This window comes from Lolium rigidum, chromosome 6, assembly GCF_022539505.1.
Source record: "Lolium rigidum isolate FL_2022 chromosome 6, APGP_CSIRO_Lrig_0.1, whole genome shotgun sequence".
In the NCBI taxonomy this organism is placed as follows: Eukaryota; Viridiplantae; Streptophyta; class Magnoliopsida; order Poales; family Poaceae; genus Lolium; species Lolium rigidum.
This window is the reverse complement of record NC_061513.1, coordinates 76,655,292-76,717,557: the sequence shown is the minus strand read 5'-3', so window position 1 is coordinate 76,717,557 and position 62,266 is coordinate 76,655,292. Positions and strand designations below refer to the sequence as shown.

Genomic DNA, 62,266 nt, shown 5'->3' with positions numbered 1-62,266 from the left:
CGCGCCGCCATGTGGTGTGGGGCCCTCGGGCCTCCACTTCAATTGTCCTTCCGGCTCCGTCATTATTCGGGAAAATAGGCCCTTTCGTCAAAATCCCGAGGTTTTTCCCTGAAAGTTGGATTTCTGCACAAAAACGAGACACCAGAACAGTTCTGCTGAAAACAGCGTTAGTCCGTGTTAGTTGCATCCAAAATACACAAATTAGAGGCAAAACAATAGCAAAAGTGTTCGGGAAAGTAGATACGTTTTGGACGTATCACCCATACCTCTTCATTCTCGTTGCCGATGTCCTCCAACGCCTTATCCGTCAGGCTTGGGCTCTTGGTGGTCTAGAACACCCACTCTCGGCAGATACCCCCTGCCCCGTCCTCCAATACGCTGATGATACCTTAATTCTTTGCAAAGCTACCCCCGAGGCGGCTGCCACCCTTAAAAAAGTCCTCGAGTCTTTCGCGGCGGCCACTGGCCTTGCAATCAACTTCCACAAATCCTGCTTCATCCCCATGCATGTCTCCTCCGAGGAGGCCTCGACCATGGCCACTACGCTAGGTTGTCCTATCTCCTCCTTCCCTCAGCCCTATCTTGGGCTCCCCCTCTCCCCCCACAAGCTTCCTGCGTCGTCTTTTGACCCTCTCCTCCGCTCTTTCGACCGTCGTCTCTCTGGTTGGCGCGCGAACCTGTTGTAGGCTGGGGGAAGGCTTATTTTGTGTAATTATGTTTTGAATAATCTTGCTACATACTACATGTGCTCGTACTTGCTTCCCCATGGGGTTATTGACAGGATTGACAAGAGACGCCGTGCTTTCTTCTGGACCGGGAAGGATACCTGCTCTGGTGCTCGTTGTCTTATCGTGTGGGACAAGGCGGTGTTGCCTGTGCAGGAGGGAGGCTTCGGCATCAAGGATCTCCACCGGCAGAACAGGTGCTTGCTGCTCAACTTTATTCATGCCCTCCATATACCTAACCCCTTGCCTTGGAAGCGTTGGTTCTTCTCTGTTACAGGTCGTGATTTGGGGGAAACCTCGAAATCCCCCTCCTTCCTGGAGCGGATCGTCGACGAGTGCCTCCCACTCTACGGGGGCATTACCAGGGTCGAGGTTGCTGACGGCTGCACCACGTCCTTCTGGTTGGACAAATGGCAGCTTGGCCCTCCCCTCGCCGACCGCTTCCCTGCGCTCTTCTCCCATAGCACCCACCACCATGCCACGGTGGCAGCCGTGGCCGCCGACGGCCTGGAGCTGCAGCCCCGGCTCTCTACGGCCGCGGAAGGAGAGCTCCTGGAAGTCTTGCACATTATTAGCGCCTCGCCCCCTCGCTCCGGCCACGACAGACGCTTCATCGAATCTCCTTCGACACCTCGGTTCTCCTCGCGTGAGGCCTACAGCATGCTCTCGCCTGCACGCCCCAGGGACCAGTCGGCCTGCGTGGCTTGGTCACTTCGGCTCCCTCGGAAGCTGAAGATCTTTACCTACTTGGCAGACATCGACCAGCTGAGCACTAGGGCGAGCCTCTTCCACAAGAGCTGCGCCCCCTCTGCGCTTTGTGCTGCCTGCCCGAATATTGAGACCGGGAGGCACCTCTTCTTCGAGTGCCTCGTCGCTGCTGAGGTATGGTCTCGGTTGGATGTCCCACTCCCGACCGGGCGATTCTCTGTCTGGGCCATCCGAGGCCCTGCAGATTTCTCTCCCGCCTCTTGGCACATGGGAGTTGCGGCTATCCTGTGGTCCATCTGGAAGGCTCGCAACAACCTTGTGTTCAATGGTGAGCGCTCCTCTGCTCGCCTCGTTCTTACACGGGCCGGTGATGAGCTGTCCCTTTGGCGGTGGCGGCTCTCGGTGCGTGATCGAGCCGACGTGGATGCTCTTTGTTGTTACTTCATGACTAGAGCTAGATAGAGGCGTGTGCCTCCTCTTCCCCCCCCCCCCCCGCTGTACCTCTCTCACTTGTACATTTTGACTGGCTTCTTGGCCTCTTCGAGTTTATATACAAGCGGTGGGGCGTCTTGCCCCCCGTCATCCTCGAAAAAAAAACATGGAGTGTTTGGACGCAGTGGTGCTCGGACCCAATGTCCAAGGCGGTCACAAGAAGGTAATTGTACAGCGAAATCCAATCCAAGTGTTTATTCTTGGATTTAGTTTGCTTTGGACTTTGGTGCATTTCATTCTCCATGCTATTGGCTGATCTAACCTTGTTCGTTACACCATTCCCAGGTGGCGCGACAGAGCAATGAAAAGCTGGGATCGAGCTTTATCTTCGGTCGTGACGCCGGAGCCTTTTGTAGATGAAAAATACATAAAGCAAGAACTGGTCAACAATGAGAACAAACTTCAGCACTGTTGTGATTCAGTATTTATTTTGTATCAGGGTATAGCTATTTGCAGATTCTACTGATGAAATCTGGGGGTAATATTTACCTGATTAGTCAACACAGTTTCCAGCCTAGCTAGAAGCCATTTCCAAATTAAGCACCCTAGTGCATGCTATATAGGGCTGCCCTAGCTAGCGCTCGAGCGCCAGGGAGGGAATGAGCACTCAGTTTTCAACCAATTTTTTTCCATTTTTGGTAAAATTTGGACTGTAGTGGAGGCTATTGAGGGAAAGTTTTGCATGCATGTAGAAACAGACGAATTTGATGACGTAAGCGAGAATCTTTCCGAATTTAAAAATTTAAAACGTTTTATCTCACAAACGACAACTCCGATTTAAGATCTGTTTTCACCTATGAGTCGGTCTCGTCGAGATCTTCAAAACTAGCACCCATGTTAATATGTTTCAACGACTTTTTTTTCCGGCTAAAAGTTATCAACCCTTTCTATTTGAATAATCAACACCCCGTAATTGAGTGATCAACGGTAAATGTATAAAATTATCAACCTGATGCAGGCTATTTAGAAAAACTTCTGCATGCATGCACAAAATAGACGAATTTGCTGATGTCAGCGGAATCTTTTCCAAATTTGAAAATTCAAAACGTTTTAACTTTCAAACGACAACTCCAAATTAAAATCCGCTTTTACCAATAAATTCGTCTCGACGAGACCTTCAAAACTAGCACCCATGTTAATATGTTTCGACAAACTTTTTTTCTGGCTAAAAGTTATCAACCCTTTCTATTTGAATAATCAACCCCTCCGTATTTGAGTGATCAACGGTAAATGTATAAAATTATCAACCTGGTGCAGACTATTGAGAAAAAGTTCTGCATGCATGCACAAAATAGACGAATTTGCTGATGTCAGCGGAATCTTTTCCAAATTTGTAAATTCAAAACGTTTTAACTTTCAAACGACAACTTGAAATTAAGATCCGCTTTCACCAATAAATCCGTCTCGACGAGATCTTCAAAACTAGCACCCATGTTGATATGTTTTGAGAAACTTTTTTTCGGGCTAAAAGTTATCAAGCCTCTCTATTTGAATAATCAACCCCTCCGTACTTGAGTGATCAACGGTAAATGTATAAAATTATCAACCTGGTGCAGGGTATTGAGGAAAAGTTCTGAATGCATGCACAAATAGACGAATCTGCTGATGTCAGCGAAATCTTTTCTAAATTTGAAAATTCAAAATGTTTTAACTTTCAAACAAAAACTCCAAATTAAGATTCGTTTTCACCAACAAATCCGTCTTGACGAGATCTTCAAAACTAGCACCCATGTTGATATGTTTTGAGAAAAAAAATTCGGGCTAAAAGTTATCAAGCCTCTCTGTTTTGAATAATCAACCCCTCCGTACTTGAGTGATCAACGGTAAATGTATAAAATTATCGATCCCAAAGTTAATTTTATTTTAAACATTTTAGCGAATATTTTTTAGTTTAGAAGCTATCAACCCGGTGTCCTGTTATTTATCAACAGTAAATATAAATAACTACCAATCCTAAAAATCTAACTTCATTTAGAATATTTTGGCGACTCTTTTTAGTTTACAAGTTACCAACCCGGTGCTCCGTTATTTATCAATGGTAATTATAAAAAAACTACCAACCCTAAAAAGTATTCCATTTAGAATATTTTAGCGAACATTTTTTTATTTTACAAGCTATCAACCTGGTGCCTCGTTATTTATCAACTGTAAAAATAAAATAAATAATAACCCTAAAAAGTATTTCATTTAGAATATTTCAGCGACTCTCTTTTAGTTTACAAGCTATCAACCCGGTGACCCGCTATTTATCAATGGTAAATTTAAATAAATGTCAACCCTAAAAATTTAATTTAATTTAAAGGGATTTCTATTTTCGTGCCCCTGGCTCCTTAGTTGTGCTTAGTTTTCCCCAGCCCCTTAGTTTTTCCTCAGTTTTCCCCAAGACCTTGTCTGAAACCCGCAGAAGGAGCTCGGACGGAGGATTCCCGTTTAGTTGACGTTGGTTGGTGCTAGCAAGTGGGGCCGTTGTTGGTGCCCTGCAGTGGACACGTCTTCACTTATCCAGATCATCGTGGGACCCACAACTTGTCCACGTTAGTGCGCCGGACCCATAGCTTACCCAGGTGACCGTTGCAAAATGGGAGCCCGAGCCAGCCCGCGCCCGTGCCCGTGCCATTGCTTCCCCTTTCTTTCCCTGCGCCCCATTGTTCTTCTTCTCCGCCTGCCGGCAGCCCTTCTCCGGCAGAGCGGGTGATGTCTAGTTTCTCTTCGACCTTCCATTCTTCATGGCCGCAGATGGACCCGTGCCTTTGACAAGATACCTCGACCGCCCACGCCGAGAGCCTCCGGCGGTCGATCCGTAAGACGGACGAGAACGGCAACCGTGGACGTGAGTTCCTTGCATGCGAGAGCTTGCCATATAGAGAGGGGGATAAGGTTAGATCTCGCTCCAATTTCTCTCGTTTTCTCTCGATTTTCTTGCTATTCCCTCGAATTTGGGATTTAGGGTTCTCGTTGTTGTTTTCGAGATCCCGAAGAAATGCGGGCATTTCGAGTGGATCGATGTGTACGTTCAGAGGCTTCAATTGCAGGAATCAATTGGCGCTATTGGGGAGCGCAATTTGGGAGGGGGGGACTTGCTATAGAGAATGCGGCGGAGAGAGGAGCCGTTCCGATTATGCCTAATGCTCCCAATGCAGGACTGGTGGAAGTGAAGGGAGAACTGAAGAAAATGAACAAGCAGTTAAGGCAGCTAATTCGAGTTGAAGAAGCAAGCTAATCTGATGGCTGGTTGTTTTTTCTGTTGTATAATTGCAATCGGATTCTTATCATTGCTCACCAGGCGCTAGAAGTTGTTACAAGGGATACCTTGTTACAAATTCATTATTCAGTTACATGTACTTGTAGTTGTTTTCATAGTTAGTGTGTGCATTCACCGAAATTACCAACTATATTGGAATGCTCCCAATAGTTGTTAGAGGGGTGACAAATAATCTAGGGCTCCCAATAATCTATTCACCGAAATCCGAAAATATGTATGCCTCATGTTTATACCAAAATTATACCACTTTTGGGCCATTTCAAATTACCAAAACTATATGCCAAAACTATATCCCCTAAAAGAAAAGGAAAGCGAAAGATAGTTGATAATTGTTAGAGGGGTGACAATAATGCATTCACCGAAATCCGCAAATATGTATGCCTCATGTTTATACTCGAAATTATACCACTTTTGGGCCGTTTCAAATAACCGAAACTATATGCCAAAACTATATCCCCTAAAAGAAAAAGGAAAGCGAAAGATAGTTGATAATTGTTAGAGGGGTGACAATAATGCATTCACCGAAATCCGCAAATATGTATGCCTCATGTTTATACCTAAATTATACCACTTTTGGGCCGTTTCAAATTACCGAAAATATATACCAAAACTATATCCCCTAAAAGAAAAAGGAAAGCGAAAGATAGTTGATAATTGTTAGAGGGGTGACAATAATGCATTCACCGAAATGCGCAAATATGTATGCCTCATGTTTATACCAAAATTATACCACTTTTGGGCCGTTTCAAATTACTAAAACTATATGCCAAAACTATATCCCCCAAAAGAAAAAGGAAAGCGAAAGATAGTTGATATATGTTAGAGGGGTGACAATAATGCATCCACCGACAGAGAGAGAGGGGTGGCCACGAAGAGAGAGAGAGAGGGGTGGCCACGAAGAGACGGGGAGGGGTATACTGCCCGTTAGATCAGTTGATCAACGGTTCGTGGAGTCGATCCGTGTGACAACGGCTCAACCAATCAGGATAAGTTTGGGCTTCTGAGAGCTTTGTGACAGAACTTGAGGGCAAAACTGAGTAGTACTAATAATCCAAGGGCACATAAATAGTAAATAGACTAAGGGATTCAAACAAAAAGAATTACAAAATGAAAAATGCTTGTTTTGTACAATATAATTCATATTGGGCTACATCAAATTATCTGCAATTCAAATATACATGAGTGTGACAATTAGGGCATCATTTAGACAAACTATGTTTTTGGGGAAGATGTTTTGCAAAGGGGTTTGAGTGGAAAACCATGCATCTTCATAGCTACACTAGTGATTCTGAGAAGTGGAAATTTGTGGTAAAACTTGATTTATATATGTTTGTTAAGGTTTTCTTGGTGGCAGGTTGGTAGGAAGACTCCATGAGTAGGTGCCACTATGTTTTTATTTTTTTGAATTTTTTTGCGCATGAAATGCCTCAATTAGATATGTTAATCTCATTTGTTGACTCTCTGTTGACTAGCTACTTGAGGGTAAAACTGAGTATATTGCACTTGCCAGTCTAAGTACTCGAGGGGAAACTGAGTACAGATAATTTTTTTGTATAAGGCCCAAGGTTATAACTGAGTACACCAAACGTCCCAGGGTTAGACTCGTGTCGCGGTGCACGCTGCAGCCGTGCATAGCGGACGCGTGTTGCGGTACACGCCACCTTCGTCTTTATAGAGCCCTTTTCCTCTCCCTCGACGCACGTTCTCACTGCAACCGCCTCTCTCCGTCCCATCATCTTCTCCACAACCGAAGAAAAACCCCCGAAGAAAACCGCCGGAGATGGAGAAGAATGAGATGCCCATTGTCGGCGCATCAGCCGCCGGCGCATCGGCCGCTGCCCCCGTCCGAGGCCCCTGTCGCTGCTTCCAACGTAGCAGCCGGCGCATCAGCCGCCGGTGCATCGGCCGCTGCCCCCGTCCAGGCCCCTGTCGCTGCTTCCAACGTAGCAGCCGGCGCATCAGCCGCCGGCGCATCGGCCGCCTCCACCGTCCAGGCCCCCGTCCAGGCCCCCGTCGCTTGGGACCCGTAGGAACCAGTGCCGTACGTCGCGCCAGAGAACCCCTACGACACCAGCATCGTCGACGACGAGCCGGAGGTAACCCTTTGTTCCCTTGTTCTTATCCCATTTCAATCCTTTTGTGTTAGATCTAGCGTTATTAGGGTTCGTATGTTACTAGTTCAATCCATTTGTGTTAGATCTAGCGTTATTAGGGTGCGTCTGTTCCTAGTTCAATCCTTTTGTGTTAGATCTTGCGTTATTAGTGCTTGTGATTTGCTTTTGTTTAAGATTTGTGCCGATGATGATGGAATATTTGGGCACAAATTGATTCAGGGTTTGGTCATTAAACAATAGGTGTGTTCAAATTTGTTGTGCATGATCTTTGGTTTACTGACTCAAATCCTGAATATAAGTGTGTCCAATGTAACTGAGTCTACCTCTTTTTTTCGAGCCCATATTATCATGCATGATCTTTGTTCACTCTCTGTTCCATCATCGTTGCAATTGACTCCGTGTTTTTTGCACGATTTTTGGTGCTACGTGACAGATGCAGAGCAGCGACGTCGACAACGACGACGAGTCCTTCCACACCAAGACTCGTCACGTCCTCGGAGGCTCGCGATCCGGCCATTACGATGGCCCCTCCGCTCGAGGCATTTACAAGTGCCCCTTCGCAACAGAAGCTCCGCGCCACCGACTTCAACCGCCCGGTGAACCATGCTGAATCCATTGGCGGATGCGGCGCTAGAGTTGGAACGACGGTGAACGTGCATGCGTTCATGGCCAAACACAAAGCACTTGGGATTCACCCGCGCAACCTCCAGGCGAGTCACAGGCGCAACCTGGAGGCGTTGAACATGCCTACTCGCACTCTTCGTATGTGACTGCTCTATCTGTAGAGCAGCTTAAATTCATGTAAAATGTAGCTTATGTTGTAGGGTTCTATCGGTACTAATGTTGGATCTATCGTGAATATATCTATGCTATGTTGGCTGCTGTATGCAGCTTATCCTATATTTTTCTGGATTTGTGCCCTAGATTTCCTACCTGATTGGGTAAAAACGAAGGCATAAAGAAATTAATGTCGTTAAAAAACAGAAGGAGAAGCTGCTCTAGATTTGCTACCAATTTGGGCTATCAAATATGAATGAGATCGAGCGAGAGAGAGGAAAAAGGTACATTGAAAATCGCTAATCCGGGCGAAAGAGACGAAACCACTTGTGCCCACGTCCCGACCCACACGGCTCCACACGCTACGGCTCCACACGCTACGGCCCCACACGCTACGGCCACACAAACATGGTCTCGTCCTGTCCCACGCGGTTCCTTCCTACCAGCCCCACACGACGCGGCCCCACAAACGACACGACCCCACTCATTAGCACGGAACGGCCAACTTAACGGATTCCTTCCGTCCGAGCTCCTTCTGCGGGTTTCAGACAAGGTCTTGGGGAAAACTGAGGAAAAACTAAGGAGCTGGGAAAAACTGAGCACAACTAAGGACCTGAGGACACGAAAATAGAAATCCCTAATTTAAAATATGTAGCGACCCTTTTTTGTTTACAAGTTATCAACCCGGTGCCCCGTTATTTATCAACGGTAAATATAAATACCTAGCAACCCTAAAAAGTAAATTTCATTTAGAATATTTTAGCAACTTTTGTTAGCTTACAACTTAAAACAGTACTTAATTTGAGTAGCAAGTGGTAGTTCATTTGAGTTGCAAGTGGATCTTCCCACCCGTTATTTTCTCCTTTAAAAACCACTGGCCCGAAAAAGGGAATTATAAAAATTAATCCAGAAAAACATGAATTACCATACGAAATAACAACATAAAGGGAATTGCAAAAAAAGAGAATTGTCAAAAGGGTTGCAAATAAAGACTACTGAAAGTATGCGTCGTGCTGAAAAAAAAGAGCGAGATGCTCTGTGCATGCATGCAGCAACTTGTGAGAGCTAGCCTCGTGCTGAAAAGTTGGCTCATTAAATGCAAACCCATGAGATACTTTATGCATGCATGTAGTGTGAACGCAATTGGTTGTATGCAACTTGCAAGTGGGAACGTGAGTTGTTAGTGTGAACACAAAGCTACATGTGAACGTAATTAAACACTACAAGACAAAAAGGGAATTGATTTCGCGCATGGCGCGAGCGCTACCGTGCCAAGGAAAATGATCGCTCCAGCGATCGATTGCCAGGGAGGGGATTTGTGCTATATATGTCTTTTATCTCTAGAGATGAAGCATATAGTTGATGCGTGCTCCACGCGCGTGCTCCAAACGCGTCCCCAAGATTTTATTACATTAAAATAACTTTACTTTTATTTTTGTTGCGTTTCATTTAAATAGACAGGAGGAACATTACACAAACTAATACATTGTTTGAAACATGGTTGAAATATTGCAAAATTAGAAAACCTAAGTAGTGCAGGTACGTTGGTTTTGCCTTCTTCGCTACAAAGAAAGAACACTCTCAATCATTGTTGGTCACCTAAATTAGAAAATCCAGCTGGAGAGTGCCATGTGTTCTTCGATGTGCAGGAAGAACATACAAAAACATATACTAGTGGCTTCAATTGGCCGGCGGCCATCTTCGCTGCAAAGAAAGAATATTCTCCATGTTCAATCATCGTCCTCTTCATCGTCATTGTTTGAAACACCTTCACGCTCATCTCGTCGTCGCCTTGGTAGCAGAAGGTGAGCACGCAGCCGGCTTGGAGGTCATGGGAGCGCGCGCACTTCTCCCAACCGGTGTGGAGGTACATCTTGCCGCGCCCGTCAAAGAGCACATCCATCGGCCATCAGAAAAAGCCACAACCATCCTCCCGCAGCTGCAGCGCGGCTGGCTCATTGTATGCGACGAACTCGACGAACTTGTTCGGCAGCCTCTGGATGTCGAGTGGGTCGCCATTGAGGACGATGATGAACTCGAACTCTCACTCCTCCTCGTAAGATGAAGACAGCGCATGCGACACCGACTATGTAGGTGTTGCTGCTCCAGCATGACCGCCGCGACTGCGGCGGCCACGGCCATGGCCGCGACCTCGACTTCTTGAGATGGTGGCGGTGTTAGAGATATGCCCAAGAGGCAATAATAAAATGGTTATTATAATATATCTTTGTGTTTATGATAAATGTTTGCATACCATGCTATAATTGTATTAACCGAAACATTGATACATGTGTGTTATGTAAACAACAAGGAGTCCCTAGTAAGCCTCTTGTATAACTAGCTTGTTGATTAATAGATGATCATGGTTTCGTGATCATGAACATTGGATGTTATTAATAACAAGGTTATGTCATTAGATGAATGATATAATGGACACACACCCAAATAAGCGTAGCATAAGATCATGTCATTAAGTTCAACTTGCTATTAGCTTTCGATACATAGTTACCTAGTCCTTCGACCATGAGATCATGTAAATCACTTCTACCGGAAGGGTACTTTGATTACATCAAATGCCACTGCGTAAATGGGTGGTTATAAATGTGGGATTAAGTATTCGGAAAGTATGAGTTGAGGCATATGGATCAAGAGTGGGATATTGTCCATCCCGATGACGGATAGATATACTCTGGGCCCTCTCGGTGGAATGTCGTCTGATTAGCTTGCAAGAATATGAATGGTTCATAAGAGATGATATACCACAGTACGAGTAAAGAGTACTTGTCGGAGACGAGGTTGAACAGGTATGAAGATACCGATGATCAAACCTCGGACAAGTAAAATATTGCGTGACAAAGGGAATTGATATCGTATGTAAATGGTTCAATCGATCACTAAGTCATCGTTGAATATGTGGGAGCCATTATGGATCTCCAGATCCCGCTATTGGTTATTGGTCGGAGAGAAGTTTCAACCATGTCTGCATAGTTCACGAACCGTAGGGTGACACACTTAAGGTTTGATGTCGTTTTAAGTAGATATGAATATGGAATGGAGTTCGAAGTTTTGTTCGGAGTCTCGGATGGGATCCAGGACATCACGAGGAGTTCCGGAATGGTCCGGAGAATAAGATTCATATATAGGAAGTCACTTTCCAAGTTTGGAAATGATCCGGTGCATTTATGGAAGGCGCTAGAATGTTCTAGAACCTTCCGGAAGAAATCACCATGGAAGGTGGAGTCCCGGTTGGACTCCACCAAACCCAACCAGCCAACCCAACCAGCCAACCAAGTGGGAGGGTGGAGTCCATGGAGGACTCCACCTCCTTGTCCGGCCAAAGAAAGGGGGAAGGGGAGAGTCCCTGTCCCTCTAGGTTTCGTCCAAAAGGCAGTTTTTGAATTGGGGTCTTATTCGAAGACTTTGGGGAAAACCCTTGGGGTTCCACCTATATAATGAGGAGGAGAGGGAGGGGGCAGCCCTAGACTTGGCCGCACCACCTAGGGCTCCCATGGCCGGCGCCCTAGCCCCCTCTCTCTCCCAAACCCTAGCCGCCCCTCCTCCACATACAACTCTAGTAGTGCTTTGGCGAAGCCCTGTCGGAGTTCTCCACCACCACTGCCACCACACCGTCGTGCTGTCAGGATTCCGAGGAGGATATACTACTTCCGTTGTCCGCTGGAACGGGGAGAAGGACATCGTCATCAACACCGAACGTGTGACCGAGTACGGAGGTGCTGCCCGACTGTACCACTGTCAAGATCTTCTACGCGCTTTTGCAAGCGGCAAGTGATCGAATACATCCACAACGAGATCTAATCTCGTAGGCTTTGGAAATCTTCAAGGGTTAGTGTCATGATCTTATCATTGCTACCATCTACTAGATTAGATCTTGGCTTGTTATTCGTTCTTGCGGTAGGAATTTTTTTGTTTTCTATGCTATGAATCCCATCAGTGGTATCAGAGCCGTGTCTATGCATAGATTGGTTGCACGAGTAGAACACAATTGTTTTGTGAGCTTTGATGCTTTGTTGTCTTTGGTTCGTGTACTTTGCATCTTGCGGCATGGTGGGATGAAGCGGTCCGGGCTAACTTTACATGACCGCGTTCATGAGATTTGCTCCATGCTCGACATGCAACTTGTATTGCATAAGTGGCTTTGCGGGTGTCTGTCTCTCCCACCATAGTGAAGATTCAATTTACTCTTTCTATTGACAACACTAGTATCACCGTTGTGGTTCATGTTCGTAGGTAGATTGGATCTTACTCGAAAACCCTAAACCACGTAAAATATGCAAACCATATTAGAGGCGTCTAACTTGTTTTTGCAGGGTTTGGTGATGTGATATGGCCATGATGTGATGATGAATATGTATGAGATGATCATTATTGTATTGTGTCACCCGGCAGGAGCCTTATGGTTGTCTTTATATTTCATGTTGTAGTATTATTTCAAAGTAGTTGTAATAGTTGCTACACACGGTGAACAACCATGAAGACGGCACCATGGACCTTGACGCTACGCCGACGATGATGGAGATCATGCCCGTTGATGATGGAGATCATGTCCGTGCTTTGGAGATGAAGATCCAAGGCGCAAAGACTAAAGGGCCATATCATATCACATTATGAATTGCATGTGATGTTAATCCTTTATGCATTTTATTTTGCTTAGAACGACGGTAGCATTATAAGATGATCCCTCACATTAATATCAAGATAATAAAGTGTTCTCCCCTCGTATGCACCGTTGCTACAGTTCGTCGTTTCGAAGCATCTCGTGATGATCGGATGTGATAGACTCTAAGTTCACATACAACGGGTGTAAGCCACGTTGCACACGCGGAAATACTTGTGTTTGCTTGAAGAGCCTAGCATGTACAAACATGACCTCGGAATAACGGAAACCGAAAGGTTGAACACGAGTCATATGGATGATATGATCAACATGTTGATGTTCACCATTGAAGCTACATCATCTCACGTGATGATCGGTTTTGGTGTAGTGGATGTGGATCGTGTACCACTTAACAACTATGAGGGATGTTGTATTAAGTGGGAGTTCATTAGTAATTAGATTAAAACATAAACTAGTTATCATGAACATAGTCTGAATAGTATTTTGAATTAAATTTGTAGAATTGGCATCCGTTTTCTACCATGCATTAGTTTTGTAATTGAGATAGAAATACTGTTAAGTCTGACAAGTAACTTTACGGACTGGTACTGTATTGTTAAAGAATCAAGAAATGGTTAAGTCCTATTGCAAACTTTTAGTAAACCTCACACTGCTGATTCAAAGAACAATGGTTTCAATTAGTACCTAGAATCATCTTGTCTCCGTGAAACTTGAAGTTCAAATCTGTTTGAAAAGTAAGGAGCTGAAAATTTAGTTTTCAGAAATAAGAAAGGTATGAGATATATGTGATATCTAAGACCTTATTGCAAGGTGAAAAAATATAATTTGGTGAGACTACATAAACTCATAAGTTTTATGGGAATGTACGAAGGTTGAAGACGCCAGGCGTCCCAATCCTCCAACTATTGGGGCACTAACGATATTCGCATATCCATGAAGTGATCGTCCTTAGTATGCACCGTTGCTAAGACTCGTCGTTTCGAAGCATCACGTGATGATCGGGTGTTATAGATTCTACGTGTGCATACAACGGGTGCAAGTCAGATTTGCACATGCGAATACTGAGGTTAAACTTTACGAGCCTAGTATGTTCAGACATGGTCTCGGAAAGTCATCATGATATGATGGATAAAAATTATGAGTGAAATTGTTCATCATAATACAAAGTTACTAATAGTGAAATCTGGAACACTTGTCATATGATGATCAACTTCAAAGTAAGAACCTCAAGGTTATTGGTATTTGACCAATGGACCTTGAAGTTATTGAAGGTGAAGTGTTTTCTGAGAATGAGGAAAGCTAAAAGAGAAACTACAAAAGATATTTTGGCAAAAAGAAAGAAAAAGACTAGAAAGTCTAGCTCAGGTGTATATAGATGATATACATGTTATGGATGTATTCTTTGTTTGGTCACATAATGAAATTCTTGGGTATTTGTACCAGATTAGTTGGTATGAGATGTCATACAATACAACGCAATACAAGAATACGATGGCCTAAGTGACTGATAAGGAATATGGTAATAATGCATGTCTGGAACATAATAAAGTGTTATTATGTTTGTCGTTGGCATTCTACCTAGGCCTTAGAATTTATAATAAAGAACTTAATAAATTGTTCTTTTGCTTTGGTCAAATGAAAACAATGAGTTGTTCAAATTATGACATTACTCCATGTACGATGGATAAGTTATTATAAATCTTAATGGTGAAACACACATACATAACACTGACGCTAAAATACCATAAGGAAAATGATTTGAATTCCACTTATTTGTGGAACCGCCATTTAGGTCATGTTAGAGGGGAACGCATGAAGGAACTCCATGCAAATGGATTTTGGAGTCATTCGATTTTTGAATCGTTTGGCGCTTGCAAATCTTTTCTAAAGAGAATGACTGAAATACCGTTCATAGGCCAAGAGTTGAACGGGCAACTAACTTAGTGGAAACATACATGATGATATATGTGGTTCACTAGACATAGTTGTGTGCGGGAGATTCTTGTACTTCATGAAAACTTCCAACAATGAATTGAGTATATATATGTGGATATATTCGATAAGGAAGAAGTTTGAAACATTTGAATGGATTCAAATAAATTTCAGCATGAAGTGGTAATCATCGTAATAGAAAAGTCAAATATCTATGATTGGATCATAGTGGAAATATTTGAATTACGAGTTTTTAGCGAACATCTAAGAGAGTTATGAAGTTGTTCTACAACTCACATTTCTTGGAGTATCATAGTGATGATGAAGTATCCGAGAGATGTATCCAAACCTTGTTGGATTAATGATGAAATGAAGCCATTATATTTTTGTGGAATATGCTTTAGAGACTACCGTGTTTACACTGAATAAAGCGTCATCATGATCCGTTGAAATGACACCATACGAGTTATGGCATGGATATAAAACTTAATAGTCCTTTCTTAAAATTTTGGTAAACATAGCATATGTAAATAAGTTTACAACCAAAATCGGATGAATGTCTTTGTTGGTTATCCCAGAGAATTGATTGAGAATTCTTTCCACTATGAAGTAAAAGACAAAATTGTTTGTTAATGTTACTTGCTTATTTCCAAGAAATTGTTTTCTAGCGAAGTATTTGAGTGGGAGGACAATAGAACTTGATAAGGTTTATGACCCTGAGCATAATGATCGAAGTAGCGCAAGCATCGGAATTGGTTCCGAAGCGGCCACGATGATCATGGCTCCCATGACTACAAAGTGTTTTAGCCATGGAGATCGAAGTACCTATTGAACCTTGTAGGTATGGTTTACTTTGTGATCAAATAAATGATTTGTGGACAAAGGATTGATTTTGAACAATGATAAACCAACTACATACAAACAAGTTATGATGGGCCCTGACTCCGTTAAAATGGCTATACGCCATGAAATCCAAGATAGATGAATACTTTTTGAAAGGAAATGAATCTATGAAATTGATGGATTTGGATGGAATATCCTTGAAGAAGCTCGACTTGTCGAAAAGTTGTTTACGACAAAGTTCAAAGAGTTGACTGCGATCAGATTAGATCTTCCGTAGCAATGCTTATAGTCTATGTGGATTATTCTAGTAATCGCTACATATTTCTTTTATGAGATATGATAGTAGGATGACAAAATACATTACTTAACAGAAGTGTGTATTAAAGGTATATACAAGATACAAACCAAGAATTTTGCTGGTCCGTGGAATACTAGATAGGTATACGAACTTCAATTAGATGAAGTGAGTATCGCGGAGTTGGAATCTTCACCGGATGAAATAGTCAAAGAGTTTTTGATTTCATCAGAAACGATGAAGATGCTTGCATTTGCAAGAAATTAAGTGGGAGCGCTGAGACATATTTATAATACTTTATGTAGATGACATATAGTTGATTATAAATGATGTAATTATATACTTGATTATAAAAGGTTTCATTGAGAATTAACTTCAATGAAAGGATATGGACTGAAATATATTTAGTGTCAAGATCTATGAAGATAGATTGAAACACATAATAAGTTTAAGTCAAAGTACATAGAATGGATATTGAAGTAGTTCAATATAGAAATATTAAGAAGGTGTTCTTTTCATGAGAAGGTTTAACAAGACTTGAGTGTATTTGACACTCAATGAGTAAAAACACATGAGTGATTATAGATCACGAATAATATGTACACAATCAAATGTCCCATGCTCTAAAGTGTTATGAGCATGTACCAGAATGATTCATGTGATGATCATTGGACGACAATAAGAATATCCTTGAGTACTTTAGAAGAACCAAGGATATATATATAGTTTTGTATGGGGTAATGACAAACAAATCACTGTAAAGTGTTGCACCGATATTAGTTTGGTCACATATAAAAATGAATTTCAAATCTCAATTAGGCTAAGTGTTGTTTAAAAGGTAGCACAATGCTATATTTAGAAGAGTTCTAAATATTGTGACGGATTCTACAAACGAAGGCAGAGTATGTCATTGTTTTGACAATGACTGAGGATGTTTAAGTCGAAGAGTTCTTTGAGAACTTGGTGTATTTCCGATAGTGTCAGAACTTTGAAGCTATATTGTGTGTGACAATATTAGTGACATATTTCAGACCGCGGAATTAAGGTTCCACCAGAAGACTGAACATATACGATAAATGCCGACCCATTTGGAAAATGAGTGATGCGTGAAGACGCAAATGAATGGCAAAATACATACGTTTCTGAGCATGTCAGATCCGTTGACTAAAACCTCTCCCGTGAGCAAAACATGATAAAGCACCGGAAGGCCAAGGTGTTATATCTTTACAAATGTAAACTATATTATTGACTCTAGTGCAAGTGGGAGACTGTTAGAGATATGCCCAAGAGGCAATAATAAAATGGTTATTATAATATATCTTTGTGTTTATGATAAATGTTTGCATACTATGCTATAATTGTATTAACCGAAACATTGATACATGTGTGTTATGTAAACAACAAGGAGTCCCTAGTAAGCCTCTTGTATAACTAGCTTGTTGATTAATAGATGATCATGGTTTCGTGATCATGAACATTGGATGTTATTAATAACAAGGTTATGTCATTAGATGAATGATATAATGGACACACACCCAAATAAGCGTAGCATAAGATCATGTCATTAAGTTCAACTTGCTATTAGCTTCCGATACATAGTTACCTAGTCCTTCGACCATGAGATCATGTAAATCACTTATACCGGAAGGGTACTTTGATTACATCAAACGCCACTGCGTAAATGGGTGGTTATAAAGGTGGGATTAAGTATTCGGAAAGTATGAGTTGAGGCATATGGATCAAGAGTGGGATATTGTCCATCCCAATGACGGATAGATATACTCTGGGCCCTCTCGGTGGAATATCGTCTGATTAGCTTGCAAGCATATGAATGGTTCATAAGAGATGATATACCACGGTACGAGTAAAGATTACTTGTCGGAGACGAGGTTGAACAAGGTATGAAGATACCGATGATCAAACCTCGGACAAGTAAAATATCGTGTGACAAAGGGAATCGATATCGTATGTAAATGGTTCAATCGATCACTAAGTCATCGTTGAATATGTGGGAGCCATTATGGATCTCCAGATCCCGCTATTGGTTATTGGTCGAAGAGAAGTCTCAACCATGTCTACATAGTTCACGAACCGTAGGGTGACACACTTAAGGTTTGATGTCGTTTTAAGTAGATATGGAATATGGAATGGAGTTCGAAGTTTTGTTCGGAGTCTCGGATGGGATCCAGGACATCACGAGGAGTTCCGGAATGGTCCGGAGAATAAGATTCATATATAGGAAGTCACTTTCCAAGTTTGGAAATGATCCGGTGCATTTATGGAAGGCGCTAGAATGTTCTAGAACCTTCCGGAAGAAATCACCATGGAAGGTGGAGTCCCGGTTGGACTCCACCAAACCCAACCAACCAACCAAGTGGGAGGGTGGAGTCCATGGAGGACTCCACCTCCTTGGCCGGCCAAAGAAAGGGGGAAGGGGAGAGTCCCTGTCCCTCTAGGTTTCGTCCAAAAGGCAGTTTTTGAATTGGGGTCTTATTCGAAGACTTTGGGGCAAACCCTTGGGGTTCCACCTATATAATGAGGAGGAGAGGGAGGGGGCAGCCCTAGACTTGGCCGCACCACCTAGGGCTCCCATGGCCGGCGCCCTAGCCCCACTCTCTCTCCCAAACCCTAGCCGCCCCTCCTCCACATACAACTCTAGTAGTGCCTTGGCGAAGCCCTGCTGGAATTCTCCACCACCACCGCCACCACGCCGTCGTGCTGTCGGGATTCCGAGGAGGATCTACTACTTCCGCTGTCCGCTGGAACAGGGAGAAGGACGTCGTCATCAACACCGAACGTGTGACCGAGTACGGAGGTGTTGCCCGACTGTAGCACCGTCAAGATCTTCTACGCGCTTTTGCAAGCGGCAAGTGATCGACTACATCCACAACGAGATCTAATTTCGTAGGCTTTGGAAATCTTCAAGGGTTAGTCTCATGATTTTCTCGTTGCTACCATCTACTAGATTAGATCTTGGCTTGTTATTCGTTCTTGCGGTAGGAATTTTTTTGTTTTCTATGCTACGAATCCCATCAGGCGGCTAGGGTTGGGGATTGCAGCGCTAGGGTTTGTGCAAGAGTCGTTGCATGAGCACCCCTTTTATACACCGGAGGGAGGCGAGGGAGCGGTGGCGCACATTAACGCCGGCACGGAGAGCTAGACGCGACGAGATGTGTCGCTGCGCCTATATAGAAACTGCACCGTCGTTGCACGCAATTTACTTTTGTCGACTGGTAGGCGACCATGACGCGTCGGGCCGCTACTCCCCGCCTCGCCTTTCGCTCTGTCCGGCGCACCCGCAACGTCCCCTGTGGAGCGGAGATGGCCTCGGGGCGCCGGACACCATATTGGGTCGCGCCGGGTGAAATGGCCCCTTGGGGCACGCGACTAGGATCGGTTATATGTCCGACGTATTCCAAAAAAAATTAGGCACGGCTTTGGGAGACGCAACTAAAGATGTAGTACCACGAGACTCATAAAGTGGATGGCTGCATTTACTCTAACATTTCCATACTTGATACATTCGAGCTGGTTCGACCCTCGTGGGAGATAAGAAACGCATGAAAGACATCTAAATTAGATATACTACCTTATAAAAAAATATAGATATACTACAACATCAAATCAGTATTATTAGAAAGATCATGAATATACTTTCATAATGTAATACATGTCGTATTTTTTACATACACTTCGTCAAATCTTATCAATTTTACTTTAACTAAAACTAAGATGCACTACATTTTGGCAAATGAGTACAGACCATGTCTAGCCACAGTACATCACAGTTGTGTGGGACAATCAGATAGCTCCATACATTTTTTTAAACATCGAATGCTTTTCTATTTCCATTTAATTAAAAGATACTCCCTCCATTTTTTTTTTGCGAAACATACTCCCTCCATTACATAATTTTTGTTGTGGCTTTTGTTTAAATTTAAATTAAAACGATGACAAGAATTATGGAACAGGTGGAGTAGCTTCATAATGCACGATTCATCTATCCTCTGTCTTAAATTGTTGTTCCATGTATGAAATACAGATTCTTCTAGTTTGGGCTCCACTCCTACTATGCCGTTATGGATTGGCCTATGATACACCATGCGTGTTTCATGACCACTGCTTATATGCTAGTATCAAGCTTCTAAAAACATCAACCTTATGCTACAAATTCCTTCGGCCAAACCGCCTGTCTCTGCTCTGGAAGGAGCACAGCGCTTCGAGGTAGTCAGCCTCCCCGAAGTCCGGCCACAGCGTGTCGGTGAAGAAGAGCTCGGAGTATGCCGACTGCCAGAGCAAGAAGTTGCTCAGCCTCAGCTCGCCGCTGGTCCGGATGAGCAGGTCAGGGCAAGGGAGGAGCTCGTCGCTGCCGCGGCTCGTCTCGAGCTCGCCGGCAAACAGCGACTCGTCGATGTCCTCCGGCCTGAGCAGCCCGGCGCGCACCTGCTCGGCGAGGCTCCGGCAGGCTTGCACCACGTCCCTTCGCCCGCTGTAGCTGATCGCTAGCGTGAGGTCGAGCTGGGAGTTGGTCCTCGTCGCCTCCTCGGCCTCTCTCGCGGTCCTCTGCAGCGACGCCGGCAGCCTCGAGCAGTCGCCGATCACCCGCAGGCGAATTCCGTCTCTGTGCAAATCAGCAGTTGTAGACGCAGGAGCATTATTTAGTAGCCAAAAATTGAGGTGTTCTCTTCAGCGATAATCTTGGTGTTTGTCACTTGGAACTGGAGTGTGGTAATTAATCTACAGGAGTGTGACAAGAGGTGAGGTGCATCTTAGCATCTTATCGGAAGTTCGGAACAGAAATAGAGGCGGCTAAAATGTGAGGCTGCCATTGATTTGCAGTTGGCTGTACCTCAAGAACTCGGCGACGCTGTCGTTGATCACCCGCTCGAACAAGCCCATCAGGAAGTCAACCTCCAGCTGCAATTCCAAGAACAGTCATCAAGCTCAGAGTGGCCAGAGTGGAGGCCGGAGGGAGTCGAACAAACGCGCGCCCCGCCAGAGCCAGGTTGAGCGCGCGGCGTACCTTGGGGCGGCTCCAGTTCTCGTGGGAGAAGGCGAAGGCGGTGAGCGCGCGGATGCCCCAGGCGCGGGAGAGCCGCAGCGTGTCCTCCAGCGCGCGCCGCCCGGCCTCGTGCCCGAACGCCGACGGCATCCCCCGCGCGCGCGCCCACCGCGAGTTCCCGTCCATCACCACCGCCACGTGACGCGGCAGCGACTCCGCCCGCAGCCCTGGAGGGAGGAGCGACTCCGCCGCCGCCGGTGCGGCGCCGGCGCGCGAGCATGGCGGTGCCGAGCGGTGCGTGCGGCGGGAGGAGGAGGAGGAGGAGGTGGGTAGCTGCGGCTGCGGATGGGTAGCGGCTGGAGATTGGGAGAGCAGCATGGGATTGGGCGCTCTCTCGCTTCGGAGTTCTTGGCCGTGTGTGATGATGTGCCAGTTGGCCGTTGCTTCCAAACCCCACAGGGGTAAAAGCACGTGTTTGACGTGTTAAATTTTAATGACTGTACGCAGGAGCACGTTCAGCTGGGAACTTTTGAACTCCTGTAAATCTATTTTAATGACCATCTAGTGCAGTCTAAGAGTATGGTTTAGGACCATGTACTTCACGTACATGGTGTCAACTGCATATGTGTCTTAACCCTCCATCCCTGTGGTTTATCCTTATGAAATATCAGATAAAATAGAAGGTCGAAGAAACATGTGTCCTTACGGCAGCTTCGTCCCACGAAAATGGATCAAATTTGTTCGTCTTCCGTGCGGGCATGCGGAAGGCAAAACCCTAGTCCAACGGTCCAGCTTAAACAGATCAACCTGTTCTCGGCGATTTGTTTTGCGGCTCAAATTTGGATTGGCAATGCGTCGACACGGAGGGCCACCGCGTCCGCGTGTGTCCCCTCCTACTACCCAGTGCCCGCCCGACAGTGGCACACAAGCCATCATGCACCATCTCGTACCTCCCTCTCGCGACGCAACCCTACCGCTGAGCCGCCGCATGCCGCACCCCTCACCATTGCCAACATCGTTTGCTTAGGCCGCTGCTCGCCGAAGGCCACGAATCATGTCGGCGTCATTGCACGCACTTGCCAGCACCAGGACTAGTCCCTGCGTCGCCAGTCGGCTTGCACCCACCAATTGGGATTGACACCAGTTCGTCCATTTGCGTGGCCGAATTTGAGGTACAAAACCTGGACCATTTTTCAAGTAGTTGCGCCTATGTATGGCAGGGTAGTGTAGCGGGCATGTGGAGGGATGCACTGTTATTCTTGAGGCAGTTGCATCACATGATCTATGGATTTGGCACTTATTCTTTGACATTGCTAGTTCCCACAATGACATCAACGTCCTCGTGCGCTCTCCTCTATTCTTCATGCTAGTGAAAGGCAATGCTTGAGTGTTAACTATGAGATCAATGACAATGCCTACACCAAGTAGTATTATCTAGCTGATGACAACACTGAGTGGGCCGCACCTGTGAAGACCATCCGGGAGCCTGCAACCGAGAAAAAGAAGAGGTTTGCCAAACAACAAGAAACTTGCAAAAAAGATGTGGAGCGGGTATTTGATCTTCTCTAATCTCGGTCAAACTACATACAAGTTAGTCAGGAATAGCCAAAAGAAGACACATTATTTTTCTCCATAATTCAAGTTTCATGAAATTCGTATTCCGCAGTTCATTTGCGAGTTGTGCGTTATTAAACCAAATTTGTAGATCGTTCCTTGTTTTCTTTTTTTCTTTATGAGGTATAAGATCATGACCTTGTCCCTTTCTATACGGCTAGGAAGTTGAAGCACGCAATGTGCATTGCATGACGGAGCAGAGCTGACTCATGCTAATGTGCAGATTGTCCGTACATAGAACAGGAGAATATCACTGCTCATAAGTTTTCCATTTCTCTTTTTTTTTCCCTGAACCTGTACGATAGCACGGGACGACGAATAAGCATGAAAAGAACATGAGTCCTACTTGGCAGGTCTGATTGTGATAAACATGCGCACTTAGAGCATCTCCAACAGGCGCGCAAAAAACCGGCGCGCTAAACCTCCGTTTACATCCATAACCAGGGTTCGATTTCCAAATCTCTGCAAAACGTTCACGGAGGATCAACCGTTACAAGTCTCTACAACATATCAGGTTGACAAGCGCTAGAGAATTACAACCACGTGACTAGAAATTAATAACAGGAGTGCAGCATGATTTTCCAAAAAAGGGGAAAATTAAAGAGAGACAAAAAAAAAATAGCATGGCTATACTGTTCATTCAGCTTCAAGCGACTGTAGGGACAAGTTGCCTATAATATGAGATGTGTCCTTTGTCACCAACTCACCACTCATCAGGCATGTGATGTTAGGTACATGGATACTGCAAAATGATTCAACACTGTCATCCTGTACATCCAATTGTACAAAGAAATTCTTGAAACCTCCTACTTTTAGGAAAGGGGGTTGCCATGTATTCCGAAGCAGTCACCAAAGGAATCGATTGGCAGATAGTAATGTGTTTGAGTGGGTCTCCATGTATTCCAAACAGTCGCTGAATAAATCCATTATCAGATGTCAACGTGTCAAATGCTGCTAATCAGGATAAGAAAATGTTGTGCAGACTTAGAGACTTGCAGCACGGGGGGCTTAATCAACTATTCCACGTTTCTGCTGGGAGTCAACAGCAAACATGGAGACTAAATTCCATACACGGTTCACAACTCCATCTGACATAATGGAATATGAATCTTTTGCAGCTTTTTGACGTGCTTCCAGAGCCTTGGAATCTCCAAGCATTTCTTTTAGTGCTTCCAAAAGTTCTACTTCTCCTGTCAACTAAAAAGAACATTGACATCATTATTCTAATAGGCGCGATCGCAAAATCTTTTGTCTAAACTCTGAAGAGCATTCTATGAAGAATTGTAGGGGTTTCACCCTGTTAAACATAAATATTACTTCCTAACAAATTTCCGAAGTACAGAAAGCCAAACCCAAAAACAAAAAAATACAACTATTCATGATACAGCTGTTGTGCAGGAGTAAGTCATTCAATATACAGTACAAATGATGCAAAGTAGCTATGTTGTTAAGATAAAAGGAAAAGGTAGAGAACAGTTTGTCACCTGCTTGACAGCTAAGGGGTTTATTTGCCACAATTCAACCAGCATATGATAGAAATGTCCAACATGGGGACCTGGAAAACAGTGCAACTCGTCAAACTCTATATCTTCTGAATTTTTTGAAAATAAATGATTCAAATTCAAATAGGTAGATACATTTGCTTTACCAGTCAGAACAGCACAACCAGCTGCAGCAGCCTCAGAAAAATTATGGCCAGCTAAGCTAGGTAAAAATGAGCCCCCAACAACTGCTATTTGAGTGACTTTGTAGAGCATTCTTAATTCCCCTGCTTTCCATGATATTTTCTGCCATTAACTAATACTTCAAAAAGGCTATAGGTGATTTGTACAGAAATAAGGCACAAACTTTCTGAAGAAGAGATACTACATACCTAAAGTATCAACCACGTACACCCTAGTGTTTGAAGACACCACTTCCTTTGTCGACCTCAGCACGAAATTGAACTTCTGTTTCTTCAGTGTCTGCAAAAAGTACAGAAAGAAATTCTTCATGCCTGTTACACTACCATGCTCTAGAAAACTCTCAAATTTCAGGTGGTGGACAGTTTGTTTTTTATTCCCATAACACCTGTTTCTCATCTCAAGTGTTTACAATGATTTGTCTTTTCAAGTATCCAACATAACATGACAATAAAAAACCTTTGTAATTAATCAAAATAACTAACAGTTGACTCAGGAACTGGCTCATATACTAAACATGGTAATATAGAAAGAGTAAGAAAGGCACCATCAACATACTAAAGAAACATCCTTGCTGTCCCGAGGATGTCTTGGCACGAGAATTAGAAGTAGGGAAGGGTGCATCTTGATTAACTCATGATGAACACGGAGGATGACTGAAAAAGAAAACAAAAGTAAAGGTAGCATGTGAAAACCGTTTTTATGTTGAGATCACTACCATAATGACCTAGGAAATAAAATTTTCCAAGTTATTCCTCAAAAGCTAGTGTGCAAGGTATTTTACCATGATTGGTGTACTGCGAGAATAGTAGGAATACTGAAGGATATGACAGAAGACCACTCGGAAGGATATGAAATGATGGAAAAGGCGACTCCTAAAACAAACAGCTATAACTATAAATATATTGGGAAGCTGGAGAGTACAGAAGCATCAGTTGACTAAGCAACCTTAAATATTATGAAGACATATTCCACGAGCATAATAATTTAAAGGCAATCTTCTTATGTACTCCCCATTCCTAATCCAAGTCCTTCTCAAAACAGCTGTCAAACTATTTTTTAACTTGCAATTCCAACCCTTTGAATGTCCATCTGAAGATTGCATGAATATATTCATCATTCAAGTTTTTTACTTAATGCTGATTTGAACAGCAGTTTAGCAGTGTATAAACCTATATTTGGAGAGTACTGCAAAGAAGTCAAGAAAGAGATTAGGCTAGCAGGGACAACCACATAGTGGCATAGTTAATTACAGTCCTGTGTACAGTTCATTGGAATGACAGATGTACAATTAGCTGTAGCTATTCACTTAATAACAAAAAGGTGCACTTCCGTTGTGCTTACCTTCTTCTTCACCTTTGTGAATGGAAGCTGCCATCCAGATGGGCCTATCATTGAACTGCTGTTGCAGATCTTTGATTGTATTGAGCTCTTTCTCCCCAGTCTCAACGTCACCAACAGCTAGGTAAACCACACGAGTCAGTATATAAATCATTCCACTTGTGAACAGGATTATCTTTTCAAGCTCCTGAGCGGCTCAGACAACCCTTTAGAATTGCACCAGTCACAGTTCACTACCAAATGTATTGTCAAAACAGTGAATGGCTGGAGAAAAAGATTACATAGGGCATACCATATTTTAAATCGCCAGCGAAATGGATTTTGTGTGGTGGTGTATGCAGCAGTTGAAAACGAACAGCCTGAATAGTACTCTGCACCAGATAAAATGAATGATGACGAGGGCAACAGTTGCACATAAAAAATAGGGATTAAACCTCCACTGTTACTTACCAATGGGATGACAAGTGATAGCTTAGAGAGCATCAGAGAGACTAATGGCAACCCTAGACGCACTGACCAACGGTTGAAAGACTTCAATGACATACGGGCATTTAAAAGAACCACCGCAATCTGAAAATAGGCAGGCCAATCATGTTCAACAACAAACAGTTAGCTAGGGAAGGATGCAGACACTAGTGGACAACAGAGGCAATAAGATCTGCTCGTGTATGCACGAAATTTAGAAAAGACAGCTCGGAAAATAGAAATTGGAATATTGGAATGATCATTGAGAGGGAGCTGGTGATGCACAAGAATCATAAAAGAACTGCTCACCCCTTTCTCTGCTGCAGACATAATGAGGTTTGGCCACAGTTCACTTTCCATGAGAAGTATCAAACTTGGGTTCCAGTATCCAATGAAACTTTCTATCGCGTCAGGACAGTCAAGAGGTGCAAACTGCACACCCCAATAAAATGCATCATTAGAATTTAGAAGGAAGAATACCAAGAATCAAACAACTCACAGTTCATTGTGTATCTAACAAGCTGCATTTTAATATTTTTTTTTGCATAAATCTGTGCATGTGCTATCAAATAGTACAACGTAACGATCAAAACTACAACAGAATCTTACGAAGTTGAAGTGAAACAGCTGAACAGAGAAGGATGTTTTGTATGGCTAGATTATCTAATTATTAGAGAATTATATGCATAAGCACCAGTTAAGGTTAAGCACTGGTCCGGTGTTGCGTAATCAAGCACCACTTCTATAAATTAGCACCACAACTGTCTCTAGTTGTTTTTTAATGATACGTGTCGTGTGATTTCAGGAATCAAATTTGTTTTGTTAAGTGCGAGCACCAATGCTTAGATGGTTCATTTCTACTATTAGCTAGGTACTTATTAACTGAATATTAGTTAGGCAGACTCACATCCATGAGCACTTGAAAACATAGGTGCCTCCTCGCAGATGCTATAGAATTAGAAAGAAATGTTTTCGTTTTACACTTCTACTAAACATCTCTCCAATGCGCTACATTGGAAGATGGCATCGTCAAATCGACTCTAGCACAACCCGAGAGCCCTGAAGACGCGCGAGCAAAATCCGAACTCACCTGGTATATGACAGCATCTGGGAGCAAATCCTTTATCACTTCACTACACCGAATCAAAGAAGGGGGTTCAGAGCATGAGGACATTAGTACATGAACAGAAGAGGGTGGTGGTGGAGTTACAAGGCTGAGAGAGTCGTCGTGGTGAGGAGGATAGGGAGGCCTGGGTGGAGGCGGACGCAGTGACGGACGACCGGGAGCGCTGCCATACCCTCGCCGAGGGAGACGGCGTGGAACCACACGAGCGGCGAGCCTGGGCGAGGCCGCGCAGCCGACGGCCGGCCCAGCCGCTCCGGCCATCGCGACGGGTGCTCCAGCCCCCGCAGCCGCCGCCACAGGAGCACCGCCGGCGCCGCCGCGCGGCTCGCCGCCCTGTACAGCTCGTACAGCGCCAGGCCTCCGCGCGCCGCCGTCGCCGGCGCATGGGCCGGCCGCATGGTCCGACGAAAGATCCGAGTCCAGCTTACACGAAACGGACGACTTCAAAGAGTACTACTTTCCGTCTCCTCGTAAAGAAGACGTAAACCTCACTGGCTTACACTTTCAGGCTTCCTTCACGGCTGAAAAGAGAAAAGGGTCCAGTTTGGCGCGAGCTCACGCCGAGGATGTCCATGGCGACGGCGCCGGCGACCCTGCCCAAGTCGGGGGCGGTCTCCAAGGGCTACAACTTCGCGTACGCGTGGGAGAAGGTCAGTATTCTCCTCCAAGGCCCCCTCCTCCCTCCTCCTCCTCGATGTTCCGGTTGCGATCAACGGTCCGGTGGATCTGATCCGATGGCCTCGTATTTCGCTTTCCCTGTTGCAGAACGCGCCGCTCACGGAGCAGCAGAATGCCGCCATCTCCGCGCTCTCGCACGCCGTCGCCGAGCGGCCGTTCCCGGCCAATCTGGTAAGACGCCGGATCTCACACCTGTCATTTATGCTACGCGTCACTGGTTGAGATCTCGTCAGTGCCACCGTAATCTGGTTTTTTAGTTTGTCCCCATGCTGTGCTTCGGCTGTAAGGGAGCCCTGACAATTTTGTTTTCAAGGATCCAAGATACTATTTCATTTGCTGTAATAGAGCGTACAGTACAGGGATGTCGTGAGTTAATAGAAAAAACGGCGATCGGTGTAACATGACATTATTAGCTCATGCTTCTCAATCTAGCAAGTATTTGATGTGTGATAATTGCTGATATTTTTTATATGGGCGTCAAATGGATTTGCAAGGCTGGCATTTGGGGCCGGGGTATAATTTTCCATTTTATGGCTGCTTGTAACTGATTATCAGTGTTATTATAACTTTTATAAGGGGGTACTCTTTGCACTCCTGTTCCCCTTTGGCATTATAATTATATATGTTCCATCGGCACCAGTGTCAGTTTTAAATGGATTTCTGGGTGTTATATTAGGAAGATGGAGGTACGGCCATGCCAGAAAAAGAGTCTGCTTTGGAGGAGGCGGGTGCAATGGATGCGGTCTTGGTAAATACACATCAGGTAAGTTATCCTTCATTGCTACATAATATATTTATTGACTAGAGAATTTTGGACTCTCATTTGTTCCTCTTCTTTATTGCTTTAATAAGATGCCTAAGGATAGAAGGAAAAAAAATCTGCAGATCGAACTAATACTTTTATCACCACCTGTAGTTCTACAAATGGTTTGCTGAACTGGAATCAGCTATGAAATCTGAGGTTTGTGCATATTCTGTTATTCAGTTACTAGTGGACTACTTGCGATGGTGCGTTGAGTTTTCACCCCCTCCTTTTCTTTTTTTGTCAGACGGAGGAAAAGTATCGCCTCTACGAGAGTACATTAGAGGAACGTGTTAACACATGTGATGGTATCCTTAAACAAGTAGGCTTATAAACCTTTCTTTTAGAGTTATGTTGAAGAAATTTATAATTAACATATACATTCCTTTCTTTCAGTTTAACCTTAAGTATTTCCAATTCAGGTCGATGACACACTGAACTTATTTGAAGAACTGCAATCCTTGCACTCCAGCGTTGCCATAAAGACAAAAACTTTGCATGATGCTTGTGACCAACTTGTATGCCTCTTTAACTCATTCTTGTTGGAGTTAACTATTATCAGTGCAATTTCCACTTGAAATGATCTTTAATTCAATATTTATTTTGCACTCATTCCTTCTTTAAGAGTGTCACCGATACTGCCAAAATTTGTGAGGTTACATGCCATGAGTGCCCTTTGCCTGCCGGTCTGCTTGAATCTCATATTAATCATCTGATTGTTGGTATATTTTGCATCCCTTCTTATTTCATCATCAACAACAACATCTATTTCATTAACTAAGATGATTTTTCTTGGAAATTTAACAAAACAAATTGACATTTTCTGTCAATTGATTGTATGTGGCCTCCTTCTATGCAGTTTCTATATGATCCAAATATTTTCCAGAAATTAATATTATGAGATATGCAATTACGATAAACTATCATGTTATGTAATTACTCTGGTATGGATAGCAGAGGGAACCAATCCTAGTTATGCTATTGATAAATTACACTAGGACTAGGAAGACTTAGGTTTCTCATACTAGCTGGACAGTTAAGAAAACAAATACTATACTGATGATCTCCCATTATCCTTTGTTTTTGTGACTATTATCAATTTTCCATCTAAAAACATGTTTCATTTCACCCAATAGATGCAGTTGTTAACTTCATTTTTAACGCTTCGCTGATATGTGTGCTATTTCTATCATATAATAAGGTCCTAAAGGCTTATTTGTTTGCAATTTTGCCATTTTAGTGGCTCTTCTGATTTTTTCTTTCTAATGCATATGCAGTTGGTGGAGAAACAGAGGCTCATTGAGTTCGCCGAAGCACTCCGAAGTAGGTTAAACTACTTTGATGAATTGGAAAATGTGAGATTTGGCATCCTAGTACATCTCTTGAAAATAAGTTGGGGTTTGACTTCATCGAAGTATTTGGTTGAACAAAATCCTTTTCAATAACTTCTTCACTTCACATAAGAGTACCCTTAACCAAACGTACTGGATTCTGTAATTCGCACATTCTATAACTGAACCAATGAGCTCAAGTGACATCCTACATGATCAACATACTTCCCGAAGTTTCTGCTCGTATTTGCATCCTTGTCTCCTTGCTCTTTCTCAACTGGGTGACTGGTGTGGACCCTGTGGATTCATTTGTGCAAAAACTGAACTGTGATTTGGTTGTTAAAATAAAACGTAAATATGATTCTGCTTTTGTGAATGTTATTAAATATGAATTGGGTGCCTTGCTCTTCATGTTATCATCTTGTAGCTAATTTTATTAAGACCCTGCTGAGTGATATGATTAAGTATATTCCACAGCTTTGAGATCTAAACATTTTTTGGTTTCTGGCTACACTTTGTCACCAGCTAAGCACTTTTCAGTTCATCAAAATACTGGCATCCAGGCATTATTGTAAATCCTGTTTCATATGGCTCACTTACCTATTCCTACTTTTCAGGCCTCTACTAGCTTTTATTCTCAGACTATGAACATTGGAAATGAACAGTTTCTCCCACTGTTGAAACGGCTTGATGATTGTATCTCGTAAGTAGTTGCATAATAGTGACATGTTTCTAGTTTTCTGCGTTGAGATTTTTTGAGCTCAGGTTCTATCCTCTTGGTGAATATAGATATGTTGAAAATAATCCACAATATGCTGAATCTGCTGTTTACTTGGTGAAGTTCCGCCAACTTCAGGTAAAGGACTGTGTGAGGCAAACTACATTTATATTCACAACGAATAGGTGGCCTAACCCTATAATTATCTGCTTCTTGTATTACAGTCTCGGGCATTAGGTATGATCCGGTCACATGTCCTGTCAACACTGAAAGCTGCATCAGCCCAGGTATCCTCGGCTGCATTTGGTAGGTAGAAGTGCTGCAACTAATAGTTACTAGATAATAGCTTTACTTGTTTGCAGGTTCAAGCTGCAATCCGGGGCAGTGGTTCTGGCAAAAATGCTGTTACGGAGGGTGTGGAAGCATCTCTTATCTATGTCCGTTTCAAGGCAGCAGCCGGGGAGGTACACTTTTTCATTAAATGATTTGTAGTTTTTGTAGTTTATTGAAAAGTTAACCAGTTGTTCACACTCTTATGCTATGTTAATGAAGCTTTCGTAGTGTTTCAATTGTAATTCTGTTGCTCCTGATTTTTTCCCCAGCTAAAACCAATTTTTGATGAGATTGAAAGTAGATCTGCTAAGAAAGAATATGCACAGATTCTTTCAGAGTGTCACAGTTTGTTTTGTGAGCAGAGGCTGTACCTGGTAAGTTTAAATTGTAGTACTTTGCACTCTGTTTTGACCTTAACATGATTATATCCTACCATGTCTGATTTCCTTGTAGATACGAGGCATGGTGCAGCAAAGTATTTCTGAGTTTGCTAAAAATGAGGCCTTACCTTCTTTAACAAGGTCTGGCTGTGCCTATTTAATGGAGGTAACCACATATTTGCTAATTATACTATTTAGGTTATTTTTTTAGCAAAATGTTAGTTATTTTTCTTATGTTTATAAAGTTACAACTTATATCATATGCTTTATTTTCATTGGATTCCTTCATATCTTGAATTAATATATATTGGATGGACCGGAAAAATGCTCAGTCAATTCTCAAGTGGACGAAAACAGAGGCTAACAAAGCCATAACACATAAATTAACATTTTCTTAAAAATATGCCATGAAAGGGATGTGCGTTCACACTTTTTGTTCATTTTGTGTTTTTTAGTGTAAGATGAACTATAAGTGGGATTTAGGTGGGATCCCACTTGTATCTCTAATCAATACCCCTTGACGCACCAACTAACTAGTTACAACAACGACAACATCAAAGCCTTTTTCCCAACTAACTAGTTTATTAGAAATAAATCAAAACTTCTGAATAAATACTACTTACTGGAAACTACCAAAAAGATTCAAGCACCAGCATGTGACCATATATACATACTGGAAAGTTAAAAGTAGAGGATCATCACACTGTATATACAGTGACCTAGTATTATGTGTTCACATATGAAGTGTGTTAAATAGTTTATTTTTTATATTTCTACTCATTGTTCAACGTGCATCTGGAGTATCACATGGTTATATTTTATCAAAGCTTGTATTATTCTTGCGGTTTAATTTGTTCTCATTGTTGTAATAATTATATCATTCTGACTGCTTGAGAAAAAATATTTACTAGTTTTCCTGTTGCTTCTCAGGCATGCCAGCTTGAGCACCAGCTTTTTGCTCATTTCTTCCCAGCATCCGCATCGGATGCTTCAAGTATGGCTCCTTTAATGGATCCATTGTAAGATTATTTCCTCCCCTCATGGTTCTGTCTCTTCAATTTGCGTGATGCTGGCTATCTTAGAAGTTACAAGCTACAAATTGTACAGTTCACAACTTGACTTGATAATCCCCACAAGAAAAACTTGACATAATAATAACATAAAGTTGGGTTGACAAATCAACATTCAACAAGGAAGCAGCCAATAACGAACCCTAACATCTTATTCACATGTTATACTGCAAGCTGGGTGTTGGCAGGAGGTATTGATGTTTTGTATGTTAGCAACTCTGCAGTTTGCACGTAGCAACGTCTTATTTTTATTCAGGTTGACATGTGAGTAATACAAATTATTTGGCAAAGTTCCGTTGCATCTTTATGATATGCTAGTTCATGTTACTCGTATCAGAACTAAATTCGTGTGATGTGTTGTAGTGTGTGTATGTTGTGTATGAGAACAGTAGGGGAGATCACTACTGAAAATTACATTTATTTTAATAATGATGAAAGTAAGTTGCAAAATATTATAGTACAAGGATTCAGCGGACCAAAAAAATGAGCCCACAGCCCTAACCAGCATAATCTGAGAAGATAAAGTAAAATAACAACAATAACATCAAAGCCTTTGTCCCAAGCAATTTGGGTTTGGCTAGACTAGATATGAAACCCAACAGAAACGTATGGAATGAAAACAAAGTAAAATAGCCAAAGAAAAACTGAAGATATAGTGATATATAATACTTGCTACAAGGATTTAACTTGATGATCAACATCAACTTAAACTCTCTTTTGCCTTCTTGGGTGAGGTTTCAGTGCATACAAAGAGCTTTTTTTCGCATTATTCAACTTTTATAAACTTGAACTTACTGTGACAGTTGTGATATATAATACTTGCTACAAGGATTTAACTTGAATGTTTCAATTAATATGGCAAACTTTGATTTTTCATTCAGGTGCACACACTTGTATGATACTCTGAGGCCTAGACTAATATATGAAGGAAACATTGATTCTCTCTGTGAACTCGTCAACATTCTGAAGGCCGAAGTGTTGGCGGAGCAACTGAGTAGACCTGAGGATTCAGTAGCTGGGCTGCGTCCAATATTTCAGAGGATACTTGCAGATGTTCATGAGCGGTTAGCATTTTGTGCTCGGACTCATATTCGTGAGGAGGTACTATTTCAAATATGTTCTTCTGTGATGGCTCACATTGTGTTTTTTCAGCCAGCATATTTCTTTGTTTTAGTGCTTAGTGTGTATTTAATCGTTTGTTTCCATATTTATTGTGAGCATATCTCCTTGAGTCGGTCAGCTGAAATGCCCCAAATGAAAACTTTATAATGGCCTTACATAACACAATAATCATTTGAATTGCCTGGTGTCCATTTTGATCGTATGAACATGATCTATGCACACAGGGAGGCTGTGCATGTGTTGAATAGGTAGTACGGTAGTAGTGAGAGAATGGGAGGTTGCTTGCTTGTCATGAGTTGTAAAATAGTACGTGTATGTTGACTGTGTTATTTTCCACAAAATGAGAAATTGTTAGAATATTAACGTTTGTTTATAAACTTGAAAGTTGCACTAAGTAACATATTGAGAAACTGTGCTATTTGTAATTGGAACTCCATAATTTCTTTACAACTTATCTACCTTGATTTTTCACAAGCATGTCACCCCCTTAAAAACCAAATTGGATATGATGCTGTCTGCTAATAATTTTTTGGCGAAAACGCAAAAAGCTTTGCATTTCAACGCATACAACTCAGCCCACAGATCTAAGTAGTTTTACGAATTTACAAGCTCAGGATGAGCCAACACCGGACCATACAACTCCACCTACTAGATTTAAGCAGTGGTGGGGATCAGGGTACTTAAGTCTATTGCGCCTGCGGCAGCCCAAGATTGATCCTCGGTTCAAATCGTGTCGAAGATACTACTTGAGTTAGGAAGCGTGTTGTCGAAGATGACTGTGTTGCGATGCTTCCAAATCTGCCACACCGTCATCATAAGGATGAGTCAAAGGATTAAAAGGTGATCTGAAGTGGAAGAAACTTTATCATTAGGTCTGAGTTCATAGGATAGCAGTTTCTGTTACTTTGTATTGAACCTTACGCAATATTAGCACCTTTGTTTTTTGTTTTCTGTCAACTGGTTACATTCCATTGTTTAACACACAATCGTCAGTATTTTGGGGAGATGAAGCAGCTGTTGTTTAAATTATCAAAACCTTTTTGCTTAATATGTATTGTCTATTTTCTTGTCCAGATTGCAAACTTTCGCCCTTCTGATGAAGATCTGGATTATCCTGGAAAACTTGAGAGATCAGCAACTTCAAGTGCTAATGTTAGTTTTCTTCTTATTGCAATAATAACAAATGTTTATTTTCTGTTCAACTCCTTTGGTACTGTACATTCATAAAAACCTTTACTAAAATTTGTATGTATAATCATGTTTGCGAGTTCTTTTATAGCTGCATATATACTTATGAGTAAAATTTAGACTTCCTGCCCTCTCTCTCCCTGGCCTTAGTTATGCCAGGATTGCCTTTTTGCATGATAACTGCTTCTGATTTAAGAAAATGGTAATTGTAACTGATTTGAGTTAACAGCGAGCATGAGAAAGATTTAGATCTCGTTGAGAGAGGGTAATGAAGTATATTTCTTATTTGTAGGTTAATGACAACCCAGACATGTATGCAACCTGGTACAGACCATTGGAGAAAACAGTTTCGTGCCTATCAAAGCTATATCGCTGCTTAGAATCTTCGGTTTTTACTGGTTTAGCCCAGGTATTGTACCTCTGAAAGCTTATGATAATATCTCTGGTTAATTATTCTTTTACTGCTTGATGCCCTGATCATTCAACTTGACGTATCACTTAAATGTCACAGGAAGCTTTAGAAGTTTGCTCAACATCCCTTCAGGTCCACTCTCTTTACTATTGTCCATGTGATATAAAAACATGCTATTTGCAGTTTCCGTACCATGTCACATTTTTTTGTTGAAAAAAATCTGAGCAACAAACTGTTGATCCTGTGAATAGAATGCAAGCAAGGTCATTACAAAAAGAGCAAGCCCCATGGATGGACAGCTTTTCCTGATTAAGCACCTGCTCATTTTAAGGGAACAGGTGGCCATGCAACTCATAATAAGTTCCATTGATTATGTTAATCCATCTGGCAACTCATAAATTACATGTTTTCAGATTGCGCCATTTGATATAGAGTTCTCTGTCACACATAAGGAGCTGGATTTCTCCCATTTGCTGGTATGTGCAACTTTATCCTTCGCATATTTGTGTGTATTTCTTGACTTGAAGCCTGATGTTATGGATTATGTTTGCTTTCATTATATATATGGGTATATCCATTGGTGCTTATTTCAAAGACTGTCTTGTGTGTTTACTTATTTTTTATTTGATGCTAATCTAGTATGCATTAGAACATAGTTTTTAACTTCTAATGTGAAAAATTAAGTTCCACTAGCCCATCTGAAATGTTAAATAAAAAATCTGGTACATTTGGTAGTTCTCATCAGAATGCCAGCAGTCTTATAATTTGTCACCTGTTACATAAAATAATCAAAAAATAGTCGCTATGTCTAATTTATATTTGATATTGGGTGAGACCATATGTGTTCTTGTCTACCAAACAGGTGTCCTTGACTTGGTGCGCACATTTTATTCGTATTTTCGTGCACCCTGGTGAGCGGTAACATATGGTCTGGTTTCCATTTGTTGTCTTCCAGTTGAATGAAGTATTGGGAAAGACATTCCTTGCCTTTCTGCTTTCGTTGGCAGCAGCTTAGAGCATCTCTAACAGAGCCCGTAAACCACGCCGGAACTGTATTTTTCCGGCCGATTTACGGGTTCGGATTAAAAGTGGCGCAGAATAGAGACTGAACTCGCTGCCCGGCCCGAATTTTTTTTTCAGGGCCCCGAAAAGTTTCACACTCGACCCCTATTAATACAGACCGGATGGCGGTTTACAGGCCCAAAACTGACCGGAATTTCTAGCGCCGCCGTCCGTACAACCGTCTCCAGCCACCGATTTCTAGCTGCTTTGACAAAATTATGCGACCACGATCAAACTCACGGCTGCAGGCGGGACGCGCGGTGGCTGGACACGACAAGCCATGGCGCGAGGCGGTGGCGGGCAGCAGCGGCCGAGCTCCACACAAGATAACATCGGCCGGAAGAGCAGCTAGCAGCGGCCAAGCTAGCAGCTAGCAGCATGCGCGCGCGCCGCGCAGTGGCCTGCTCGCATGAGCAGCAACGCACAGCAGCAGCGTCAAAAATAGTCAATCGGCAGCACGAATCACGGCCGCGTCCGGCCACGCTGCCCGGACCTGCGCCCCGCGCTCGGCTCTTCCTTGTACAGGGACCATCCTCGCCTGACCTCGGCTGCAGTAGGGGCGCGTGCGGTGGCCGTGCGGGGAGATCTGCGCAGCGGCGCAGACAGTTCTTACGAAGAAGACGATGATTTTCCGAATATTTTGTTTTTCAGTTTCAGTTTACAGGGTCTGTTCTGCGCCAGCCATTTTACAACCCGTAAACACGTTTTCGGAAGACTGAACTCGAGTTTTTCGGTTTGCACTTTTACGGGCTCTGTTAGAGATGCTCTTACAGGTTAGGCGGAATTAGACTTGAGCATTGGTCAGCCACTCAGCACAACTCAGACAGAGTTTCTGCCTGTAGCATAGAAGTGATTTTTGGCAAGACCAAATAGATGCACCGATATCTCGTCTCGTTTAGTCTTTAGAGAGAATATAAACCCTATGCTTTTTAAAACCTATCGCACATTCCTACTTTCTCTTTGCATCTAACTTGTAGTAAAGATCAAATTTTCTTCAATCTTGAGTAGCGTTTTCAACAATACAATATGGCTTGTGATACCCCGATTTAAAAGGTCCTTTGCGGACCCAAACTTAACTGCTTTATTCTTAAAATACGAAAGCAACACCAGAATCCGAAATAACAATCAGGAATAACACTAGGAGAATGAGGCTGATTTAGTCACATGACTTCTACAGGTCCAATTTTTTTTAATTATCTTTTAGCTATCCTTACATATGTTAATATCAAGTAGATGGATCATATCTGATAGGTAACTATAGGAAATTACATGTTCCTTTTACAGGATCACTTAAGAAGGATTCTCAGGGGTCAGGTGTCACTATTTGACTGGTCAAGGTCAACATCACTTGCTAGGACCTTTTCTCCTCGTGTTTTGGAGAGCCAAATTGACGCCAGAAAAGTAAGTAACTTGAACTGCCGGATGTTTTGCCTTTTGGCATAGAAGAATTGTAAGATGTGTTATTTTCTCATCAGTTGCTACTAGGAAGTTGGCATTCCATATTGTGAACATTGGAAATAAAGAGCGGAGATGCACGCACACTTGTGAGCATATATTGGACCTTGCCTGTGCTGATTGGCAAGTGCAGCTTGCCAACCTGACATGTCCTTAAATTTTTGACACTTGTTAAACAATGTCTCAAATATGTCAACACTAAAAACACCGAGATGATTGTTTAACCGTTTGCTAGTTGCACAAATCCTCTTTCAGTTTTGTTGATTTCAGCTAATTTTCGTACGACAACTCTTTAATTTCAGGAGCTGGAGAAAAGCCTTAAATCTACCTGTGAAGAGTTCATAATGTCCATCACTAAACTAGTAGTGGACCCAATGCTTTCTTTTGTTACTAAGGTATGATCAATGAAAAATTCATCCCTTTGAAGTTAAAAAAGTGTCAGCTTCCTGGCTTTGCGTGTGGGTAGGGTGTTAAAATAAACAACATGATACACTTAGGTGTCGCGTGGACACTGGGGATGCTAGTATGGTACAGAAGAGTAAAGTGGAGTTCTTCCTTGCTGTAATAACTTCAGTTCTCCTGAAATGTAATTATTTGGTGTTGTGGGTTGTGACTGTCCCATTCTGTAGTATTAATCTTGCCATCTTTGATAGTTCGGACCAAACAGTAAAGCCAGGTTCTGAGATGTTTAACCAGATACTTAGAACAATCAATGTTACGTGCTCCCTCCGTTTACTAATGCAAGACATTTTAGGTATTTCAAATTGGACTAGATACGGACCAAAATGAGTGAACCTACACATTAAAACGCGTCTAGATACATGTATTTACTGAGTGAACCTACACATTAAAACATGTCTAAATACATGTATTTACCCCCAAAAAAGCTAAAAGGTCTTACATTAGTGAACAGAGGGAGTACATCATTGTAGGCTGTACTCTAAAATGTCGATCGTAAAATGATTCACTTGTTGTTTGGCAGGTAACTGCTGTGAAAGTTGCATTGTCCTCAGGTAGCCAGGGGCAGAAATTGGATTCTGTTCTAGCAAAACCCCTTAAGACACAAGCATTTGCCTCACCTGATAAAGTTGCAGAGCTCATTCAAAAGGTACATCTTGTGAAATGTGATTTACTGCTATGCTGCTTTTCTATATGCTATGAAGAAAAATCCATTGTGATAAGCAGGTTGGGACTGCTATTCAAGAAGACCTTCCCAAAGTAATGATCAAGATGAGGTTGTATTTGCAAAATCCATCGACGAGATTAATTTTATTCAAACCCATCAAGTAAGGATCTACATCTCACTGCACCTACCGAGAATAACCTGGCATTATTTATCCAATGCAATAGTAATGCTTATTTGGCCAAAGTCTCTTACCAGCATAAGGTTTTGTCATAATAAATCATATGCGTATATTGATTGAAATCCTAAGCCCTGAGCCATATCTTGTACTGGATCATGTAATCAGTCCTGATGGTAGGGATAACTTGTTGGGGTTACTTGGTCACGGTGGGCGTTCAGGTTTACCCAAATCTCGGGTCGGTAATTCGGGCTATGGAAATTTCGGGTTTCTAGAAGTAACACCCGAAAATTGCAACCCTAAAACCAGCAAATTCAGATTTGGGGCATGGGTAATCCTGAATCACGGTCCAGATGCGGCCGGCGGGATTTAGGAGGAGGGGAGGTGGCGGCCGACACGAGGCTGCACTGCTACTCCTTCCTTCCCCCCTCGCTCCATGTCTCTAGCGGTAGTACTTGGTACTTCCCTGCTTCTATCCTTTTTTCGGAGACCGTGCTCATGGCAGTTCACACAACCGTGATAAAAGCCTACAGCCACAGCTCTGCCTCTTCCTGTTTCTATTCTTGTGGCGTCGTAGTGAGCGTATTAACCATAGCTGTCTATTAAGAAATATATTTTTTACGCCTGAAAGGTCCCAAGTATTTGTGCAGAAATTTACCTATTATTCCACTATTTTTCATAAATCCATGCACATCCTTACATCGTTTCAATCATGGTACTGTTTACTTGTGCGCATCAGCTAGACTTATTTTTCACAGGAGTCCCTTGTTTAGTAAGTTGAAATGTGCTATAAGCTACACGCAGCTAAGTTTTGGTTTAACTGAATATAGTACTAACCTTTAATCCTAAAAAGAAATAACTGTGTAATTCTAACGTGTATATTGAAAATTGTGATTGTAAACTGAAGAAACCCAAACACTGGATGTACTGCAGTCGTTGTTTTCTGTGTATTTATTCTTAATCCTTCTTTTTGTGCTCTAGGACAAATATAGTTGAGGCTCATATACAGCTGCAATCCCTTGTGAAGTCAGAGTACTCAGCTGACGAGATTCAGTCTATGGGTATGCTGTCCATATCCGATCTACAGTCTCAACTTGACAGTCTGATGTAGCCCGTATAGCTTTTTGACAGTCTCGGAAATTCACTCGATTAATGTGCTAGAGTGATGTTGTTTTTCATTTTACAACTAAATGTAACAATAGTTGTGTATTACACCATCGACCATGGTGTGGCTAATAAAAGGTGTTGTTTATTATGTATTTATCACACTGGTTCAACCATTTCGCTGTGCGTGTAGGCTGTAACCCTGATGTTCTGGTTTACTCTACATTCTAGAAAAAAATAAGAAACTAGTATTACATTTATTGGTATTACTTAGATATGTAAACCACCAATTAAAGCTATATTGAAAATAACGTCCAATAAAGAGAGCAAAACCATTCCGTTTTCGGTGTAGTTGACAAAAAGCTAGAATGTAGATTATTTGGGAACAAATTTTAAGGCTAGAATGTAGACTGTTTTTAGAATGGAGAGTACACCCATCCTTTCACGGTTTTGAAACGTTGAACTGGAACTCCCTTTCAGGGTATGAAAATTTGAGACACCCGTGTTAACTGTTTACTTACTTGCGAGCTATTACTACAGGCTCGTGTCTCATGATCCAAAATTCACACGGGTAATCTGAATAGATTTTGGTGCACAATGTTTTGCGTCAAGATGTTATATCTAAGAGCTTTAGAGCACACTTGATCTCCTCTCTCGTGAATGAAGAATCAGAGTATACATAATTGATGTTCTGAACCCTATCCGATCCCACTCATTCGCCTACATGACTTATCCACGGATCAAAACTCGGTATGTACTTGATACTTGTCTGGATCAGCCGAGCAGCATTTTGTAACGAATGCAGAGTAGCAATTTCAGCTAGCTGCCATGATGCTGCATTGGCGCTCCTCGCGTGCTGCGTGAAGCCTCATCACCTTCCTCACACGTTGGCGAAGAGTTTGTAGGTGCCGGCGTCGAGTATGATCTGTCTGACGGCGGTGACGGAAGCGACGACTGCTAGCGCGGAGAAGACGACGGCGATGGCCGTGTTGAGCCAGAACACGACCCCCTTCTTAGACGGCTTGAACGTGAGGTTGTAGAAGATGGCTGGCACGGCGAAGTCGAGCGGCAAGAACCCAAATGCTCCAATGAGCGCGTTCATGTCCCCGAAGAAGGGTATCATCGCCGCGATGGTGGTGCCAAAGGCGACGGCGAGGGTGCGGGACAGCAGCCTGGGCACGACGTTCCGCGCGGCGTACTGCCCGGCCTTGGGGTCGGAGAGGAAGCCCTCGAGGACCTCGTTGGTGGGCTGCAGGTACACCGTGGCCGTGGCGGAGAGCTGCATGAGCGTGAAGAGCTCCGCCATGAGCAGCAGCCACTCCGGGATGACGGGCCTCCCGTCCACCATGAAGTTGTTGAGGAGCAAACCCTGCGCGGCGTTGCCAAAGGCCCAGTACCCGGCCGTGGCCACGCTGAAGAAGGTGGTGACCACCACGGCGTAGCAGAGGTAGAGGCCCTTGAACATCTTGCCCGTGACGGGCGCCGCCACCGTGGCCTGGATCTCCGGGATGATGCCGTTGCCGTAGGTGGTGGCGATGACGGCGATGGCGTTGAAGACGCCGTAGACGCGGGTGCTGGTGCCGCCGCGGATCGAGTAGTCCTTGGGGGGCGCCCTCTCGGAGCTCCCTGTATGCATGCATGCAGAGCTCGTTAATTAGTTGAAACTTTTCATATTACTAGCACAAATTTCGTGGACGGCGGGGCCGCCTGGGTACGTACCTAGGTAGATGCAGCCGGCGACGGCGCAGAGGCTGTAGGAGAGGCAGAGGAGGAGGGAGATGAGGTTGACGTGGCGGAGGGAATGGAAGGACGGCAGCTGCGCCAGGGTCACGAGGAAGACACCGAAGATGGCCACGAACACGTACAACTTGATGGTACCGCCAGGGTTAGCGATAAGGTAGATGGCCTGCAGTAAGAATCGTACATGTGAGTCCTAGGTCATCTACAATGAAAGGGTGCTTAGTGCTTAGGTCAGCTACAATGCTAGGTGCTTATATGAATGCTTAGAAAACAAATCAAGCATTTTCATAAGCATATGTGCTTATTTGTAGAGAAGAGAGTGCGTAGTTAGGCATCTACCTTCTCGAAATAGGCTTTCGCCCTGTTATATTTATAATAGTTAGGCAACTACCTATTATAAATAACCCTTAAACAAAAATTTGTGTATTTCTCTAAGCGCTTCTTCTAAGCATCTTGCATTATACATGCTCTAATCGTGCTTGCGTGCAAGGCCATGTACAGTAAAAGATGCTTAGAGGGGTATTAAGAAAAATAATCAACCTTATTGTTAAGCAATGGTTCTTATTTGTACATAATAGGTGCCTAGTTAGATAAATAAGCACCAGTGATTAGACAAAATTTCTAAACATTTCTCTGAACACCTTTTATTATACATGTCCTGAGTGCACCGTTAAAGATGTGACCGGCCCGACACAATGCCGGTCAGCCGGTGGTAGACTCGTAGTTAGTAACTAGTTCGTACCTTCATGCTTTGGCCGGCAAGGAGAGTGGACGCCACGACTGCCCCGAAACACACCAGGAACTGGATCGGCCCGATGTAGTACCGTCCCCATGCAGGCCCTGCATCAGAGAGAATGTGGGTTATAGGTTAATTCGAACATGCACACATTAGCACACATGATACTCTTGCACACACACACACAAAACATGTCAGTAATACTTACCCCCTTCCATAATTTTTACTGCAAATTTGGATCTATCTAGACATATTCTGTAAATAAAACAGCCAAAACTGCGATAAAAATTATAGAATGGGGGGAGAAGTTATTGGCGTAAACCACCAACCTGATGTTCAAATTCACTGAATTGTACCAGTTTATGATTTACCGGAAAAAATCCACGACATTTTCTGAAATTTGTTTTTTGCAAAAAAGACACAAAACGCTAACCGAACACGAAATAACATCTTTTTTGATGAGTGGGACCCACCTGTTATGATGTCGTGGCAGAGAACCTAGTGGACTTGCTGATGTGAACAGATGGCCCATTTGTTCAGTGAAATTGGAAAATCTAATTATCTGAAAATAAAACCACCATGGCACCACTACCGCCTCCGGTACCACAATCACCACTGCACTCTGGCGAGGCACGTTGTCTGCCGCCATTTCCTTCCCTCTCTTCCTTGTCAGCCACCCATCCCTCAGTCGTCTCTCAGATCCAGCGCAGGCCGCCACCAGGATTCGATCTCAACCAACTCGGTCACGAGCTCCGCCGCAAGCTTGGGAGAGAGAGAGAGAGAGACCTAGAGAGAGGAGCCCCGATGGTGGAGCTCGCGTAGAAATCGGGGCAAAACAATGATTAAGCTGGAGCCAAGCCAACGGTTCAACGAAGGAGACAACCACCTAGTTTTGTTTTTTGGTTTCTTCTACTTCTCCATCCCATGAAGAGATGCATTCAAATTTTAAGAAATCTCAATCAACTTGAGGGAGGGAGTATATTTTTTTCAGGATACCTAGATTTTCTAATTGGGATGTCAAGTGGACCCTTATCCACCTGAGCAAATTGGTTCTGACATGTGGCCCACATGTTGAAACTGTGTCAATTCGTGTTTAATTTCCGTTTATGTTTTAAGGAGAAAGTGGTGGATTTTTTTCCAGACATATAAACTGGTATCATTCGGGGAACATAGTGTGGTTTTATGCTAGTACTCCCTCCGGAGGGAGCGAGTCCTTCGAAAGTTTCTTCAGTGCCATGTCGGCCACGAATCCACGATAGTACCCATAGGCCCATAGTGGCAGCGTCGACCAGATCTGTCGCCTGTGCGCGACGCATGACTCGCAATTATTGGAAGAAGCTCACAGCTCACGTGATGGCATGCCACTCCTTCAGCTTGAAAGCCTGAATCTATCCTACCCTGACTGTCGGCTTGTCCGATTGAGTTAGTCCTTGGCCACGTGCTTTGACCCGCCTGCGAGCTCACATGGCCATTGGCCTAGTCCAACAACACTCACTCCTCCCGTAGTCCCGTGCCTATCGGTGCACTCTGCGCTTGTCTCGCATCATGCTCCGATGCTCGATCGGTCAAGGTCGACTAAACGCTGGATTTATACTCAAAACAAAATAGGAGTAAACCCGAATGACGGCAGGATAATGCCACGAATAGGAAGATAAAGCATCGATATATTTGGATCGGCTGTGTGATTGTGTCATAATGTCGGACATGGACGTGAACCTGTTTTGGCCGTACACGGCGGTGGCCTGACCGGGCAGTGAGAAACTGTCACTACAGTTGTGATGCGTTAATTACTTAATTATTGGGTGTGACAAGTTCTCAAAGACCGAGAACTAAGCTATTCTCACTTAGGTGATGTTATGGAAAAACTAACACAAATACATGCAACTTTGTATACATACTGACCTAGGATGTCGGTGGCCATGTCCCTGAAGCGGAGCTGTCGTCGACCCTGTTGCGCGTGGTGCTCCAGGACGCGGGAGATGAGGTTGTAGGAGTAGAAGGTGACGGCGGCGCCGACGACGAGGCAGGTCATCCCCGCCGTCCACCCCAGCGAGGCGAACGCGAACGGCAGGCTCAGCAGCGGCGGCGCCACGATCGAAGTCGTCAGGTGGTACCCGCAGTGCAGCCACGAACCTGCAACATACACGCATGCAGTCAACAACGTCAGGGACTGCTCGATCCACAGAACGCCAATACATGTTCATTCTTAACTAATTACCAGGACTGTTCATGACTAGTGGCCTGATTAATGACAATGCTACACACGATGCCATGCATGCACATGAAGATTGCACATGCTGTCATGGGGTCGATCGTCCACTGGGGAAGAAGAAGATTGCTGCTCTCGATCGGTAAAATGTCGCTGGAGGGTGAGCTTTGATCGAGTGGTGGTAAGAATTCCATGCTATGTCACTGCCGTGTGCCGTCTACGTCGACATAAACCCTACCATGCATCACATCGAAGAAATCATGTGGCGATTGCCCCATATACTTAAATTGATTGTTACATGTGCTAAATTTCTCAAGGTGTACGTCAGCGCACTCAATGCCTCTCCTGAAAATCGGTAGACTGATCGGAGAAAAAGTCGAATATATGGTTCAGGGGTCAACACCGAAGACCGGGCGAGATTGGATTTGTCAAGCCAATGCCTACTATATAGTGTTGGATGGGTACGTGATAGAAAACCTACACGCGCGCGCACTTGTTTTCCGTCGTCTCTGAAGTGGATCAAGCATGATGATTAGCGTCGAATGTACCGGCCGACCTACGAGAGGTCTACCTCCGCGATATTATTCGTATGCAATGTGCACGCATGATGTATCGACGACGCGCCGGTGACGGTCACCGGTACACACGATGCATGCACAGAAGGCTGTAAATCGCCGAGCGATTTTTCTTGGAGTTCATTTGGTAATCCCAACGTTCAATTCCAAAGACGCCTTAATTTTGATTTTAATTGTTGGTTGCAATGCCTACTATAGTGTTGGATGAGTTATTTTTGTAGTTGCAATTGAAAAAAATTCAGTTGCAATCTTACTTGTAACTAAATAAATTTCAGTTGCAATTCAACTTGCAACTCAAGTGCACGAATGACAATGTAAATTTAATGTTGCAGTTCAGTAGACTAGCAATTCCTGAGTATTAACTTAGTTTTCGTTTAGATGATGAAATCAAATTTCAGTTGCAAATCATATTACAACTTATGGCTAGCACGAATAACAAAGCAAATATGATTGTTCACGTCATTTTTTCATGGTTGCAACTTCACGTGTAACTAAAAATATCTCAGTTAAAATCTAACCCACAAATAATTGGTTTAATTATTGGTCAGAGGTAGGTAGTCAAAATACTGCTTACACCAAGTACTAAGGACTAGAGAGGGCCAGAGGGGTACATCGTACAAGTCTAATATATCACTCCTAGTACTAAGTAACTATTAACGTAGCATAATATTGACTAGTTACTGGAGTAATTGTTGTTCTGATTGGCTAGTTGATGATATCCATGTTTAAAGAAAGTGAAGTGCACATGGAGGAGTATGGCTATGATATGGTCAGGAATCCCGGCATGCAGCAAGTACTATTTTTGTTTGTCCCATCTTTCTTTGCCGATAAAGAACATTTGAGCGAGCACAGTGCAGAGGGGGGGGGGGAAGTGAAAGAGAGAGATATGCAGTGAAAAGACAGGTACGTAGAAAGCATCACTCTCATAAAGTAAATAGCGAAAAAAAGAAAGGAGTAGCTTGAAAGTTGAAAGGATAGATGGGCAAGGCCAATTCAAACATGCATCCTTTCCACTACGTCACCCAAGAACTTTTGATCAGGAGATCCCAAAGATGTGGCACTGTAGGATGAGATGAGCAAAATCTATCGGTTTGGAAAAAAAAAGAGCATAGGATGAGCAAATCATAGATGGGCACGAAACATGACGCCGTCAAGGACAAGACAAAAGAAGTGCAAACCCATCGTGTGGGTCTCCTCCATCTCTGTAGCTGGCTTTGCTACGCTAGCTGGTGCATATGAGCAGGCTGCATATGAGAGTGCAGCCATGAAGATTCTGAGTTCTATATTGCGATTACTACTAGGACAGGAACCATATGCAGTTGCTTCGATCAGCAGAATGGCGAAATCATACTAATTACAGCCTACTACGTACCTTCCGAGAACATCGGCTTCGTCTCGCTAGTATAGCCAAAATCGCCTTGGTGCTTGCTGGCTTTATATGGTACGAGTAGTTTATACTTTTTGGCTACTTATTACAAGCTAGTTTATCTGGAAGAATAAATCAGGTAGTCGCAAGCACACCGTGGTATGCTGAAGCTCAGCATCGATCAGTCCGCGCGCGGACCATAATAATATGATACTGATGCTCGATCGGCAGCAAGCGAACACACACACGCTACGTGCTCGACCGGCGAGCGCGCGTGCTCCAGAAAAGAAAGATGGAGGAACAAGAAAGGCGAAGAAGATGGGCCTGCGGGAGTAGTTAGTTTGAGGCGATGGAGCGAGAGGAGGGCACCTTTGGACTGGAGCACGAAGAGTGCGCCGGCGTCGAGCTTCTGGCCGACGGTGTCGCCGCCGGCCTCCATCTTCTTGGCCTCCTCCTCGTCCCGGCTCGGAGCTCCCATGGCGTCTAGCTCTGCTAGCTCCTGATGAGTCCTGACACACAAAAGGCAGGGGCCGGCAGGACCGGGGTGGCTAACTAGCTAGCTAAGCCGAGCCACCAGTGCCGGACTCACACGTAGATGTTCCTCTTTGTATCTCGTCAGGTCGACAGGGCTAACTAGCTCTGTTCCTCTTTGCCTCTCTCGCTCGACTACAGTCTACAGGACGGGAGGACCTCTATATAGGCGAGCGCCGCGTGCCCAGTGCCCCGTCTGCGTAGCACTGTGCCACACGAAGTGCGCACGCGATTCACTGATCCACACATCTCTCGCCGCATCAGGCTCCTAAAAACAAGTTCTAGTACGTGTTACCCATTCAGCGATGTTTCAGGTAGCCAGCCGCAACCGGCGACGCCCGGCGAAATGATCTACACGTTCACATGCCTACATCGTTTTTAGGCGGCCGCCCGACAGAAACGCTAACTTGTTTTTCCTCCCGGGTGGAACGGCCGAGGCCGACGCGCATCTTGATGGGACAACGGTACTACCTTCATTCCAAACTAAGAGCATCTCCAGTCACGTCCTCTAAATTATCCTCCAAAGAGATTTGAGACGCCGGACAAAAAAATATTTTCAGCCGCGTCTTTTAAATCCGTTTTTTGTCCTCCGCGGTCCGATACGGTGTCCGGTGCCCCGAGCTCGTCCCCGCCCCACAGGGGACGCTCTGGACACGCCGGACACAACGAAAAGCATGGCGTGGCGGGACCGACGCGTCAGCGGGACAGGAAAAATTCGTCCCCCTCCCCCGCCAAATTGTGCCTCTCCCGCCGCACATTTGTGTCGTCCCAACACATTTGACCTATCATGCCGATTCATTTCTCCCTCCCGCCGTCGCTACTCTGTTCCTCCCGCCGCCGATACCCTCTCCCCATCCATGGCGCCGCCGACGGCTCCCAAAAAAATGGCCAAGAAAGCGGCCAAGAAACCGGCGGGCAATGAGACGAAAGGGGCGAAGGCGCCCTTCGCGAAGCCGCGGAAGGCGCCGGCTCCGAAGAAGAAGCCGGAAAGCTGGACCGATGATCAGTGACATCAAGACTGTCTGCGCCGGAAGATGTCGACGACGGGGCAGAAAAGGACGGAGGGCGGCGCAGCAGGAGAAGAAGGCGTTGGCGGCTCGCGCGCACCAGCACGCGCTGGCCGGGTGTATCGCTGCCACCAACGCGAGCCCATGAAGTACGTTAGCGCTGGTGTACGTTCCGGGAGTGGTCTCTCCGTCGACCTCCGGGTTCTACAACGACGGCCCCTCCGCCACTCTCGAGCGTGTGATGCCAAACTTGTCGCCGCACTACCAGGATACGCTGCCGCATGGCGGCTTCAACCCCAACTCCCTCTTCTACTCCCCGGCGTACGAGCTAGGGCCCCAGCGCGAGCCAGGACCCGGTGCGGACGGTGCCCCGTTCACTGGCCGCTGGGACCCGCTCGAATTCGACAGTGCCGGTGTTGAGGAGGAGGAGGAGGGGAGGAGGACGAGGAAGAGGAGGGGGTGGAGGACGATAATAACGACGAGGACGAAGAGGACGATGAGGGTGCCGGTGAGGATGCTGATGATCTCGTGGAGGTTGACGCGGATGGAATGAGGAAGAAGAAGAAGACGTCGGGCACACGAGGCCCCAAGTGGATGCCTTTGGAGGATCAATGTCTGTGCGAGTCGTGGTCGACGGTGAGCCATGACTCCATCATCGGCGCCAACCAAAAGTACGGGAAGTATTGGGCGAGGATCAAGGCCGAGTTCGATGAGCGCAAGCTGATCAACAACGACTACAACAAAGTAACAATGAAGAGGAGCCAAAAGGCAATATCGACGCGATGGGCCATCATCCAGGCGTCAGGGAACTCATTCCATGGGTACCATAACGAGGTCGAGATCAGGGCGACAGCGGCAGCGACGTCAACGGCGTGGTACGACTCTTTCTTAGCTAATCTGTAGCGCCTACATTTTGTTCGGCGATCTGTGATTGTGTTTCCTGTTGTTAGTTCGACAAGGCCATGGATATGTACCGGAAGAACTCGAAAGGGCATAAGTCTTTCGTGCTGATGCATTGCTATAGCAAACTCAAAATGAACGAGAAATGGCGGTTGACGCGCCAGTTATTTTCTAAGGGGAAAGACGTCATTGATATGGATGCGCCGCAGGCAACATCGGCAGGGCACCCTAACGGCAACAAGGCTGCCAAGGCAGCCTTAGCCGACGCTGCGTCGTCCGAGAAGACGTAGGCGTCGATCACGCAATGCCTCGTCGAGGTCTCCCCGACCTTGCTCTCCCGCAACGAAAGGTGGGCGGTGCTGCTCAAGAGGCAAGAGGAGAAGATGGAGCTCAAGAAACGCAAGGACGACATGTCCCTGCTGAGAGCATCGACAGAAGGCAGATGCGGGCGACATCGAAGCTAAAATGGAGGCGGCCGAGGCGGCGGCCTAGGCAGCGGCAGCAACTGATGGGTTCGTTGCATGGAAAACAAAAAATTTCTACCGTGAACATGAACAAAAACCAAGATCCAATCTAGGAAGAAGCAAGATCTAATCTACCAAGATCGAAGCAACGAGATGTATGTGAGACTAACCCTCGAAGATTCCAAAGCCTACGAGATTAGATCTCGTTGTTGATGTAGTCGATCATCCAGTGCTGCAATCCGGCAGCACTTCCGTACTCGGTCGTGCGTACGGTGTCGATGAAGCCCGTCCTCTCCCCGTTCCAGCGGAGGTGTGGTAGATCCCCTCGGAATCCTAGCAACACGACGGCATGGTGGTGGTGGTGGAGGAGAAAAAGCTGCAGGGCTTCGCCAAGCCAGTACAACATTATGGAGGAGAGAGGGGGGCGGCCAGAGCTAGGTCTGATGGGTGAACGCCCCCTGCCCCTCCCCTCTTTATATAGGGGGGAGGTCGGTTTGGGTGCCCCCCAAAGCCCCAAACCCATCTAGGGCCGGCGGCCAAGAGGGTGGAGGGGATTTCTTTCCCCCCAAGTTGACCCCCCCTAGGGTTTTGGGGAAAACCCTAAGGGTGGCCGGCCTGGGCCTTGAGGGGCATGTGCCCCTGGCCCATTAGGCTAGGGTGCATCCCCTCGGCCCATGCTAGGCCTCCTAGGGTCGTGGGCCCACTGGTGGGACCCCCGGAACCTTCTAGAACCTTCCCGGTCTTTCACCAGAAAAATCCCGAACTTTTCCAAAACCTAGAAATCAACTTCCCTTATATGAATCTTATTCTCCGGACCATTCCGGACCTCCTCGTGATGTCCTGGATCCCATCCGAGACTCCGAACAAACTTCGGACTCCATCTCATATTCCGAATCTACTTATGCGACATCGAACCTTAAGCGCGTCACCCTACGGTTCGTGAACTATGCGTACATGGTCGAGACTCCTCTCCGACCAATAACCAATAGCGGGATCTAGAGATCCATAATGGCTCCCACACATTCAGCGATAACTTAGTGATCGATTGAACCATTTACATACGATACCGATTCCCTTTGTCACGCGATACTTTACTTGTCCGATGTTCGATCATCGGTATCTCCATACCTTGTTCAACCTCGTTACCGACAAGTACTCTTTGCTCGTACCGTGGTATGTCATCTCTTGTGACCCAGTCACATGCTTGCAAGCTAATTTGACGACATTACACCGAGAGGGCCCAGAGTATATCTATCCGTCATCGGGATGGACAAATCCCACTGTTGATCCATATGCCTCAACTCATACTTTCCGAATACTTAATCCCATCTTTATAACCACCCATTTACGCAATGGCGTTTGATTTAATCAAAGTACCCTTCCGGTGTAAGTGATTTACATGATCTCATGGTCGAAGGACTAGGTAACTATGTATCGAAAGTTTATAGCAAGTTGAACTTAATAACTTGATCTCATGTTACGCTTATTTGGGTGTATGTCCATTATATCATTCACTTAATGACATAACCTTGTTATTAACAACATCCAATGTTCATGATCACAAAACCATGATCATCTATTAATCAACAAGCTAGTTATACAAGAGGCTTACTAGGGACTCCTTGTTGTTTACATAACACACATGTATCAATGTTTCGGTTAATACAATTATAGCATGGGATGTAAACATTTATCATGAACACTAAGATATAACAATAACTAATTTATTATTGCCTCTTGGGCATATCTCCAATAGCAACCCCAACCCCGGTGCAAGAGCAGGCAGACGCGTCTGCGACAACATCTCCTAGTACACCTGCGTCGGCCTCTGCGTCGGCGTCGGCGATGGAGCATGCACACCGGGAAGATCACGACGAGTTCGTCGTGATCGACGGGCCTACCTCGACTCAGGATGCGTCATCGGCATCGCCCAACCCCTTCTTCTAATTTACGTCGGTCTGTAATATGATCGCGCGTCCAGTACTTTGATCGCCGCTACTCTGATCGCGATGACTTCGGCGGGAACAATCTCTTTTGAATGCAAACTATTTGAATTTCTGATTGGGGATGGCGTTTGGGGACGCGGCTGGGGAGCAACATCCCACAAACGCTCGATCCGGCGCCGTTTGGGAGACGGTTTGGGGGACGCGGCTGAAGATGCTCTAAACGTCGAAGTTTTAGTTAGATGTCCGATATATCTACAAATTAAAATGTATTTGTATTTAGACATATATATATACCCGTATCTAGATAAAAATATGACACTTAATTTGAAACGGCGGAAATAATTGTCAGGGATAACTTAACCACCACCAACCGGCGAACAGAGGCGTAGATCAACGGCGTGTATGAGGAGTAAGAGCAACTCTAACGGATAATGTAAAACATGACACCGAAAAGTAGTTTTAGGGCGCAAATTTTTGTGTCTCGCCACTTAATTTTTGGGCACCAAATTCTTTTCAACAATTCCAAATGATGAAAATAGGGCACAAGTGCAATTCCAGTTTCAGATGATGTAAAATAGCGTACTGTTGCCATTTTAATTTCGCACAAAGTTCAAAACTTTGGCATATTTCAAATATAGTTCCAGACCATAGTTTGGAAATTTTCATAACCAGAGTTCGATACATAGAAATTTCGACACTTCGATTTGGACAGTACTACGACACTTCGACAATAGATAGACACCATGGACCTCGATGCTACAACAATAGATAGACATCATCGACCTTAACACTACTTCGACACTTCGACATAGACATGCCTAGAGAACATCCTAGAAACCATCTTCCTCCACCTCATCTTCGGAGGATTATTGGGCAATTGACGCCCAAAATGAGGCATTCATATCCTCGTCCGACGAATCAACGGTGATGATGGAAGGACCGGCCTCCCCCGGGATGTGGAGGCGCAGTTGCTCCCCGCCTTTACTGATCTCAACAGCCCAGCGAATGGATAGCGGCAGCCGAATGCCGTGGAACTCGGTGTTGCTCTTCACATAATGGCATCTCGGCACATGTGGGTGCGGCGCAGCAGCGATGTTCATGAACCGACGCCTTGGGGGGGGGGTCTCGCATACGTAGGCGCGGCGGTGGTTGGGACGGGGGTAATCGGCAGCAGTGCAGCGCGGCAGGTCGCACACGGCTCATGGAAGAGGAAGAAGACAAAGTGATGGTTGCGCGGTGCGGCAAGGCTGTTTTTGTGCAATAGGGCACCCCTCGGTGCTATATATTTGCAGCACCAAATACAAATTTTAGAGCGCGTTGTAAAACATTTGGGCCATATTCTTTATTTACATCATCTGTTTGTTGGAGCCTCTTTTTTTCTATGCAAGGTCTCTTATATAACACCTTTTGTATTTACATCATCTTTTGTTGGAACGGGTCTGAGAATACTGCTTTCGTTGCCGTCGGCCATATAGAGCTAAGCTTCGGCCGCTAAACCGGGTTTGTTGGCAATGCGTATCAGCGTTGGGGATCTTGTGGAATATAACGGGTAAGTAGCGTTCGCTGTCATGGGAGCAGTACCACAGTCCACACCACAGTCAGCTCGGTGTGACATAAATAAATTGGCGTTCTCTGATGGATGAATGGATGCGATGTACCAGGTTATCACCGTCGTCGCGTCTCTCAACTTGATTGATTGTATTTTTAGGCCGGGCTATTGATCGGCCTACGTACCGGTACCGAACATGCGTCATCTCTGACAGAAAACATCGATGTCGGGACAGCTTAAGCTAAGCACTCCAGGACATATGCGATCGTCGCACGCCTTGTACAGGTATACCAGAACCGAGCACATTCTGGTAATTAATCAATTTTGATAGCACCACGAAGAGGTCTTCAACCGTTGGTTAACTGACCAGTCAGTCGGTCAGACAGCTGATGAAAAGCTCTCTAACCATTTCAGACTACTGGATCCACGTGCCCTTTCTTTTTGCAAGAGAACATACTATGCACACACACACTTTGTATGCATATATATACAGAGTGAGGGCACACCCTTGGTGCCGGATTAAACAAGTATACTCTGTTAGTGCGTATTGTGTCGATCGATCAACGGAGGCGACACCACGGCGATGGACAGAGGCAGGGAAAAACAGGCATCGCTAACAACATGTTACCTAACAATCGATCTTGTACGACTTCTTCAAACTACAACTGAATCTCACACACACACACACACATACACACTGATCTTCGCTGAATTACCAACCATCTCATCTTGACAATTCGACGTGTTCTTCTCCGCGCGGCCGTAAATTAAAGAAGGGGGCAGGGAGGGAGGTTGCCTAAAGCTGGCGATCCGGATGCAAGAAAGGTTCAGAAAAGCTTGGATTTGCAGCGGAAAGGGCGTCCACCGATGACCGGTCACCACGATGAGTGGGTTCTGGTAACACAGTGGCGAATTGAGCACGCCAGGATCGAGCAGCCAGCATGGTTAATCGCTGCGTCAACCAATGTGACCACGCCAAAGAACCGGTAGACAGAGACGCTCCATCGGTGACTAATGTAGTACGGAGTAGCACGTATCAGAGACCAGATCAGCGACGTATTCAGAGACCAGATCAGCGACGTATACGGTCGTGTGGATTCCTTGGCACTGCCAGCGCACATGTCAATGCCCATGTGTGGTGTTGTATACGGGCGCGTGCACGCTTCATGTTCTCAAGAGAGTTTTTTCTAGTTAACCGCGAATGGCCAGGATCATATGCCCTGAAGATTGCAGCACACGTACCGCGAATGCAACGTGAAGTGCGAATGTTGCCATTCTGCTTGGGTGTACGGATTCGCTGAAGTTTAGGTGAAAATTCGAGCCGATAAGATAGGCAGTTGCTTAAGGCACGCGGTACCGGCCTTTTTGTACCGGATACGCTCGGTCAAAATGTGCGTCTCGAACTCGAACTCAAACTCGAGCCACGAAACACGACGTGCGAGACGGGCAGAAGAGGCGAAGGAGTACGTGAGGGCTCCTTCTATTCTCACTCACGTGGAAGGACTAGAATAACAGCCTTTATATACCACTCCCACTAGTGGAAAACAAGCCTAATATCGCGGGTCGTAAGCCCCTTTGGTCGCGGGCGGTCAGCCGCGACAAGGGAGGCGCGACAAAAGATCCACCCTTTTATCGCGGGTCGCTTACCACCCGCGACATAGGTCCACCACGTGGCAGGCGCGGGGCGCCCAGGGGACACCCCCTTTTGTCGTGAGTGGTAATACAGCCCGCGACAAAAGACCCTCTACGTGGCACGCGCAGGACGCTACTGCTTTAGGGTTTGAGGGGTGCAGCACCCCCAGCCACCGTTCCCCCTTTTATTTCATTTTTCATTTTAAAATAAAAATTGCATATATTTGTACGCTACTACAAGTTGTACACGTTCATTCATTATATATAGATCAAGCAATCAAATATTGGAAGCAAAAGACTATTCGTAGATTTCTCTTACACATATACATGGAGCTCACGACTACCGGGAAGTCCGTCGTCTATTCGAACTATTACATGGAGATCATTTGTTGCGCCTATTTGGACTAAACAAGCCGTTGTCGTCTATTACTTCTCTCATCAGAAGTCCCGCCACTTCCTCCGTAATTCCTAGTAGGTGTTCGTGTGGTTGGAGCTTCTCCCGCATAAAGTCGACCTATATAGGAAAATGAGATGAATATGACTATATCAATCTTTATAACAAAATATTGACGATAATAAATTAAAGTTGTGAATGTTATTGCTTACGTCGAATCTATTATCGTTGTGCTTCTCAGTGGTTAACATGCGAATGGACTCGCAAACGTAGTATCCACATAGATTCGTCCCATGTGGCTGCTGGGTGCACGATACAGGAGTAAATGTTAGCTTCTCTGCGAAGTTATCCTTATGATTCTTCTTGAAAACTCTCCAAACCCTGCCAGGCAAAAGAATGATTAAATGAGTGGATAATTAATTGATATCTCACGGAAGATATAACGCGTCAATTGATGATTGAAATTACCTATGGAGCAAGTGCTGCAAGTCGCGGAACCCTTTCAGGCCTCTACTCAATGGGTCCCTTACTTCAACTATTCCCTTATCAACTTGAATGTCTAGTAGAATCCAGTGGAAACTGCACATGTTTAGATATATATATATATACGTTATGAATTACACTTAACATCGAGTAAGAAAAATTGAATGTGCACAACAGATCAGTAAGACTCTCACCTGTAGTTGTAAGGAAATAATATTGAATCACAGAAATGTTGCTCGAAAAACCAGAACTGATCCCGAGCTTAGATGAGCTCTTTTTTTGGACCATCCATTTGGTCTTCAGACCCAGCTCCTGCCGGCTGTCAGGCCATTTTTAAGTACGCTACGGTGGGCTAGATGTAACACCGTGAACGATTCCTCGTTCGCACTTCCTCGCGGCAGCCCACTTCGCCGCCGTCGGCCACCTCCCATTCGTTCCGGCCGCAGCGCCCCTTGCTCTGCTGCCCCTCTCCTACTCCCAATCTACTCTGGAGTTTTCCTCTAGCCTTCCTGGTCGTGCCCGCGGCGTACCCCTCTGATCTGGATCGGGAGATACAGAACGCCGGAGATGCTGCACAAGGAGGCGCCCCGGCCACCAACGCAGCCCGAGCTGGTTGAGGTGCCGGACGGGTGGAGGGGCGGCCGGCGCGGACATGTGGAGGAGCGGCGGCGGGGCGGAGGCAGGGCAGCGCGAGACGCGCGGGCGCGGGGCGGGGGCGGCGCTCGGGCATGGCTGCGCCAGGCGGCGCTCGGGCATGGCTGCGCCAGGCGGCGCTCGGCCATGGCGAGAGGCGCCGGGCGGGTGGAGGGCCAGCCGGCGCGGACATGTGGACAAGCCGCCGCGGGGTGGAGGCAAGGGCAGCGCGAGACACGTGAGCGCGGGGCAGGGGCTGCGCTCGGGCATGGCGAGAAACGACGGTTGTGCAGGTGGAGGGGCGCGAGAAGTTGGAGGAACAGAAGACGGAGTCACGGTTCAGCTAGTCAACCAAATCTGTACCTGAACCGCATTGAATACGTGGGACACGTCCTGTCGCAAATGAGCGGTCCAGAAAACGAGCTCAATTGAGCTCGGGACCAGAAACGCCCTTCCCAATGTTGCTCCCCTATAATCCTTAGTATGTTTCCCCCCGTTTCTTCGGTTTTATACCTTAGCGTGTCATGATGTAGTTTATATGGATCAACAAACTCAATATTGAACATCTTATTACTTTTGCATTCACTACAAGAAAAGTTCTGATAGACAACGTCTCAAAATCGTCCGCTAAGGGGTATTTTTCGTCGCCTATGGGCCTAACCCGACGATATGGGTTCTGTTGTGGAAACTGCGTCAGGCAAAGTCCAACGACGTTTTTTCGGTCCGTCGCGCTTGGGCGCCCTTCCGCCACGGAAAATCGGACCGTTGCGCAAGTGTTTCCGGGAGCCCGTTGACCGCCGACATCATGCAACCGACACATGGCGTACGCCGTTAACCGGCGCGTAACGGCGTTAACCGACTGAAACCCCGTGGTAGATGGTAGGCCCACACGAGGCCTGCCACGTCTTAAGCGGGCCGGGCCAGCTGACATAGTTTGACCGGTCAACTATATAGCTGGGCTGGTCCATTAGTTACGTGGGTCGGGCCTAACCTCTAAGGTTGACTGGTCAAAACTTAAATGGGCCGGCCCATTTAACATGTGGGGTCCACCTTACAGCTACTGGGCCGGCCCAAGAAGCAAGTGGGTCGGGCCGAAACACAGTGGGTCCCACTTTCCCGTTAAAGGGCCGGCCCATTTAGTGTGCGGGGTCCACCGTGTAGCAAGTGGGCCGGCCAAAAACACAGTGGGTCCCACTTTCCAGCTAAAGGGTTGGCCCATTTAGTATGTGGGGTCCACCATATAGCAAGTGGGCCGGCCCAACAAGATAGTGGGTCGGCCAAAAACACAGTGGGTCCCACTTTCTTGTTAAAGGGCCGCCCATTTGGTGTGTGGGGTCCACCATATAGCAAGTGGGCCGCCCAACAAGATAGCGGGCCGGCCAAAAGCACAGTGGGTCCCACCTTCCGTTAAAAGGCCGGCCCATTTAGTATGTGGGGTCCACCATATAGCAAGTGGGCGCGCCCAACAAGATAGTGGGCCGGCCAAAAACACATGTGGGTCCCACCTTCCCGTTAAAGGGCCGGCCCATTTAGTATGTGGGGTCCACCATATAGCAAGTGGGCCGCCTCAACAAGATAGTGGGCCGGCCAAAACACATGTGGGTCCCACCTTCTCGTTAAAGGGCCTGCCCATTTACCATGTGGGACCACCATATAGCAAATGGGTCGGCCCAACAAGATAGTGGGCCGGCCCAATAAGCATGTGGATCCCACTATCGTGTAACCGGGCCGGCCTACTAAAGAAGTGGGCCGGCCCAAAATGAAAGTGGGTCCCACACTACTGTAAGTGGGTCGGCCCAATCTGTTGTAGTGCCCTACTTGTTTGACTAGTCAACATGCATTAAATTTCATGAGCCTAAAATCTGATATCAATGATACACACAATTACATACACAAATAAAACAAGTAGGAAAATTACAAGGCAATTCATGTGCCCAAATAAAAAAAATACATATAATCATTGAGGACTTCTATTAGCATCATCAATAACACGTTGACATTTGGCAATCGCCTTGATTGAATCTTGTGTACTCTTTGTCAACATATCGCCTACAGATCTTAAAGCAAAGAATACCATGTCTTTTATAAAGTACAGACCTTGAGATATTTATTGTTTGATGAAAGCAATGGTCTAGGTTGACGGCTATGAGAAGATGCATCGTAAGAAATATCGAAGTTTTTGTGGGCCTCACTTCTAATGAAGATTGCTTCATCACAACCGCATTCCGATAATAATGCAAAAAGAGTTAAACGATGAACTATGCAAACATTTATTATGCAATGTAGATATAAGATAATAACAAGTTGCATAAATAAGACAATGTATGGAACTTGTACTAAGCACAAACTTACATCATAATGTTGCACAATGGTCGCTACAGCATCCTTTTTTGGCGACTATCTTCTAATGATGACTCGCTTCATTAAAACCGCATTCGGTAACATTGCAAACATAGTTACAACAATTAACTATTCAAACATGTATTACGCAATGTAGAGATCGGATAACAAAGCATGTAGCGTAAATAAGCACAAGATAAGATAAGATGCATGTACTAAGCACATACCGGCTCGCCGCAGTCCTTCTCTTGCGTGCACTAGTCGTGGTCAACATGCCTCGTCATTTTAGGTTCAGCCATCAAGTGAAATGCTAATCCTCCCGCTCCATTGTCCTTAATCCGTGTTTAGATATCACATTTAAGACCAAGTCACTCGGTTTCAAATAACAAAAAACTTGAGCTCGCCAAATGAATAAGCCAATATTTACCGGATATCAGATTAAAACCAACTAGATGTTGCTTTGCATGAGATACGAATTTCGGACATTCGTATTTAGAGTAGGGTAATGCCAAGGTTTTCCACATAAAGTAAACCGGCATTAAGAATGACCAAATGTCGGTTCAAATCACCTTCGCAGCTTTCTCCAAGACAAGCATATCAAATAGGCGTAAACATAGTAAAGCATGAATGGCATTGCTATGGCGTGGTTCCAAGTGTTAATCTCTTGCATAAGGAACAATGCATATAGGTTATAGATAATAACGGAAGTAAACCGCCAAAATTACCAACCAAGAACTCGGATTCCAACCTTCCCTAGCGTCCCCGCTGTTAATGTTGGATGTTCTAATAAGTGGTTCGCATGATCAATCCCTAGGAAAAATAACATTGACAAGTCGAGCCTATGATAATACAAAGACCGGACATGCACGCAGCAATAACTATATAAGCTAAAGACGAGGTATAATAGAAAGCAGATTGGAAATGCACATAGCATGATTATAAAAGCAGCGTGAGAATAGCAGACACGAGAAAACAGCTAGCAGCTAGCGGTGAGCTAATGATGTGGTATAAGAACAAGCAGATTGGAAATTCCCATAGCATGACTATAAAAGCAGTGCGACAATAGCATGCAAGCATAAAAACAGCTTGGCAGCAAATGAATGGGTATAAGGCTATAAATATGTGAATGCACACAGTGTCGATAGAATGAACAGGATGGTAGCGACCGGATAATGCTTTTGTACTTGCATAATATTTAAACAAACTTCATGCGAAGCAACACATCAAGAAAGTTAACGGCATATGAGATCCGCAAATAACTACACAAAACATGGCTAAAGAAACACCGCGATCTAACGGGCCAGCGTACCAACCAAGCTGCGCGGGGTGGACGGGGGCGGCAACTTGCATTCCAGCGGCGGCGAACGCGGAGACGATGAATCGACCCTCGTTTCGCAGAGAAGCGGGCGTTAGTGAAACAGCATCTGGTTGGCCGGCAAGGGATTCGGTGAAGTTGATACAGCCCGCTGCGCCGAGGTAGCTCGGTGGCGAGGTCGGCGGTGAAGCGCATCCGTCGGTGGCGAGGTCGGCGGTGAAGCGGATCCGTCGGTGGCGAGGTCGGCGGTGAAGCGCATCCGTCGGTGACGAGGGCGGCGGGGGAGCGGATCGGTGGGTGGACAGCCAACACGATCAAGGCTACGCCGTGGAGGAGTATGCCGGCGGCGGCTGCATCTAGTACCGTAGAGAGTCGAGCTTTGGCGTGTGAGAGTATTTTTGATCTAATGGGGCGAATGGTTGGTGGGTGGGTGTGGGCCGGTGGGGAGGGTTCGGGATCTAGGCAAGATATTTCATTGTTACCGAATGAGCCCTCCATGGTCGGTGGGTTGTAGCTTCCGGACCAGGGTTAAAAGGGTAAAACTGGTCACGGGATTTTCGAATGGATGCGGCGGGATGATTTGGCGCGCGGCCAAAATTTTCAGCTTCAAGCTACGAGCGTAACGACAAAAATAATGTTCTTCCCTGTGGAGCTCTCATTTCTTCCTCTTCTCTTTCTCTCTCGAGTCTTTCCCACTCCCCGGCTCCTCTCCCTCTTCTCTCCGGCGGCCTCGCCGGCGGAGACGAGGCCGACTTCTCTCCGATATTGTACACCCTCCGAACTAAATTAATTGATTCAACTTTCCTTAGACGTGTATGTATCTAGAGTAAAAACATGTGTGGATACATCCATATTTAGATAAGCAAAGTTGAGTCGAGCTAATTTGGATCCGAGGGAGTTAGTGTTGTTGTAAGCTTAGATCCAGTGTTTCCCATGAGCATAATGGCGCAATGGAGTCGGGGATCTCGTCATCGGCTTCAGATCTGGCCTGTGGTGAATCTGGCGGATCTTGCCGGCCAAACCCCGATCTGGTGCCATCAATGTAACTAACCATAGCTAATCAACCCTACTTAATGAAAACACATAACCCTAAAGTATACTAGCTATAACCCGATCTAATAAAAACATGCTCTATATATAGCAGCTAGCTAGCAAACCTTAGATTAACACCAATTAATATATACATGGCCTATATCGATCATGTTGTATAACATATCCCTGAGATTCATTAATTAATTATATAATTATCGTGATAAATTAATTAACTCTAATTTTGACAAGTTATCTCGAATGAAAACACATTTGAATAAGTTGCCTCATAATATATATATATAATTAGTGTGCATGCATGTCCTACCATGCATTCGTGCATATGTTTTAATGTATATTTGAACATATTCTTGGGGATTTCAATCTCTCTCTCTCTCTCGATCATCTATATATCGTTGGTGGCCAAAAAACACACATATATATGCATGCAATTTATGCGTAAAGGCGCGGGTGCCTCTAATAATGTGTGTGCACACTCGATCGATGATCCCTAAACCTTAAACAACCCTAAAACCTTAAATATATAATCCCTAATCCCTAAACCTAAACACCCTAAACACTAAACCCTAAACCCGGCCTAGACCCTAACCCTAACCCTAACCCTAAACCCTAGCTAACCCTAAACCCTAATTAAACCCTATGTATAGGTCAACGACACTTAATTGTGCATCGAGCAGGCCAGGGGTGCCTCTCGCGGTCCTCTAATTAAATTAAATGTGCCATGCATTAACCCTAAACCATATATATGTAACTAACCCTAGCTAATCAACCCTACTTAATTAAAACACATAACTCTAAACTATACTAGCTAGCTATAACCCGATCTAATAAAAACATGCTCTATATATTGCAGCTACCTAGCAAACCGTAGATTAACACCAATTAAAATATACATGGCCTATATCGATCATGTTGTATAACATATCCCTGAGATTCATTAATTAATTATATAATTATCGTGATAAATTAATTAACTTGAATTTTGACAAGTTCTCTCGAATGAAAACACATTTGATTAAGTTGCTCATAATATATATATAATTAGTGTGCATGCATGGCCTACAATGCATTCGTGCATATATTTTATTGTATATTTGAACATATTCTTGGGGATTTCAATCTCTCTCTCGAGCATCTATATATCGTTGGTGGCCCAAAAAACACACATATATACGCATGCACTTTATGCGTAAAGGCGCGGGTGCCTCGATCTAATAATGTGTGTGCGCACTCGATCGATGATCCCTAAACCTTAAACAACCCTAAAACCCTAAATCCCTAAACCCTAAACCCTAAACACCCTAAACACTAAACCCTATACCCTAGACCCTAAACCCTAACCCTAACCCTAACCCTCTGCCCTAGCTAACCCTAAACCCTAATTAAACCCTATGTATAGGCCAACGACACTTAATTGTGCATCGAG

The 62,266-nt window shown here is 44.7% G+C and overlaps 4 protein-coding genes across 4 annotated transcripts; 1 reads left to right on the top strand and 3 right to left on the bottom strand.

Moving 5' to 3' along the window:
- Positions 1-19,761: 19,761 nt before the first annotated feature.
- Positions 19,762-21,201, bottom strand: LOC124667474 (isoprenyl transferase-like). Its single transcript, XM_047204746.1, has 3 exons — positions 20,808-21,201; positions 20,634-20,701; positions 19,762-20,405 (listed from the first exon to the last, which is right to left on the bottom strand). The coding sequence occupies exons 1-3, from the start codon at positions 21,162-21,164 to the stop codon at positions 19,949-19,951; spliced, it is 882 nt and encodes a 293-aa protein (XP_047060702.1). The 5' UTR covers positions 21,165-21,201; the 3' UTR covers positions 19,762-19,948.
- A 2,064-nt stretch (positions 21,202-23,265) lies between these two features.
- On the bottom strand, positions 23,266-27,412 carry LOC124665099 (probable 3-deoxy-D-manno-octulosonic acid transferase, mitochondrial). The gene is made up of 11 exons (XM_047202499.1): positions 27,099-27,412; positions 26,979-27,021; positions 26,198-26,320; positions 25,874-25,993; positions 25,716-25,794; positions 25,427-25,543; positions 24,641-24,738; positions 24,274-24,364; positions 24,049-24,168; positions 23,885-23,955; positions 23,266-23,597 (listed from the first exon to the last, which is right to left on the bottom strand). The coding sequence occupies exons 1-11, from the start codon at positions 27,410-27,412 to the stop codon at positions 23,409-23,411; spliced, it is 1,365 nt and encodes a 454-aa protein (XP_047058455.1). The 3' UTR covers positions 23,266-23,408.
- A 167-nt stretch (positions 27,413-27,579) lies between these two features.
- Positions 27,580-40,129, top strand: LOC124666187 (conserved oligomeric Golgi complex subunit 3-like). Its single transcript, XM_047203534.1, has 25 exons — positions 27,580-27,664; positions 27,780-27,863; positions 28,369-28,455; positions 28,609-28,653; positions 28,742-28,816; positions 28,917-29,012; positions 29,772-29,849; positions 30,443-30,528; positions 30,615-30,681; positions 30,768-30,830; positions 30,906-31,007; positions 31,146-31,250; positions 31,330-31,422; positions 32,187-32,275; positions 33,208-33,427; positions 34,523-34,600; positions 34,929-35,045; positions 35,148-35,180; positions 35,300-35,386; positions 35,462-35,524; positions 37,395-37,511; positions 37,868-37,960; positions 38,548-38,673; positions 38,751-38,851; positions 39,848-40,129. The coding sequence occupies exons 1-25, from the start codon at positions 27,581-27,583 to the stop codon at positions 39,975-39,977; spliced, it is 2,319 nt and encodes a 772-aa protein (XP_047059490.1). The 5' UTR covers position 27,580; the 3' UTR covers positions 39,978-40,129.
- Positions 40,130-40,519: 390 nt separating this feature from the next.
- LOC124665085 (GABA transporter 1-like) lies at positions 40,520-47,195 on the bottom strand. Its single transcript, XM_047202487.1, has 5 exons — positions 46,966-47,195; positions 44,349-44,579; positions 42,453-42,550; positions 41,690-41,876; positions 40,520-41,596 (listed from the first exon to the last, which is right to left on the bottom strand). Exons 1-5 carry the CDS (start codon positions 47,072-47,074, stop codon positions 40,851-40,853), a joined length of 1,371 nt encoding a protein of 456 aa, XP_047058443.1. The 5' UTR covers positions 47,075-47,195; the 3' UTR covers positions 40,520-40,850.
- Positions 47,196-62,266: the final 15,071 nt, after the last annotated feature.

Bases quoted from the DNA above. Each gene is read 5' to 3' on its own strand.
- LOC124667474 (XM_047204746.1), bottom strand. From the start codon at position 21,164: ATGCTGCTCTCCCAATCTCCAGCCGCTACCCATCCGCAGCCGCAGCTA. The intron at 20,702-20,807 runs GTACGCCGCGCG...TTGGAATTGCAG, and splicing joins AGAACTGGAGCCGCCCCAAG to CTGGAGGTTGACTTCCTGAT. The intron at 20,406-20,633 runs GTACAGCCAACT...TGATTTGCACAG, and splicing joins AGCGTCGCCGAGTTCTTGAG to AGACGGAATTCGCCTGCGGG.
- LOC124665099 (XM_047202499.1), bottom strand. From the start codon at position 27,412: ATGCGGCCGGCCCATGCGCCGGCGACGGCGGCGCGCGGAGGCCTGGCG. The intron at 25,544-25,715 runs GTATGCCCTATG...TGGTTTACCTAG, and splicing joins CGCTGGCGATTTAAAATATG to CTGTTGGTGACGTTGAGACT. The intron at 23,956-24,048 runs GTAAAGCAAATG...ACTGTTTTCCAG, and splicing joins TGGTTGTGCTGTTCTGACTG to GTCCCCATGTTGGACATTTC.
- LOC124666187 (XM_047203534.1), top strand. From the start codon at position 27,581: ATGTCCATGGCGACGGCGCCGGCGACCCTGCCCAAGTCGGGGGCGGTC. The intron at 31,008-31,145 runs GTACACTTTTTC...TTTTTTCCCCAG, and splicing joins TCAAGGCAGCAGCCGGGGAG to CTAAAACCAATTTTTGATGA. The intron at 35,046-35,147 runs GTATTGTACCTC...TAAATGTCACAG, and splicing joins TTTTTACTGGTTTAGCCCAG to GAAGCTTTAGAAGTTTGCTC.
- LOC124665085 (XM_047202487.1), bottom strand. From the start codon at position 47,074: ATGGGAGCTCCGAGCCGGGACGAGGAGGAGGCCAAGAAGATGGAGGCC. The intron at 44,580-46,965 runs GTGCCCTCCTCT...TGTATGTTGCAG, and splicing joins CTTCGTGCTCCAGTCCAAAG to GTTCGTGGCTGCACTGCGGG. The intron at 42,551-44,348 runs GTCAGTATGTAT...TCTCTGATGCAG, and splicing joins CATGGCCACCGACATCCTAG to GGCCTGCATGGGGACGGTAC.